The sequence below is a fragment of the Melitaea cinxia genome, chromosome 5, assembly GCF_905220565.1.
Source record: "Melitaea cinxia chromosome 5, ilMelCinx1.1, whole genome shotgun sequence".
Taxonomy (NCBI): domain Eukaryota; kingdom Metazoa; phylum Arthropoda; class Insecta; order Lepidoptera; family Nymphalidae; genus Melitaea; species Melitaea cinxia.
In genome coordinates this window covers 18,808-90,896 of record NC_059398.1, presented here as the reverse complement: position 1 = coordinate 90,896, position 72,089 = coordinate 18,808, and the positions used below count along the sequence as shown (strand labels likewise).

Genomic DNA, 72,089 nt, shown 5'->3' with positions numbered 1-72,089 from the left:
AATACGATCGTGAAGAATTGTTTCATACACAAACACAGGGTTTTTTTAGTACATACAGTAGTTCATGGGGATTATTATTATTATTATTACGTTAGTAAGAGATCAGCTTGCATTTGTTAGTTTTAAGACGTAAATGTTTTCGAAAAATCATTGTAACGAGATATTTAAAATAAACAATAAGTATACAATTTTCTTGATAATGGCTTCCGATAACATTGAGACCTATAGCTTAAACCTAATATTCTATTATGGTTCGGACGCAATAAAAAGCTAGTTTATCGCGGAACTAACGATACAACGAAACTAATTATAAGTTAATGGAGAACCGCTTTGGAGTGGTTTTTATCAATGTACGTAGTTGGAGTAATAAAAATTGAACGTAAGAATAAATTTAATATTTGGTATAAAATACGAGAGAGTGTAAACAGCCGAATCAGAGCGATAGCCCCTGCTCCGCCGATAACGCGCCGAGAGCGGCGGCGCTGCACCAGTGGCCCCGATGGCTGTGCTTGTGAACTTATTGATTTTAATGACATTCCATTGTTAATCTATTGTATTAATAAAATGGAATGGTAGAGGAAAAATTTCTTTGTTGCCCGACTTCAAGTAAGGAGGAGGTTCTTAATTCGACTTTACTGTAACACCGTAGCGTAACACCAAGGCTTCGCTTACCAAATAGAATTTAAAAATACTCCAAGAATGAACGAGAAATAAGATTCAAACAGTAGGTACAACATAAATTTTACGCTTTACTTCGATAAGAAATCGGATAAAAGAATATTATCACGGTTTTGCATTAATATTTGCATTAATATTTAAATGGCTCTCCACGCTCTCACACACGGCGAGTGGCCCAAATATCTGACAACATTAGTTTTTTTTTACGTAATAAAAATAGATACGTATTTTATATTGTTAGACTTTATAGTATCGAATTATTGCAATCGATTGGGCAGAAACGTATAGCACAGCATTGAGCTTCTCTTTTGAGACATTGTGTTTGTTAGCATGGGCTATAATCATAATCTGTTTATAATTGAGCTTTTTTTACGTACTGATAAGGATCGTCGTTACTTAAAACTCTACTAATTTCATATAGCAATATCTTTTATCAGCCAAGGACCAAGATTAAAAAGAAAACTCAGAACTGAGAACTATTTAAATTAATCCATTTTCCGCGACGGAAGCACACCGCCAAAAGTTTCTTTTTTTATTTCATAAAGATTTTTTCCTTGTAGCTATAAGAGTGACTAATAAGATACATATTCACGTCAAAGTCCACAATATACACAAAACAGAGATAAACAGCCAGCAGTCACCTTATCTCCTAACGCCAACAGAGCGCCGACTACAGTTGACGGAGCTCTGCCATCGATTACAGATAAAACTTTATGTACGGACGTAACATCTCTATGAACCCAACCACTACTATCAAATATCTTACTTTTTTTAACCGACTTCCAAAAAAGGAGGAGGTTCTCAATTCGACTGTATTTTTTTTTTTTTTTTTTTTTTTTTTTGGGACCGATTTCGACAAATTTTGTTTTAATCGAAAGGTTTTGTGTGCCAATTGGTCCCATTTAAATTTATTTGAGATCTAACAACTCGAGTTATATCTAATAATGCGTTTTTACTTGACGCTTTTTTCGTCGACCTACGTTGTATTATACCGCATAACTTTCTACTGGATGTACCAATTTTGATAATTCTTTTTTTGTTGGAAAGAGGATATCCCTAGTTCGGTAACGAAACTAGGATCTGATGATGGGATCCCAGAGAAATCGTGGGAAACTCTCGAAAATCCGCAATAACTTTCTACTGGATGTACCGATTTTGATAATTCTTTTTTTGTTGGAAAGGGGATATCTGTAGTTTGATACCATGATAAGGAAACCAGGATCTGATGATGGGATCCCAGAGAAATCGAGGGAAACTCTTGAAAATCCGCTATAACTTTTTACTGGGTGTACCGATTTTAATAATTTTTAATTTAATCGAAAGCTGATGTTGTCATGTGGTCACATATAAATTTTATTGAGATCTGATAACTACTTTTTGAGTAATCTTTGATAACGCGTAGTTACTTGACTATTTTGTCGTCGATCTACGTTGTATTACTCGTCGATGTAATTGAAGTCGGTTTTTTTTTCGTTTGCGAGCAAACACAATTATGTGTAATAAATATGCAGAAGAACTATTTTTTGTTGACTTAAAATAATCTCTTCATAAAGGATCGCTTCTTTTGAGGGTTCGTTTACATCTGGAGAGTCGCGTATGGTGTTTTAAAAAAAGTATTTTATTGGTAACAAAATAAAGGTACAATTCGTACTTTTACAATTAAGGTGATATAAAGCAATGTATTCACAAATTAAAGTGCACCTGTTATCTGAACCAGTAAGAGAACTGTATCTCAGAATAACAGGGTTCCCCCCTCTAGGAATCTATACTTAATCACAAGTTAGAGAGTGACGCAAAAACTTTGTACCACTATTTACGAAAATTGCGCGGACGGAGGAGTATGAAGTTTCGTACACTTATAGTTTACCTATATAGAGGAGTGCAGAATGCTAATTTTTTTTAATTGTGGATAAAAAAATGTTAAATCAATAAAAAAAAAACATTAAACACACTACCATGTATTTGACACACACGCGTATATTATATTCTTTTGTTGATTGTCGAAGTCTGTAGTCAAATTGAAAATTTAAAAAAAATGTTCTTTATTTTCATTATTTTTTTTATTTATTTAAATTTTTAAAGAACAATGGCGAAAAATTTGTTGATAGAATTCCCAAGCGTCTATAAATGTCTTAATGACAAATGTAAATAAAATAATTTCTTACGTTTTTTCAATATATTTTTAAGATCTGTGTAAGTCTAGCAAAAATATAATTTTTAATGAAAAAAAATTTGATTATTGTAAAAATGATTTGACATGTCATTGGAATATGAGATACCTAGCGATAGTTCCGTTGAATGTTTCCACATGGTAATAAATCTTCTCTCAGTAATATACGTGAACTTTTTATCTTTAAATAAATAATACACTTTACACGTATTATATTGCATCACGTTACACGATTTATATTGTATAAATCCGAAACCTTGTTTTATTACAGAGAATAACGCGTTATTTATTTATTTACTAAGCCCAATTATTTCATGAAAACAATAATAATTCGAGTATGGCAATGGTAAAATAATATGACAGCCATAAAAAAAAAAACACTTGAAAATCATAACTGTCATAATTGAGCGAAGGACTAGAATCCAGCTCTTAATAAAATATATGTCAAAATAATGTACCCGGTCAAGCAGGAATAGTAGAGTACTGTTGTAGTTGTTTAGTTGGACGAAGGACTGTTGGATGTTGCGCGCATACAATGACTTTGGTATGGTACCTTGGTTGGGCGAGACATCAACAAAATATCACAGCACCGGTAGGGTTTCTGATATACGTAATAAGAAAATAATGTTGTTTTATTTTATAAACATACCTTTCTTCTATTAGAAAAAATGAGCAGATACTCTGACTGTAGAGGACCACTGTCTTTATCCCACGTATCTGTAGTTAAGTGGTTTCTAGTCTGCTTTTTAGCCTAGAGGCCGCACCTTCTATTTTTGCAAGGAACAACTATTTTGTGTGCCATTGTAAACTGTTTCTTATTTGGTTAAGACCTTGCAGGCTGTTCATCTGATTATCTGATAAAAAGATGATCCCATGCTTCAAAGGGCACGATAAGTGGATGGTCCTAGTAACTATCTATGGATGGTGATTATCATTAAAGAAAAAACTAATCAGGAGCTTAAAGGTGGTCTAGAAATTCTAAGAGCAGGGTTTATTAGATCTGTTAACATACAGCGCGAAGTTGAACGTCTTTGTCGATATTCGATTCTATATCACCTACAGCTAATGCTGATTTACCTACGTAGGAAATACCTAAGGACAGGTAACAAAGAAAATCTCCAAATATGAAATATTATAGGCCTCAGGTTTAAAACAAGCGTCTAAGAAAAATAATTTTCTTTATTTTTCTGTGAGTGCGTCAAGTCTAGATATACCGACTACAAGGTTTTGTAATCAATCTATCTAGTTATTTAAAATGTAGTTTCGGACTATATTTAACATGTATTGGACTTAGTTATTGATAAGGTACCTACAAGTTGTCGAAACATAACCTCTAAATGTTCAGCCTGGAATATCTTCAATTCATTACTTCTTTCGATGGTGCTTCTTTAGGCAAAATTGGTCAGGAATTTAAGTACTATATTATTACATATTTTTCATTAGTGACGCTAGAAATTTATGCCAACAAAAAATTGTTAGGGGATCTGCCATTGTCCTTTGGTCAAATTTCGTCCACTAGGCGACCACTATGTAATGTACTTATATAGCAATTGATATTTTTTAATAAATAAATCGATATCTTCAACTCCGAACAATCGAATAAAAAGCACACGTAAACTGTAACTTTGGAACCTTTTTAATATCTACAATAATGGTAACATATGCGTATATCTAGGTATACTAATACATACATCTATATTTATTTTTATTTTATTTTTTATTTTTATTTATTAGGAAAACAAACAGTGTTTTATTACAAAACAAAACATATACAAATTAAAACTATACACCAACTACATGTTTTCAACTTTTCACAATTAAATTACAAAAGAATAGCTTGTTCACTTACTACTCACTATTCAAATGATAAATGCCACCTACGGATCAGTTCGAGAGCCGTCAAACCAAGTGTTCGTCAAAGTAGTTTTGAAACGAAGTGTTGAAGAAGTAAAGAGATCAAGCTGAGTGGATGCCATCACACTGTTTAGACTTTTAGCGGCACGAATAAAGAAAGAGTTTTGTATTATATTGATATAGATATTTGTAGTATATAGAAAGAGATGTTTTTTTTTTTTTTTTTTTTTATAGAAGAGGGGGCAAACGGACAGTTGTCTCACCTGATGGTAAGTGAAAAACAACATCCACAGACACCCGCTACATAAAATATTAGCAGGCGCGTTGCCGGCCTTTCAAAAAGGAATATGCTCTTCTTTTGAAGGTCCCTAGGTCGTATTGTTTCGGAAATACCGTAGGTGGCAGCTGGTTCCACAGAGGGGTCGTGCGTGGCAGAAAATGGCGCAAGAATCGAGCTGTCGTAGACTTCCAGACATCGAGGTGATGTGGGTGAAATTTTGAATTTCGACGCGATGTCCGGTGGTGGAATTCTGCTGCAGGCATAAGTCCGAACAATTCCTCAGAACACTCCCCGTGGTAAATACGGTAGAAGATGCAGAGTGACCCGACATCTCTACGCAGTGCCAAAGAATCGAGCCGATCAGAGAGAATCTTGTCGCCAACGATTCGAGCCGCTCGGCGTTGAACACGGTCAAATGGAAGGAGCTGGTACTGGGGCGCTCCAGCCCATAGGTGAGAGCAGTATTCCAAGTGGGGCCGGATCTGTGCCTTATATAATTGTAGGCGGTGGCAAGGCATGAAATACTGCTTCGCCCTACTGAGCACACTAAGTTTCTTCGAGGCTAGTTTAGCCTTTCCTTCCAGATGACCACGAAATTGCACATTGCTCGATATGTCGACGCCAAGTATCCCAATACTGGCCGAGGCTGTTAAGGGAGTGCCTTCAAACTTAAGAGGAACGACGAAGGGTGATTTTTTTGCGGTAAACGCGCAAACTTGTGTCTTATTAGGGTTAAACTGGACTAGATTATGTCGTCCCCATTGCGAGACTTTGGCTAAAAGAGACTCGATTTCAGACACAAGTTTGTTCCGACACTCATCGACTCGTTCCCGAGAAATATTAGGACGGCCTGTGTATAAGGCGTCCCCGGTGCTGTCGTCCGCATAACAATGAATGCCACTTGTTTGTAACAGGTCATTGATGTGCAGAAGGAACAAGGTAGGTGATAGTACACAGCCTTGGGGAACGCCAGCATTGACAGACTTGAGGTCCGAGCATGCACCATCAACAACGACCTTGATGTTCCTGTCTGCCAAAAAACTGGTGATCCATTTACATAATTTCTCGGGAAGCCCATAGGATGGTAGCTTTGTTAGAAGTGCCCTATGCCACACCCGATCAAAGGCCTTCGCTATGTCCAAACTGACCGCCAGCGCTTCTCCCTTGCTCTCGACTGCCTCCGCCCATCGCTGAGTTAAGAATATTAGAAGATCACCAGCCGAGCGACTCCGTTGAAAGCCATATTGGCGATCGCTAATCAGCTGGTGATCCTCCAAATACCGCCGGAGCTGGCAGTTGATTATGGATTCCATAATCTTTGAAAACAAGGAAGTTATAGCAATTGGTCTATAATTGGACGGATCTGAGCGGTCCCCTTTCTTAGGGATCGGGTGCACCAAGGCCATCTTCCACGAACGTGGGACAACGCCTAACGAATAAGAGTGCCGGAAAAGACGCGTAAAGACGGGTGCCAACTCAGGAGCACAAGTTCGTAGCACTAACGGAGGGATGCCATCGGCCCCACTCGACTTATTGACGTCCAACGAAAAAAGGGCTTTGCGTACGGAGCTCTGTTGGAAAACTATTTCCGGCATTATAGTATCACACCGAGGGATCGTCGGTGGTATTTTTCCCCTATCATCCAAAGTCGAGTTGGAAGCAAAAAGAGAGCCTAAAAGATCGGCTTTTTCCTTCGCGGTGTGGGCCAACGAGCCGTCCCTCATGTGCAATGATGGTAGGGATGGCTTACAAAAATTCCCTTGGACAGCTTTGGCGAGTGACCAGAATGCACGAGTTCCCGAAGGAAGTCGAACCAATCTCTCCCCAATTCTGCCCACGTACTCCGCTTTTGCCTCAGCGATGACTCTTTTGAAGGACCTGGAGGCAAAGTTATACTCCTTTTTTAATGCGCTGGTCTTTACATCCTGGGACATCGACGCATTAGCCCAAGCTCGGTAGCTTTCCCGCTTATGGCGTGCAGCTATTTTGCATGGTCGACCAAACCAGGGCTTGGATTTGCCGCCTATAGGCACCGCAGAGCACGGAATAAAAAGTTCCATGGCTTGCAGAACCACTTCGGCGACAGAATCAGCAACGATGTCTGGATCATCCAGCGAGAAGCAGATTCGCCCCCATGGGTAGGATGCGAAGAAGGACCGCATTCCATCCCAATCAGCTGACTTATAGTGCCAAACGCGTCGGCTGCCCGCAAAGCGGGGCCATCGTGGGCGTGTAACTGGCACAGAACTCCGGACCAGACAGTGGTCCGACGAGCCAAGTGGAGAGTCCACGGAAACTACATACTTTTCTGGGTGAGACGTCAGCAAAAGGTCCAACAGGGAAGGCGTATGATCTTCCACATCAGGGATACGCGTTGGTGATGCTACTAATTGTGTCAGATCATACGCTGAGGCAAAGTCGTAAACAGATCTTCCCGCATGATCGGTTGTACGCGAGCCGAGCCACTCGGTGTGATGGGCGTTGAAATCACCAAGTATCACGATCTCTGCAGATGGGATCTGTTGTAGCACGGTGTCTGTAGCCATTTGAATGTGTTCCATGAGTCGATCAGTTTCGTCGTTACCGCTGTGGGACCTATATAGGCAGGCATAGACGCGGGGATGGTCGTCGCTGTCTACGCGCAACCAAAGGATGGAGAGGTCCCTACCTTCAAGACTGCCGAGGCGACGAGAGCACACATCCTCTCTGACGTACGCGCAAACTCCAGCCCGCGGTACAAAAAAGTGTTCTAATTTGTACCCCGGACAGGAGAGATAAGAGGTATCAGCTGGAGAGGATATCTGCGTCTCTGTCAAAAAGAGCAAGGCCGGCTTCGCCGTCTGGAGGTGGTAGTGGACGGCGTTAAGATTAGTATGAAGCCCTCTGATGTTACAGAAATCCACAGTCATAGTGGTAGGGGACTTCTGCCGACTGCTCCGTTTACCCCAGGCAGTTAATGTGTTGAGCACAGATTTGCCCCCCCCAGAATTCGCGGGGCTGCCTAGGCTTCTGGAATCAGGTGCAGGTCCTGAGCCCAGAAGTCCAGAGAGGGATTCTCCGGTGCTATTGCTACCGGTACCCTCCTGAGGTAATCTTTGCGTAGTCTGTGCTGCCATCATGTTTGGGGGGGGGGGAGGGAGGAGCTCTGGTCACCTTACTCACCAACAGGAACACAACACCGCTTGAAGACAGTGTTATTTAGCTGTGATTTTCTGTAAGGTCGAGGTACCACCCCAGTCGGGCTGCTCCATATTTTGAGCAGGAAATTCCTGCTGTGCCCTACCTCAGTACCTCAGTATATTAAAAGTAATAAGAAATGATTTTATCCAAATTAGTTTATGAAATATTGTTTTACCATTACTTTCACCAATTAAACGTTTCCTCATATAAAACAAAAATGTAAAAATCAAAACACAACACTTTTTCTTTGACTACTAGACAGTCGATGTTGTATGAGCCGTGACACTCGCAGCTCCAATATCTTATAAATATTTACAGAGTGCGTATGTTTAGTTCAATGCTAACGCCTAATCACATACAAAATACATTACAATTATGTGATAATCATTTACTAGTATCGAAGCAATCGCGAACTGTCTGACGTAACGATACGCTCGTTCGACAAATAACATGTATATTCATATTTCACAATATTAATTCTTCACTTATTGTGTCGGAAACTTATCTGCTAAATATTGAGCTAAAATAATAAAAATTAGCTAAAATAACAATGACATAATACTGTGACACGCTACGTGTAAGTAAATTACGAGAAGCAATCGTTCGTGATATCAGATCGCAGTAACATCGATTAGTTGTTAGTTGATAATAAAAATGTTATGTTTGTCATTGAACTTCGGTCCGTTTACGACACCTCTATTAAACTAATCACTACAATCTACTTATCCTACCTCACGGTAAGGATTAGAGCTGCAATAAACATCGCGATACGAGCGAATCCTCAATACCTATTTATTGAGGTGTTAACTTCGAAAAAGTCTATTTTTCGTGTATTTAAGTGCGATCAACAGACTTTATTCTACACGTGTCCGGTTAGTTGCTTCGTGTTAGTGGCTTTTGGTCTTTATACTTAGTGATATTTTACCAACAAGTACAAAGTTAATTTACTACAGTGGTAATGACGACTATAGATAAATTTTCTTACGTCTTGTTGACACGAGCGTTGTCCCTGAAACCGACGACTCTAAAATTAAGGAATTTATAACAAAATTTTTAAATAAGAACAATTGGATAACTAAATCGGCGATGATAAGAAGAAATACGTTTAAATAAATTCATCACTTCACTTCAGCCTATCGCACTCCACTGCTGGACATAGGCCTCCACAAGTTCGCGCCAAAAATGGCGTCAACTCATGTGTGTTGCCCATAGCCACCACGCTGGGCAGGCGGGTTTGTGACCGCAGGGCTGGCTTTGTCGCACCAACGATGCGATGCTGCTTCCCGTCTTCGACCTGTGTATTTCAAAGCCAGCACTTGGATGGTTATCCCCCATCGGTTGGCTTTTTAAGTTCCAAGGTGGTAGTGGAACTGTGTTATCCCTTAGTCGCCTCTACGACACCCACTGTAAGAGAGGGGTGGCTATATTCTTTACTGCATAAATAAATTCAAGCCCTACATATTTAATTAATTTCGTCAATATTTTAGTATTCATCTATTTACCGAGATTTATACAATTTTATTAACCTTTGGATTTACGATTTAAGTACATAAATATTTTGAGTCCGCGATGACATTCGCGACGACGAAAACTATTTAAAGTTGTACGTCAGTCGTAGAGGTGAAGCGCTGTTTGAACCGAAGACCTCTGTGATACCTACTGACACAGTCGATAAAATTGTGTATGTAGACGTGACATAGTTTATTATTATTATTATTATATATCATATTGCCAATCTATTCAGCCTGTAACAGCCCACTGCTGGGCTTAGGCTTCTTTCTCCATATAGGAGATGGATTGAAGCTTAATCCAACACGCTGCTCCACTGCGGGTTGGCGGATGGTCGGATGTTCCCCACTATGAGTGACGATCGCTATCAGGTATTTTTGATAACAACCGGGATCGATGGCATAACGTGCTCTCCGAGGCACGCTGGGGAGACCCACAAGGACAGAGCTCCAAACTGGAAAGAAATATTTGTACAAATACAAAGATCCATCCCGAGTGGGAATCGAACTCGCAAACCGTCGGTATTTTAGGCGACTACACGCACCAATACACCAGAGCGATAGCTATTATGGCCAATCGAATATTCAGAATTGTCCGATGTATAATTTTACGCCCTTAAACCACCTAAAGAGGTCATTTTTACAAGTTTAAAAGTTTATTAAGTATTTCGATTTTAGCACGTGTCCTGAGATCGCGAACGGTTCTAAGGAAAATTCCACAAAAAGCCTTTTCTCCAACATCTTTTCTTAATAAAGATGGATATAATAATTGTTTGCAGGCAAACGAAGAAAACCCGACTTCAATTATATCGACAAGTAATACAACGTAGGTAGACGCTATTTTATCGTCATAAAATAGTCAACTAAATACGCATTATCAAAGATTACTCCAAAAGTTGTGAGCAGAAAAATCATTAAAATCAGTACACCCAGTAAAAAGGTATGCCGATTTTCGAGGGTTTCTCTCGATTTCTCTAAGATCCCATCATCAGATCCTGGTTTCCTTATCATGGTACCAAACTAGGGATAACTCCTTTCCAACAAAAAAAGAATTATCAAAATCGGTTCATAAACGACGGAGTTATCCCCGAAAATACATTAAAAAATATATATGTATATATACGATCGAATTGGCTAACCTCCTACTTTTTTGAAATCGGTTAAAAATAGAAAAACCCTTCAAACATCAACTTCTTACTACATTTGCTTTGTGGTTATTATGTTTATGTTTATGTGTCGCTATGACGGTAAAAACAAAAAGTTAATGGATTGTTTTGTCCGCCTTCCTAGGTCTGCGCCAGTCGATACGCAGCCACGCTGCACCTTCAACATTGTAGTAAATCAGCAGGTACGTCCGTTATCATAACCCTTACTCTGTTGGTGCACTAATGGAAAGCTCTTTGAATGTATCAAATAGTTTAATATTAACACTACCACACGTACACGTTACGCCACCTAGCACATTGTTCTATTGTCACCTACCCTCGCTCATTCTATTACTCGAGTCATTTTGACGTGTATGAAACGATCGGTGCAACCGCGGCTAAGGCAGTCTTGGCTCTGGCTTGGCACGGTGCACTTGTTGTATCCTGCTAGTAGCTTAACCTAGACTCTTTCAATAATTATTTGTGCAAAGAATTATTTGTTACATATATATTAAGATCTATAATTTGGGTAGGCGGTGCTGGTAACTTGAATAGTGAAGTTGAGCGTTGATGTGCATCTCAAAGGGGGCCTCCTTAAATCTACACCTAGGTCACAGTCCTAGGAACTGCTCTGAGTCTCTCCCTCTGCCATACGATTGACCCGGCACCCACACTGGTTAACCATCGAATGCTAAGAAGTTCGTCCCCCTCTCCGTTAACTGATAACTATCTTGTGTTACCTCACATTGTAATTAACCAGTCTGACCCTCCTACTTCCTACATATACTACAAACGCGTTTTTTCATATAGAAACCGTGTTCAATAATTAAAGTGTTAAAATAGTTATTAAATAAAACAGCATCTAGTGTCATAATGACATAGACTGGCAGCTTTGGACGAACTCTAACCCGCTGTGTAGGAGGGCGGGCGATGGAGCTTTGCTTAAGTTCTCGTGTAATGTGCGTGATTGACACCCGCATTACTCTACCTACTACACCAACTTGCCAAGCATATAGGCTGTCGGAGTCCCAATCAAACATAATATTGTTTAGTGAATAAGTATTTACGATTTGCAATTAACTACTTACTAAATAATTAAAATTTCTACATTCGTCAAATAGTCACTACTTTTCTAATTTCTAAGAATAGTCTAGAATTATCATATTATTATTAATAATTGTTTAAACTTAAAATATATTCTCTTGTTTTTTTATAAACCTTGAAACAATAACCAGAAATGAAGTTTTACGGTGTCATGAAAGTTGAAACTAATATTAATTATTATTATTATAAACGACTTTCAATGAAAACGACTAAAACGGGGTGGTTGTGTGCAGTGTTGTACTGATAGCACTTAATACTGGGAATGGCTCACTAGTTTCCTCAAACAAGTACATTCGTAGGAGCCGTGGACGCACAGTTAGGGTTGCCAACTTTTATTAGAAGAAATAGAGTATATCTGATTTCAAAGGAGGTAAATAAAGAGTGCGGTCTTCCAAAAAAAGAGTATCATTTATTTTATATTTTTAAAAAAGGTATTTTTTCGTACTTTTTGCAGCACATAACAATTTTTCATGGTTTTTTAAAAGAATTGTATGACTCCAAACTAAATTTATATAGATCAAGAGCTGATTTTTAATCAATTTCAATGAAGCAAAAAAGAGTATTTCATTTCAGTATACTCTATTAGCGATATATTATAGAGTACGCCAACATGATAAAGAGTACAATACTCTATTTAACCGACTTCCAAAAAAGGAGGAGGTTCTCAATTCGACTGTATTTTTTTTTATGTATGTTACATCAGAACTTTTGACCGGGTAGACCGATTTCGACAAATTTTGTTTTAATCGAAAGGTGGTGTGTGACAATTGGTCCCATTTAAATTTATTTGAGATCTAACAACTACTTTTCGAGTTATATCTAATAATGCGTTTTTACTTTTACGCTTTTTTCGTCGACCTACGTTGTATTATACCGTATAACTTTCTACTGGATGTACCGATTTTAATAATTCTTTTTTTGTTGGAACGGGGATATCCCTAGTTTGGTATCATGATAAGGAAACCAGGATCTGATGATGGGATCTCAGAGAAATCAAGGGAAACTCTCGAAAATCCACAATAACTTTTTACTAGAAGTACCGATTTTGATAATTTTTAATTTAATCGAAAGCTGATGTTTATCATGTGGTCACATATAAATTTAATTGAGATCTGATAACTACTTTTTGAGTAATCTTTAATGACGCGTAGTTACTTGACTATTTTTTCGTCGATCTACGTTGTATTACTTGTCGATGTAATTGAAGTCGGTTTTTTTTTCGTTTGCGAGCAAACACAATTATTTAGAGTACGGTTGGCAACCCTATGCACAGTCCGATGTGGCGGATATTTGTTTAAGTATATCGATACTTATACTTCTACAAACATTTGTTCCTCGTCTCGATGTGTGTCGTCGCGACTCTTAGAAAGTATGAAATCTTTGGACTAAGCTAAAAAAATTGAGAGGAGGCTTTTTTCAGTAGTATTTACAGGCTTTTTTTAGTGTAACGAAAAAGCAGCTCTCCATAACCTTTTGCATAGCCTTGTAAATAGCAAAATTGACTGTCCGTCCGTATCAATATCAATCTCAATATCAATATGTAGTTAACAAAATGTTTGTAATTAAATAAATCAATATTTGTCAAATTATTCTCTTCCTGTAGTTAGTATATAAAAAAAATTCTGGTATTGATTAATATCTTGTTATTTTGTAAATTAAGTTTATATATTTGCTTAATGTTGTGCATACCTATAATATAAATGATATTATCAATATTTTTAAAGTGTGCAAATAATCGAGTGTGTATTTAATTGGTAAGCCATTTATATAATTGGCTTACCAATTAAATACACAGTATAAGTAAATAAGTAATAATAGGAAGGCGTCTCGATAAAACGTACACCACGAACAAGACTCTTACAGGTGTATTACTTTGATTTATATTATATTTGTAACGATGGTTTTGTAATCAAAAGCAAATTAAAATGTTATCACGCAGACACTACTTTGTATTAATCAGGAAGTTAATTATAATATTCGAGGACATGTCGAGCTAAACTTTGTTGCGAGCGACACCGACAGAGAACCGAGAGATTTATCGTTCGTAGCCGGTTCACCGGGTCACTATTCGACTGATTATTAATTAACAATCAAACGACTACGTAATTATGTAGATATACGAGTATATAGCGCGATAGGCGAATGTTTTCTAGAGACACTCGCGTAGGCACTGTTGTAGTTCATAAGTTTTATTAGAATTTTCTTGAAATGTTTTTTCCTGTAGACCTCTGTTTGAACCAGTTCAAAAGTCTGTTAAATTCAACAAAAATATACTATTATCAAAATAGATATTGATTCAGGTTATCATTCGCAAACACTCTGAACGGCAGACAGAGCAACGACTTCCTCGAATAGTTAAATATCAATTCTAATTTAAGATATCCTCCACTGACATGACCTAGTTTTATATCCGAACAATCTAGGTGAAAAGTTTGTAGGGTTGGACTGATGAGGTTGAAGCTTGTTACTCTTTCGTAGATTCGTAGAATCGAAGACCCGTAATAACCAACCCATACGCAATTTCTGCCATTCGTTTGAAATTTCCCGTCGCACAATGCGGACACAAACGCGACACGCAATCGTTTTTGTATCGGTGATGACATTTTTTTTTTTCATGCGCGAGGATAACAAAAGGAGGAGATATACATCTCAAAATAAATAAACAAATATTTGTCATTAAATTTGAAAATGAAAAATAACCTTCGTGAAGATCTTGCCAGAGTTCGTTCGCTCATTACAATGAAAAGACGCATTTAGGTGTGTACATTGGACTCGTATATCAATAATAGTCTAAACAAGTTGCATTCTTAAGGCCTGTTCCACCGGTTGTGAATAACGTTTATCCTGCAAATAAGTTACGGTTAGACTTTAACAGCAGGAGATACAATAGGCCGTTAAGTAGGATCTGTTTCACATCGATTAATAAACTGCTACTTTTACATTCATTTTTGCGAATAGAAAATATCTCATAAATACGGTGGAATTCGTTGGTAAAAAGAATAATTCATCAACACTTTTATCTGTAGGATATCATCATACTTCGAATAGCATTATCCACAACTGGTGATACAGGCCCTTATAGTAATAACCTATGTAATGTGACGCAATGGTTATGAGCTTTAGAGTTGCCACGTATAAATACATAATAGTTATTCTTTCTATCTGTTACTATTCATCGAAGGGAAAACCGATCAAATTCATCATCATCATTACAGCCTATACAGTCCACTACTGGACATAGGCCTCCAAAAGTTTACGCCAAAAATAACGTGAACTCATGTGTTTTGCCCATAGTCACCACGCTGGGCAGGCGGGTTGGTGACCGCAGTACTGGCTTTGTCGCACCGAAGACGCTGCTGCCCGTCTTCGGCCTGTGTATTTCAAAGCCAGTACTTGGATGGTTATCCCGCCACCGGTCGGCTTTTTAAGTTCCAAGGTGGTAGCGGAACTGTGTTATCCCTTAGTCGCCTCTTACGACACCCACGGGAAGAGAGGGGGTGGCTATATTCTTTAGTACCGTAGCCACACAGTACACACCAAATTACAGTACAGATCAAATTAATATGTCAAAATTATTGTAGAGCTTCTAAGGTCAATACAGATTTCTTTATCATGACGATTGCCTCTTCTCTATTCATTTAAAACTGTAAGATTGACCGAGTAAGGGATAATGATAGCTTTACAAGGTGGAGAATATGCAAGGGTGAAAATTAATACATAAAAGGAGTGTGTTATTAGTCGTGTTAATTGTTGTATATTTAATAAAGCCGATTAAAATAACAACACTAGAGATTAGAGCAAAATAGTGAATATAATTATAATAAATAACAATTATTGCATAACACCGGGTACGTTACCTAAGATTGTAATGTACTTAATATAACAATTTTGAAATTGTTAGTTGAGACCTTTAATTTTTTTTAATGTAAGAAAAAAATTTGACCTTCGTGAAGTGTGTATGACCTTATGGCGGAGTAAATATTTTCATTTGTGGACATGTAGAGCGCCGGCGCGGCGTACGGCCGCCGGGCGAGTCCACTCGCCACTCGCCAGTCCGCCTGCGGCGCGCGCGCTCGTTGTATCGCTCGCTACTGCTTGCTCCCGCGCCATGCCCAACGACGACGGTCAGTATCGGCGGCCGCGCCTCCGCTGTCGTCACGTTCGATCTTAATGTTTTATATGCGTCCTCAATGATGGTCTGGAGAACTAGATAAATTCGGTTTCTTTTTCAAGACTCGGTTTATTTACGTGAAAAAGCTCGTAAAAGCGCAAAGTTTGAATTACCACGTGCGCAAGCACGTGGTAATTCAAATTGTTCGCCGCCCGTGTCGAACCCGCGCGACGCGGATTATGCGCGCAATTATGTTCGCGACACCTATTTTAAATGTAGTTTCAAATGTAGTGAATATATTATAACTTAGTGACGTTTTGATTTTTAATCTGGTTTTATATACCTACAGTGTATGTTGTTTTGCCTGATTTATCGACATGTGTTCTTTTCTATGTAAACATTATCGCTGTTACGGTAGCTATGTAAACAGTGTTTATACGAAGCTAGCCGTTACAGTAACTTTGTAAACAAAAGATCATCAAGTTGTGATGATCATCTGTAGATTATAACGCTTGATAATACAAAATTAATTATTATTATTATTATTATATTTTTTAAAAAAAGAACTGTGCTGTCTTGTCTCTATGGAAGACGTTTTCCACGACCGTGATTAGATTCTATAAAAGCAATCTCATTATGCTAACGGCCACTCGACTCCCACGAGTGGCCGCTGCTATTACAATTAATTATATTTACATCGACTAACGGAAACGACGTCGCTTAGTTCACTCAAACATTAATTACATATTCTAATAGCGGCTGTGAGCCACGAGCCCACGTCACCGCAGTCGCCCTCGGGGCAGACATAATAAGTTTCTTAGGGCCGGTTTCACCACTTGTGGATAAAATTTATACTGGGCTTAAGTTACGAATAGGCTTTAACAGCAGTAGGTATAAACTACACGTTTAGATTCCCATTTTCTAAAACAAATATAACATAAATATATCGAAAACAAATATATCAAATCGATGGTAAAAAAGAATATCATAAACTTTTATCTGTAGGATATCCGTCAAATAGCGTGACCCAACGAGTGAAACATAGACTACAATCGCTTATCATCTTCGACTGCAACAGATATGTTTGATTGAAAGATAACAGACATCAAATAGCATGTCTGTGGAGGTAAATTTTAATATTGATTACAACAAATAACTTGTTTATTTTTTATTAAAATTTTAATAATAAAGAGTCAATTACACCAGCGAATATTCTCGAAATAAAAAACAAATAAGAAAACCTCTGTAGTTTTTGTCTAAAATGTAAACTAACGCCAACGCAAAGTTGATATATTCAAAATTTTCATTCCCATACGTAATGTATGAACATACGTACGTAATATATTCATAATATTAATATCTAAAACGTACGCTTATACCAAGTAAAAAATAGATACCTAACCACCGACTAATTAACTTGTAAAAGACTCAAGAGATTGCTGATTTGTATGCATATAAGCAGAAAAACTCGTACCAGAAAATAAAGTTTCTGTTAAAAAAAATTAATATCTAAAGCATATTATTCGGTTCAAGACGATATTAACAATGAAGGTGTCTGCTCTTAGTGGCGTTGTATTTCAACGTTCAAACTAGATTATACTAATTTGATAATAAAACACTGTTTATATTCTTTTTTTTATTTATTCTTGTTTAATTCTTGTTTTAATCGAAAGCTGGTGCATTTGTTGTATCCTAGTTTAAATTTTATTGACATCTGACGACTACTTTGAGTAAGGTAAATCTTTCATAATGAGTATTTGCTTTACTATATTTCGCCTACCTACGTTAAATTACTTGTCGATGTAATTGAAGTCGATATTTTTTCGTTAGCGAGCAAAAAAAATTACTAGAATTTACGATGCAACGAAAATTGTTCGACAATATATCAGATTAATGTTGTTGTCTTAAAGAAGTGGTGAGACGTGTGGACACGTCACACGTGACGTCGTACTAGAACGTCTTCTTATTGTTTAGTTAAGTAACGAACTAATTATAATTTATTCACACACATTATAAATATTAATATATTCACAAATTTAGCGTAATTAAAAATTTATAATTTTATGTTATTAAAATGTTACGAAAATCATTTTCGGTACAAAATAAACAAATTGACATGATGGTTTTAGAAATATTTTTCACATGAAATCTTTGCGTACACTTGTTTTTAAGAAAAGTGTATGTGTACATATGTACGCACGTGAGAAGTTACACTTCATTGGCTAGTAAACTTCACGTTGCTAACTTCTTCTTCGTGGACTAAACTAACTTCAGGGTGTTGGTTTTTCGTGACAGTGTGCGCGCGCATCGTAAAAATTTACTCTCATCTCATCATTTTTCCCTATCGCGCCAAAAGAAGTATAACTTGAAAAAAAGCAAACAATAAATAATAGCAACTAACAAATAAAAGCATACGTTGGTTGATTGTGATACGTTCATTGAATTGGTTAAATTAGCATTAAGTGAGTCACAGAGAAACAGTCCTTTTCTCTGTCATCATCGTTTTACATTAATTTGCTGAAAAAAGGACATACCTAATATGTTTCATTTCATTTTTACGGCCTAGCTCCACGGGCGCGATGAAACCGGCTGAAAGAGATTTCCAAAAACATTTGTTTGCAGTCTAGTACTAATCGACTCTTAAATGATTGTAATATTTATAATGAAATACGATTATATCCATCAGGCTCCGAGCGCGGCCTGGCCGCGTGGATACGCCGTTGGTGGCGGCCGCTCATCGCGGAGACGGTGGCGACGGCGCTGCTCGTGTCGCTGGGCGTGGCCTCGCTGCTGCCCGTCGGCGGCAAGGAGCCCCCGCTCACGCACGCGGCCTTCGCTTTCGGCATCGTCGTGCTCGCCAACGTCGAAGCCTTCGGACCCACCTCCGGAGCCCACATGAACCCGTCCGTGACGTTGGCGGCGCTGCTGGACGGGCGGATAGGGCCGGTCGCGGCCGCCGCGTACGTGGTCGCCCAGAGCTTCGGCGCCACGATCGGGTTCGGCCTGCTGATGGCGCTGTGCCCGGACGCCTTCGCCGCGGGCGGGCACGTGGGCGGCAACGCGCCGGGCTCGGTGGGCGCGGCGGCGGCGGCGGGCGTGGAGGCGCTGCTGACGGCCGTGCTGGCGCTGCTGTGCTGCGCCGCCTGGGCCGCGGCCGAGCGCGGCGCGCGCGACCCCGCCCTCTCCATCAAGCTCGGCCTCACCGTCGCGGGGCTCGTCTATGCGGGGGTCAGCTCCTTTGTATTAAACTAGCTGGAACTGTAAAGTTATTCATCATCATCATTACAGCCTATACAGTCCACTGCTGGACATAGACCTCCACAAGTTTACGCCAAAAATAACGTGAACTCATGTGTTTTGCCCATAGTCACCACGCTGAGCAGGTAGGTTGAGGGCTTTTTTTTTATTCCTCAGTTGCCTCTTACGACACCCACGGGAAGAGAGGGGGTGGCTATATTCTTTACCACCGTAGCCACACAGTACGTTAAGTTATTGGTACCTATTAATATCGACGGGTAAGGGGTTATAATGTTTGTAATTTCTGAAGTAACAAACCAAAAACCTTGTAATATTTACCCGACTTTTCTGTCTTACAAAAATAAAATGCTCGCAGATATTTTATGTATCTGAAGCAAAAAAGTATGACAAAAACATCACACAACAAAATACTTTAACGAGCCCTCTCGTTGATTGGTCTGTTTGCTCTCCCATGCCTAAACAATTAATTATGGAAAAAAAAAATCAGATATTTTGTGAGACGAAAAACATTATTTAGAACCTTTTGTTATTTCCTAACCTAATCCTGAACACAGTATAAAGTGAAATGTGTTTATTATTATTCTATAGCTAGTGTTTCATTATAGAAAGTAGAAACTAACACCTGACGTTCCCCACAGGGAGTTATGTCGAGCGCAAGTCTGAACCCCGCGCGCAGTCTGGGACCGGCGCTCCTGGTGGGCTTCCGGTCGGACCACTGGGTGAGTTTCATTGCACTCTACGATCGTACTTACTGAGCACGATCATCGGCTACCGATAAAGCTAACATACATATTACATTTTTTGTTTCACGATTAAAGTGCAAGATGTCATACATAAATCAACATGTCCCTATGAACCTGTTTTACCTCCTAACTATACATATAGCTATATAGTGACTTATGTGCGTCTATGTATATCAGTGACTTATATGCGAGATGAACTAGGAGGAACTACTATATGCGAGATGAAATAAAATAGGTCTTAAGCATTTTTATGTCACAGATATTTGAGCACCAGCTTGCCATAGGAGTGGTATTTTGAAATGCTTCACACGGTTTTTTATTATTATGTATTAGAAAAATTTATAGCAGTTATGTCCAATTAAATTAGCTGTGTTTCATTATTAATAAGTACAGTGTACTCTACAAACTATAAATTATATTTCGTTACAGTTAAGAGTCGATTTTTTAAATAAACTTTGTTGTTTCTAAACATAGAAGTATGAAAATTGGTCTGGAGTTGTCGAGAAAAATTAAAAAAATCCATCCTATTATATTGTTTATACTCGTATGTATCTCACATTATTAAATATACAATTATATTTTTGGAATTACATGAGATTTGGTCACCACGTTTGTCTTTAAGAGTAGCCATTATAATGTGTTTTTAGATCATTACAGAATTTTGACTGCAATTTATTTTTGCCAAGCTACTATCCTGTTACACCATGTTGCCATCATCTTCAAGCATGTTTTAAATCCATGCGTATGTTTCGCGGATTACATCCTAATTAAAAATCACTTGGAATTTATGTACCACAGTAAAAAGTCTAATTGTAGTATATCTATAATTGTGGGTCAGCAGTGATGTGAATGATGTGCAGGGATATTACGGACTCCGATAAGTCGGGTTTTCCGATTATTATTGCACCTTCGATTTAATACGTATTCCTCGGAGGTTTAGATCGGAAATTAAAAAAGCTCTCAAACTATGCAAGAACAAATTAATTTTCTGGAAACAGATTTACACGCATTAAAATCTAGCAAAAACCGACAAACCAGCTGAAAAATCGCTACTCTCATGTAATGAAGACACTGTGTTAGAAATACAACAACGAATTGAGCGACAAAAAAATATTATAATTGCGGGTATACATGAATTACAAAATAGCAACTTAGAACAAAGACAAAGTTACGACCGTGATGAAGTAGTAAAATTGACTAAATCCATTTTTAGCGAATGCCCAGATCCAATTAAAGTCTTTAGATTAGGCAAAAATAAGCCTGGAAAAAGCCGCTTACTTAGAGTATGCTTCACAACATCGGAAACTGCTAAATGCCTACTGCAAAATCAACCGAAAAATTCGCGTAACATACGTTTATACTCTGATCAGACACCCGCTCAAAGAAATTATATGAACCATCTTAAAGAGGAATTAGATCGCCGTGAAAAAAACGGAGATTTAGATTTAACCATAAAATATATTAAAAATGTCCCTAAAATTGTGAAAAAGCAGTCAAAAAACGGAGCTCAATTGTAGATATTCAACCAATAAAATCTCAAGAAAAAACACACTTTCTATGTAATGATTATAAAGACCTACCCACACAGAAGTCAAGTTTAACTTTTTATTATACGAACTAGCTGACCCGGCGAACTTCGTATCGCCTAACACAAACTTTATCGTATGGTATTAAAGTTCAAATTGTCTTTTAAGTATTACCACAAATCTTTTGTATGGGAGTATAGAAAAGTGTTGTTTTTAGACTTAATCAGGAAATTTAAATTTTTTTTTTTTTAGAATTTTTCTCTCCGTAAGAACCATCCTCGTACTTCAAGGAATATTTTAAAAAAAGAATTAACGAAATCGGTCCCACCGTTCTCGAGTTTTGCGCTTAGCAACACATTCAGCGACTCATTTTTATATTATAGATATACGCAGTTTGTGCAAATCTGGAAAGTTTGATGAATTGAAATGTATTTTGAGTGGTTTATCAAATAGTTACAAATAGCAGTTATTTTGCATGTTGATATATTTATTTAAATTTTAGTTAAGCTAAGTTTGATTATTAATATTATCTCAACTTTACACTTTATATAAATTTGATTGATGACCTTTTTAAATGAATTTTATTATTAACATGTAGCATCTTTACTGTTAATTTTTTATGCGAAGTAATTTTAATTATACTTGCTACACGGCATTAATATAATGTGGAATGTTGTGTACCCCGTGATGGGATACATATTAGATAATAATGTAATAGTGAATTATATATAATGTTCCATATGTATTTTGTGGATGTACCTATAAAATAAAATAAAAAAATAGATAAATAAATAGTTATGTAGTGAAATTTAAGTAAATAACAGAAATAGATAACTTATACATAGATAAACAAATAATAACTATATAAAAAATAATATATATATAAGAAAAAAAAAAAAAAAAAAAAAATCCTTACTAACAGTAACATAGGTTAAGTGTACATTGTAAGTAGAACATAAGTGTACATATATGGTAACTAGGAAATAAGTGTACATATATGATAACTAGGCAAATAAGTGTAAATATAGACATAGATAAGAAAAATAATAATGTTAGAAATTAGAAAGCAATTATGTGTATACTTCTGCATAAACAGTATTTAGTAAGGAACAAAAAAAAAAAAAAAAAAAAAAAAAAAAATGTATTTTGAGTGCTGTACAGAATGTCGTTCATTTAATAATATTAACAGAAACATGGATAAGAAACGAATCTGATGCCAAATCTTTTAGCTTACCTAATTATAAACATATTTACAATTATCGCTTAGACAAAAGAGGTGGGGGTGTTTCTATTTTTATCCATGACATCCTGGAGGATATTTGCGACGACGACGTACATTATCTATGGATTTACCTGAGAAAATATTCTATTAATATTGGTGCTATTTACAATCCAGGAAGAAAACATTTGTATACTTTCCTTGATAAATATACCATGCAATTGGATAATAAGAAACGAAGTATCGTCTATGGAGATTTTAATATTGATATATTAAGCGAAACCAGCGAAACTTTATACTGCAAAGGGATGTTACAAACAACTGGCTATGACATACTGAATAAAATAGACATCAAATATTGTACTCGAGAGACAACAACAACCAAAACTATATTAGATCATATTTGCTCAAATATCCATAATGAGAAATTTCATCTATCAATTATTGACTCGCCGCTATCTGATCACAAACAAATATATGTGGAACTACTTAAGCATGGAAACAATCCCTTACAACGGAAATCATATGAAGCGATGAACTACATATTATTATATGAAAGTATGAAGAACAATATACTAAATAATGAAGAGCACAACTACACCACTTTAGAATCTTATATATTGGAAAAAATAAAAACAAATAAAATAAAAAAAGTAAAAATATTAAATTTACCCCAGAAGGATTGGATTAACAGAAATGTTACTAACGGAATATACAGAAGAAATCATCTATCGAAGAAACTTAAAGGCAATCCTACAAATGAAACATTAAAACGTCAATTTTTAACCGAAAGAAATAACTTACACAAATTAATTAGAAACACAAAGCAAGAATTTTATTATAATTCCTTTAAAAATTGTAATAATGACTCAAAAAAGCTTTGGAGTTTAATTAATACGTTAGCTAACAACAAAATTAAAAATTACTCACATCTTCCTACCTTAATTGTATCAGGTAAAACAATTAACAATGGCAATGATATATGCGAAAAAAATTTTTTTTTTCATCAATCGGCTCTGAACTGGCTCAAAAAATACCAAAATATCATCCAAATGAATTTATTAACACTATGACTTATCTTAATGAAGAACCCGAACATATAATAACACATTTTGAACCTTGCGCCATGAAAGAAGTCACATCACTTCAGCCTATCGCAGTCCACTGCTGGACATAGGCCTCCCCAAGTTCGCGCCACACATCCCGGTCCTCCGCAATCCCCATCCAGCCCACACCGGCAATCTTACGTAGATCGTCGGTCCAACGGGCCGGAGGACGTCCCACACTGCGTTTGCCAAGACGCGGTCTCCACTCTAGGACCCGTCTACGCCAACGGCCATCGGTCCTGCGACACAGATGACCAGCCCACTGCCACTTCAACTTGCTAATTCTGTGGGCTATGTCGGTTACCTTCGTTCTCTCGCGGATAGTCTCATTTCTAATCCTGTCTTTGAGAGAGACCCCAAGCATAGCCCGTTCCATTGCACGTTGAGCGACTTTAAACTTGTGGACCAGTCCCTTGGTCAGTGTCCACGTCTCGGCTCCGTATGTTAACACAGGCAGGACGCATTGCTCGAAAACTTTTGTCTTCAAGCATTGCGGAATCTTCGAAGTGAAGACTCGACGGAGTCTGCCAAACGCCGCCCAGCCCAACCGAATCCTCCTATCGGCTTTCTTCTCGAAGTTGTTGCGGCCTAGTTGGATAGTATGGCCTAGGTAAATATAATCCTGAACAACTTCGAGAAGGGTACCATCGACCGATACCGGTATCGGTATGACTTGGTTGTTAAACATAACTTTCGTCTTATCCAAGTTCATACAGAGACCGACACGTCGGGAGGACTCGTTTAGGCCGGCCAGCATTTGGCCTAACTCATCCAGCGTCTCCGCAAAGATGACAATATCGTCGGCGAAACGAAGGTGAGAGATGAATTCACCGTTGACGTTGATGCCCCGTTCCCCCCAATCCAAGGTCTTAAAAACATCCTCTAGCGCAGTGGTAAACAGTTTCGGTGATATTACATCCCCCTGTCTTACCCCGCGCCGGAGGGAAATAGGTCTTGTTCTTTGGTCATTGACATGAACGGTCATCGTCGCCGCGTCGTACATAGATTTTAGTACCTCGATATATCGCCAGTCGATATGACATCTCTGCAGAGAGTCCAGGACAGCCCAGGTCTCGACGGAGTCGAAGGCTTTCTCGTAGTCCACAAATGCCATACACAGCGGTTGATTATATTCTTCCGTCTTTTGGATAATCTGCCGAACAGTATGGATGTGGTCCACGGTGCTGTAGCCATTTCGAAACCCAGCCTGCTCTGGTGGTTGGAATTCGTCGAGTCTTCTGGCGAGACGATTCGTAACAACCCTCGAAAACAGCTTATAGACGTGGCTCAGAAGTGAGATCGGTCTGTAATTCTTTAACAGAGACTTATCGCCTCTCTTAAAGAACAGCACCACCACACTCCTGGACCACGCCTCCGGCGTGGTACCTCGGTGGATGACGGCGTTAAATAGTCTTGCCAAGGCTTTCAGGACAGGTCGCCCTGCGGCTTTAAGGAGTTCAGTGGTAACTCCGTCATCCCCTGGGGCCCTCCCGTTTTTAAGCTGCCCGAGCGCTGCACCAATCTCATCCTCTTCGAAGTTTAGAAGTCATTAAAGAAGTAAAAAATATCATTAAAAGTTTAGACAAATCGTGTAGTACAGATATCGACGGCAACAGCACAAAGTCACTTATCTGCATATGTGACCTTATAGTAAAAAATTTAACAGATTGTATAAATAAATGTTTGGCTACAGGAACTTTTCCTAATAGTTTGAAAATAGCAAAAATAACTCCGATATACAAATCCGGACCAAAAACTGATCCGGGTAACTATCGTCCGATTTCTGTGTTGCCTGTGATTTCAAAAGTTTTTGAAAATTTCATATATAGGTACCTGATGGCACCACCTGGAGAGTTTAAGTTTCCTTTCTGCGCAACAATACGGTTTCCGTCAAAAATCCGGAACGGTATCAGCAGTAATTGATTTAATAACTAAAATAAATACAGAGATTGATAAAAAAAACTTTTGTCTGGGTATCTTCATCGACCTTCAGAAAGCTTTCGATACCGTTAGTCATTCCTTACTGTTAGCTAAGTTAAAAAAAATTGGGTTATCCGGACCTGCTTACGACATATTTCAATCGTACTTAGAAACTCGAACACAAGTTGTTAAAATCGGTACACCAGGCTACACAAGCAATCCCCAACGTTTAACCTGCAAATGGTTTTCGTGAGGGCGTTAAGATAAGCCGATTAACGGTAGACGAAGCCCTTATGAACCATTTCGGAGCCATAGTCATGGCTGCCCGGCTATCGGTAGCAGAAGAGGTGGTCCTCGTCGGAGACGTAAACCAGCTGCCATACATCCACAGGGAAAACCTGTTCGAGATGCGGTACAGCAGACTTTACCTGACAGTAGGTATCTCATGCGAGCTGTCCTGCACGCATCGAAACCCAAAAGACGTTGCTTTCGCCATCAGTGAGGTGTACGACGGGATCTACAGCTCGAGCCCGATCATCCACTCGTTGCGCATGGAAGGATTCACCGACTCACGAATACCAGCAGAACAGGACCGGACCCTGTACCTGACTTTCACGCAAGAGGAGAAGAAGGCGTTGATAGGTCGGGGATACGGAGCTGGGGAGGGGTCGAGAATCCTGACCATTCATGAGGCGCAGGGACAGACGAGTGAAAACGTCATTGTTATCCAGACGAGGGCGGAGAGGCTTCGAATCCATGATAGTGTCTCGCACGCGGTGGTCGCGGTGACTAGACACACTAACACCTGTGTCTATTACACCGACGACAAGGACGACGCAATTGGCTACTTCGTCAGAAGGGCGGTGGAGGCTAACCGTAGGCAGATTCTCGAGCACAGCCTCAAAATGGCGATCCATAATAGGGATGCGAATGTTATTGAGGATGTGCTCGTGAATCTGGCGGCGGGCGCTGGTTTAGAAAAATGAGAGTGGCCGTCGACAATGAGGTAAATTAACAAAGTAAGTCACACAATGTAAATTATAAGGCATGTAGTGCATTATAAAATTAATGGAGCATGCAGAAAACGAAAAAAAAAAAAAAAAAAAAAAAAAAACCCATAGTCGTAAGTGATTATTCTAGTTATTGTTATTTAATTTAATTCTAATAATTATACTAATTATTATTATTATATAATTATATATATCTCTCACGGTCAGTTTTGGACTCACTACGAACACTGCAATGTTGAAAATAATACGCCTCAATACTTGAAAATTAAAATTTAAATAAAAAAAGGCATGGGCACTCAAGAGCCTACGGATGTTAAAATTTAAATAAAAAAAAAAAAAAAAAAAAAAACGTTTAACCTGCGGTATTCCCCAGGGATCCGTAATAGGACCATTATTATTTCTAATTTACGTCAATAATGTAACTAATATCAATCTAACTGGACATATTACACTATATGCTGACGATACATGTCTTTTTTACTTCGGAAAGGACCTAACAGAATTGGTCAAACAAGCACAGCAAGATCTACGCCAATACAGCATTTGGTGTCAATGTAATCTACTAACAGTTAATGCAAAGAAAAGTTCTTACATGATTTTCAGTGCAAAAAATAAAAAAATACCGGACGATATATCACTACGTATTAACGACGAAATTCTTCGTAGATCACACCAAGAAAAGTACCTTGGCTTAATTTTGGACGATAAATTGACATGGCGACCCCACATAGAACACCTGAAAAATAATTTTACACAATTTATTGGCGCGCTACGGAGGATGTCTTCTTGTATACCACCTAAAATACGATATATGCTGTACAATGCGCTTATAAAATCTAAACTTAAATATTTAATAGAGGTCTGGGGCAGCGCCGCTAAAACGAATATCATTACAACGTGCACAAAATAAAGCTATTAAAGTGTTATTCCAATATCCCAAGCTAACACCTACTTCTATACTATACAAAACCACTAAAATACTTAACCTTGAGCAAATTTACACTGTAAACATGTGCATGTTAATAAAAAAAAATTTATCTGGACACATCCGCATGCAGACACCTTTTATCAAACGCGAGTATACACAACTTAAGAAATACACACAAACTGAAACTCATTACACCAAGAACAGGGTACGGTAAAAGAAACATTTTATATGATGGTGTCATGAGGTACAATAAACTACCAAATGAAATAAAAATATCTGAAAACCTTTCTATATACAAAAGTAAATTAAAAATATATATACTTGAAACATAATGTGTATAAATAAACATAAAACATAAATGAATAAACATAAAAAATAAAATAAAATAAAAAAATTAATAAATAAAATTTAAAAAAATTTATACTTGAAATATAATGGATAAATAAACATAAAACATAAATGAATAAATATAACAAATAAACAAAATATATATATACAATCACAACAAAAAAATTACTCATAAACTTTCACATTAATTTATCAACTACCTTCAATCAAACGAAAACACAAACTAAACCATGTTCGCACTAAGATTCATAATACTCGTAGTAAACAAATAAATAAACATGATTCTTTATTGCTACCTTTCCCTTTTTTGAGTCATTACCTATTTAAACAAATACGGTCGAACTGTTTGTTACATATTTAATAAAGTATCTATATGTACAATACTCATAAGTGAACTGTAATGTTCTTGAGAAATAAAGTTATTTAAACCTAATCGAAGCATAAGAATCAAAAAATATGTAAAATATACAAAATAATTATAAAATATACAAAATAATTATTATAGCAGATAGATGTACTACAAACTCTTGAATAGATTACCTGAGTTCTATTAATGTGTTTATTAAATCAGACATTACAAATATAAGAGAGTAAACCGGACAAATGAAACATGAAAACATGTAATGAACAATCGGCCAATTTAATTCAAGATTTGGAGGCCTTTATTTAGTAAAACATATTATAACATCAATGAATAGCCTCATGATGATAAGGCGAAATTAATTAATTTATTGTGTTTGATAGACCCTAGAATATAATAGGAAGGTAATGTCTACAGTGAAATTAGGTTTTAATGTTAATAAAATATTGTAACTATAAGTTAAGGTAATAATGTTGCTGGATAGCACTACGCTCATTTCTACAAATACAAATAGTCTTTATTATAAACTATCAGAGAAAAAAAATATACCGAAAGAAACAAAATATAGACATGTTCAAAAGGCGGTCTAATCGCGAAAAGAGCGATCTCTTTCAGACAACCTATAGCACGAAAAGGAAATGACAAAAGAATTAGACGGCATGGAGGATTTCTAATGTTAAGAGCCATTTCACAAAAATCGGTAACAATCCGCGAAATTGTAATATTAAGACGTCGTTAATCTCAGTGTTGGATGCAATAATGTAATTTATATTCTTGAAATATAATAAAGCAACCTTTGTTTTAGTCCATAGTCGGATCAGAATTTTGATTTATATTATGTGTATAAAATTATTAACCTTTTCATCAGCCTCCTCCCTAGGTAAACGGTCGCAATGTATACTTTGAAGTCCTACTTTTCAATAACCTCTACGTTGAAACCATTTTAAAAAAATATCATAATATGTGGAATATAATTTTGTTGCTCACTATCATAGATTTTTATTCCATTTGTATCTCTATTAAACGATAAAATAAATTTAAAGTTACGAATATTTTCCAAATAAGTACAATTTTAAAAGCGATATTTCTCTTAGAAAACTAAGAAATTTTAACGAACTATCTTCATCAAAGTAAACTTACATCATTAAGGAATACAAAAAAAATAATTAAAAGATGTAATTATTTTTAATACATTTTATATTAAATAATAAAAAGATAGTATATATTGCCACGCATCAAGCCCGGTAAATCAGTCGAGCGCTAGCGCTCTTAGAGGTAAGGTCCACGCCAAATTCTGCGCAGCCGTCTCTTTCGCTTACACGCGCCAAGCGCCTGTTGTTATAGCGGATAAAACGCATTTGATACTTTCATAATAAAATAAACATATTACGAAAATGACTGTAAATTAATATAATGATAATTTCTGTAAACAAATGTATAATTTAATTTTCTTTTCTCACACTATCAATACAAATAGGCATTTCAATCTGTTTGTCTTGTTATTTGTTAATTAATATGTTTGTCGGTGTCGATGTCATAAAATGCTTTTTTATTCACATCGTAAATATTAGATTCATTCGTAAACTGAAAAAACTAAATTAATTAAAAAAAAATTGTTTCATAAAATTGATTTTTTATTTTTATTTTAAATTTATTAACTGTTGTTATATAACATACTTGAAATTTTTAACAAATTAATTATATAAAAAACATTTTATACCATAGTTATTAATTTTTATTATACATTAGAAAATGATCATGATGGTCTTTTGGTTGTCACACTATATTTACTAGCACAAAGATCGCGCGGCTCGTACGACTCGCGCGATGCGACCAAATTTACCTAAACTTGCAAAGCGTAAAATTGTGGAATGGCTCTTAAGATGAAAAATTTTGATTTATTGATTGGCATTTTTGTTACCTTTTTTATTATTGTTTTTGGTACCTAATAATATTTTATTTTTTGTGATCGTCGTTAAGTGTGTGTAGTTACCTTATAGCGATTTTTTTTATTTCATTTCAATTAAACCGTTTTTTTTACAGGAAACCGAATTATGGTCGAAACCGATTTGATGATAATTTATTCAGCGATCTGCATGTTATTTTTTATTATTGCCTGAAAGATGGTTTGACTTTTTATGCTATGTGGGTTTACATTACAATACCCTTTGCTTAGGATAATTAGCCTATGCCTGACTTAAAAATTAAAATTATGACCAAATAATGTTGTTTAGGCTGTGACTAATATCTTCGATATTTATTATTAGCATTTTAAGTTAAAAGTTTGATTGTACAAACTTGCAATACAGGAAATTAGTTTTTTCCGCTGGTAACACTGTTAATGCCCAGGCGTCACTTATTTGCAAGAGAAAATCAAATCAAAAAATGGAGGTCGAAATAGTTTAATCAAATATATTATAATTATTCATGTAAGTGTAAACAAATGTTTCTATTTGTCCTCAAATAAAACATTTTTCTCGTGCAACTAATTCTGACACGGCCTTCGACTCCGACTTTAACTCTGATAAATCAAATTGAAAATCTCCGACTCCGACTTCGGGTCCGATGAAACACCGTCCGTGGCACCCTCAGCCCGCAGCGACTCACGCGCCGTGTCCGCAGGTGTACTGGGCGGGCCCGCTGGGCGGCGCGGCGCTGGGCGCGCTGCTGCACCGCTACGTGCTGCGGCCGCCGCGCGCCGCTGCGTCGCGCTCCGAGGAACTGCCGCTGAACGACAAGGGCGACCGCTAGCGACCTCTAGCGACCGCTGGTGACCTCTAGCGACCACTAGCGAAAGCTACTGACCGGTAGCGACCACTAGTGACCTCTAGCGACGCACTCCACAGCTCCGAATCTCGAAAAACGCCTACACCCTCTCTAATGTACAGGAAATTGTAATACTCTTTATTTAAGCACGAGTAAATGAGGTCATCGATCGTTAGCGACGAGTACGTTCTTGGCCATTATCGTTTACAATGGACCATAAATATATTAATTACTTTAGTCGTTTTGTTTTTATTTTTTTATATAAATAAAAAAATATATTTATACAGTTACAAAAATATTTCTTGTTTTATTTTACATGAATCATAGATGCACTTCATTTTATTTTTACAAATATTATTTAAGTATTTACCTAACTTTTAACTGCCTAAGATTCTTATGTATGGATTTTTTTAGAAAAAAAAAAAGATTTTGTACAATCTCCTAAACAAGCGTAAGCCCACCTAACCAATACGTATCCTACAATCTCGAGTTCGAACTTTTATCGCTAGAGGTGTATTTAAATCCCCAGTTTTCAAATTTCAAAAACTAGAGTTACCTGGGTGACCGAGCTTAGCTCGGTATTTTTAGTAAATCGTGTTTTTTGGAAATCATATTTAAATACGAATTAAGTACATATTTATAAAATATTAATAATATTTTTTTACTACCAATAATAAAAAATATAATATAAAAAATATATAAAATAAGATAATAATCATTACAGCCTATACAGTCCACTGCTGGACATAGGCCTCCACAAGTTTACGCCAAAAACAACGTGAACTCATGTGTTTTGCCCATAGTCACCACGCTGGGCAGGCGGGTTGGTGACCGCAGTACTGGCTTTGTCCCCTAGTCGCCTCTTACGACACCCACGGGAAGAGAGGGAGTGGCCATATTTTTTTTTAGTGATGTAGCCACACAGCTAAACAACTAAGCGTGGTGACTATGTGCAACACACATGAGTTCACGCCATTTTTGGCGCGAACTTGTCGAGGCCTATGTCCAGCAGTGGACTGCAATAGGCTGAAATGATGATGATGATGATATGTATACAAGAATTGCTCGTTTAATAGTATTAGATAGATAAGCGAACGACGCTTTGTTTAGTGTTGTGCGTGCCGCGTTAACACCTAGATACAAACCGGCGATACAGGGGCTCAGTTTCCGCTCGGAGTGAATAGTTTGTATTTCTACAAATATTTATGGGAACGAAGTTCCTTACGGCAGGCTTGACATTTGGATTGGCGACCGAACTGAAAAAAATGTGATACTAAAACCGTAAGAGAAACATATAACGGAAGTGACGTAATATCAGTCACACGACTGCATAATAATTATGACGTTTGTAAAACTAAAATATTAAGTACTAATAAACTTTTTTTTTAAATTATTTATGTAATTTTGACTGTCGACAAAAATAAATAAAGATACATTTTTTTTATTTCACTTAATAGTTTGAATTATTATTATTATTTTGTTTGATTTATTTTATTTCACGGTATTTGTTATTTTCTAAAATACTAAATTTCCTAAATAATTTTATGTAAGTTCTTAATTAAAAACCAATCAACAAAATTTTAAAAAAAAATCAAGAATTAGAAAATATATATAAAATTCAACATTTTTTTTCAAATTGTGTTGCTTCTATACTATCCGTAGGAACTTCGTTCCTACCTGATGTCCCATGACACCACATAATTTTTTCGTTCTGTGTATCTGTTCTTATAAGTCTCCCCGACGTACCTACGACAGCACGTTAAGCTATCGGTCACAGCACTGGTTTGTGGCTGTATCGCTGGCTATTACAATAATACAGCGTAATGTTAAACTTAAAAATAAGAAATAAATTAAATATTAAAAAAAAATTAAGCTCCGATATCTTGAACAAGTAATAAGTAGGAAATATAGATGTCTAAAAAACGTGACGTAAATTTAAAAAATTCGTTCTCTTAACAGACTTAAGAGCTTTACCCAGCAGATGAACATTTACTGGCTGTGACGTTAGGGTACAGATATTTTTAACTACTTGGACACGGCAATAATGAACTAGTTATCGGGTCTTGGAATATTTAATTTACTATTTGCTTTCATATAGGACACGGCCTAAGAATAATTATTACTTGGTTACGGTTTCATAATTACAATTTTCAAATATATTATTTAACAACATTTGTTATATTATATATAATTATTCAGATAGAACACATCAGGAAATATTCTGCTCAAAATCATAATATTATGCACACTGCTTAATTTTAATAATACTGCTCTCAATTCTCAAGTAGTGCTGTTCCTGCGGTAAGTTGGCCACAGCTTCTGGGTAGGGCCGGGGGAGATTTGGCAATACACTTGCTGCTTCTGTGTTGCAGGCGTCAATAGGCGTCTACAACCTAACCGTTTACCATATTATGGGGCCGTACGCTTTTTAACCGACGAAAAAAAGGAGATTTTCAATTCGATTGTTTTTTTTTTATGTAGGTATGTTACCTCAGAACTTTTGACTGGGTGACCGATTTCAATTATTTTTTATTTTAATCGAAAGATGGTGCGTGTCATGTGGTTTCATTTAAATTTAATTGAGATCTAACAATTACTTTTCTTATTTACATGTAATAATGCGTATTTGCTTGACTATTTGTTCGTCGACCTACGTTGTACTATATCGCATAACTTTTTACTGTGTAGGTATTCCGATTTTGATAATTCTTGTTTTTATCAATAGCTGATGCTTGTTTTGAAGTCCCATTTAAATTTGATCGAGATATAATGAACTTTTTTTCTAATCTTAGATGACGCGTATTTGTGAATGTGCGACTGTGCGTACTCGCAACGCCATCTATCGGCATTTGGTAAAACTACTTCGGTTCGAACTATCAAAAAAAGTGTTACTGACAACGCGCGCAGGGTACAGCTAGTTTTTTATAAATAATTTTAATAGTTCTAGTCATAGATTATACACATATATACTGGTAGTTCTAGTTTTAATTATGTATGGAATGGAATTTTAAATATGAAACTTTGAATAGTTATAGTTCGCGTCATGTAACGCTGGCCTTGAAGCTGCGCAGAAGAAATTTATTGGTCTATTTGGTGGTATGGGGTAGGGAGCGTGAGTGTTTATCACGTGTGGCATGCTTGCCAGTGTGCTATTGGTTGACAGTTCGACGTCGACTCAAAATATTATCGCGCACAAAAGTTTTAAATTACGAAATAGTTTTACATAGAGAAGTGAGAAAAATTATTTATAATATTTAATTCGCGTCTTATAAAAAGAACGCTGGTCGTCAAAATGCGCAAAAGGCGATTTACAGTGTTGCCAACTCTTGAAAAAAGTTTTTCGTACTGTTCATTTTTTGGAACAGTCTTATTTGGTAAACAAACCACTGTAAATCGTAATTCACGTTTTTTCCGCATTTATCACTCACTTTCACAACACATTAGCATACTTGTAAAACTACATTTACTATTTATTTAACTAAAAAAATATCAATTTATCATTTTAAATACATAAAAACTATTAAGATACGAATATCGAGAGTACAGATAATTAATATTTTTGAATACGACATTTCAATAACTAAAAATTTGTTATTGCTTTTGTTTGAAAAAAAAAATGTAATTTTGTAAAGTGATAATTATTATACTTATTTAGTCCGAATTATTCGCACTGGTATTTCTAGTATTTTTTAATGTACCTACCAATAACCATTATACGAAGCCGCGAGTGAAAGCCTAATAAAAAAATAAAATAGTACTTTTGTGCGCGAGTATACCCATGCGCAAACGCACCTCCTCCAGTTTCTTTCAGCGTTCTTTTTACATGACGCGAACTATACGGGTTTCTGTAAAGAGCTCACTATAGACGACGCCACGGTTCGCTTAAACCGATTATAAAAATCATCATAATTATCAAAAAAAAAATTCGATCTAACGGGTACATCGTTCCATAGCTTAATTGGCTAGAGCGCCGACACGGTCAGTCGGACGCGGGAGACGAGGGTTCGAATCCCGCTGGAGCGGTCAATTTTTGATATGATATTCAAAATTGTTTAGAATTCCTAATGTGTGGGTAACACAAAAATAAAATCGTAGATATTAAAGAAAATGTAACCTTATTATTTAATTAACGAATTTCATGATTTTTAACCGACTTCCAAAAAAGGAGGAGGTTCTCAATTCGACCGTATTTTTTTTTTTTTTTTTTTATGTATGTTACATTAGAACTTTTCACCGGGTGGACCGATTTCGACAATTTTTTTTTATCGAAAGGTGGTGTGTGTCAATTGGTCCCATTTAAATTTATTTGAGATCTAACAACTACTTTTCGAGTTATATCTAATAATGCGTTTTTACTTGACGCTTTTTTCGTCGACCTACGTTGTATTATACCGCAAACTTTCTACTGGATGTACCGATTTTGATAATTCTTTTTTTTGGAAAGGGGCTATCCCTAGTTTAGTACCTTAGTAGTAGTTTAGTACATTTCTTAAAGATTCCGTATCTGTCTAGAAGACCCGACGTAAATTAAAAAAATTTACATCATTCTATTATGCAACTTAAAGGGTAATAATCGAACGAAACTTCAAGTTTAGTCAATGTCGAAGGTAAAAATAAATATAAAGGCGTCAGCTCAATTTTACATTACAATTATTTATTAGAAAATAAATACAACTAAAGGTCACATTTTTACACTCCTATACTGAACGGCCCGCGGCAACACTCGCGGCCGCTCATAAGCGCTTCAGGATGCGGCGCTTGTCGCGCGCGGGCGGCGCGGCGGGCCGGCGCTCGCGCTTGGCGCGCGGCCCGCCCTCGCCCTCCGCCTCGCCGCCCGCCGCCCGCCCCGCGCCCGCGCCCGCGCGCGCGTGGATGTCGGTGTAGAGCTTGGCGCGCGCGAAGTAGTCGTCGTAGCGGTCGCGCAGCAGCGCCGCCGCCTCCGCGTTGAGCGCCGAGTCCGCGTTGGGCGCGATGAGCAGGCACTTGACGGCGAGCAGCGCGTGCTCGAGCCCGAGCTCCGGCCGCCAGTCGCGCTTCAGCGTGTTGACGCACACCTCGCCCGCCGCCGACACGTTGGGGTGGAAGATCTTCGTGAGGAAGTAGGCACGCGGCGGCGCCGCCGGGAACTCGCGGCCCAGCGCCAGCCGCACGCGGAACACGCCGCCGGCGTACGGCGTGTCCGCTGGAATCACATACGTCTGACTTATTGCATCATTTGTGGCCAGTTATGTAACATCAGGTGGGGTACGGCAAGAAATATCCTGCTCAAATCTGGAGCGGTCCGATAGGGGAAGTACCTCGACCTTACAGAAGATCACAGCTAAATAACACTGCTTTCAAACAGTCTTGTGTTTCTGTGGTGAGTAAAGTGACTAGAGCTGATTGGGGGTAGAAAAAAGAAAAGGCCGCCGAAACACTACCTTGCCCATGTTTGCCAGCTGGATGAGTCACTGGAGCAGGCTAAACATGTCCGATAAGAGAGAAGGCTGGCCAATCCAATTGACCATGTGCAGTACCTGATTACTCAATTACTATCCGGAATCTGGCCGATTGTTGAAAACAAAGCCCAATAGGCCGAATACTGCATAGTTACTGGATAATTGTTTAATTTCTAGTATTTAGCACTTAATTTAGTTTGTTAGAATTTTGTTGTTATATTTACATAATGTGATTGATTGTACAGTTAGCGCAAATAACTTAAGTTTTATGCAGTACTTAGATGTAAGTAACACTGTAACAATTGTTGGTATACTAAATAAATAAATAAAGCTATTTCGATTTTGAGACAGACTTGACCTAGTTTTTGCACTGTCCTGTATTCTTTCCTTACTTTTAAAATAAAAATAAAAAAATATAATTCTTATCTTTTATTTCTTGTATTATTTACCTACATCATCAAACTTCTGGTCTTCGGTCCATATTAGCATACTCATAAACTTGATAATTTTGGTCTGGTTTCGAGTGATGTTTTTTTTTTATAATGCTTTTACATTGACTTGTTTTTATACAAAACAGGTAGGATAACTTCTACCTAATTACTAGAAAAATGATTTTTGTCCCAATATTTGAATAAAATCTGATAGAATCTTAGTTTTTCTGAAGTACAGTTTGAAACATCATTATTATGACACCAAAGTGTCATATTTGTCTCATTATTTGGAAAAAACAAGAATGTAAAAACCTCTCACCCTAATCATAATTTGCAGTAGGTATATTCTACTAACTGTAAACAAGAATTCATTGTCACGACTAGGAGATATACATATACCAGTTTCAAAGCCACTTGACCTTGTAGTCAAGTGGTCCCCAATGAAGTTGGTCTTGTATAAACATTGTTTACAAAATAAATTTGTATTAGATCACATGTTTTGGTGGTTTTGGAATTGCTTTAGGAACAGGTGTCTTATAAAATATATATGTACAGATCTCTTTTAAAATAAATACAATTTTTCATTATAGAAAAATTTCCGAAGCATGCGAGCTTTGACAGCAGTGTCAGTTAGAGAAATATATGTTAAAATATGTTTGTATGGAACAGTCTATGGTTGAGTGAGAGATGACATGTGAGGGAAGGTTATGAGGGAAACCAAACCCAATGAAAGTCGATCAAACACTAAATTTATTAAGATTATTTTGAGTATATATAGGCAGAAGTACAGACGTCATTTGACGTCATTCGTAGCAAACAAATATCAATTTCATTAGAAATCAGCATAAGAAAAATAACAATTTCGTAATAAATCAGCTAAATTAAAGAGGTTACTAATTAGCAAAACAATCATATTGCTCAATGTGCGTTGACCCGTACATCCTGCCGACTCAAAGAAGAAAGATAATTTTGATATTAAAATCTACAATAACAATACAATTAAAATTTAAGTACATAGATTTAAATAACTTATATAATAATCATCACTGCACTACACTTTAATTGGTATGTCCAGTCGAACGAATCGCGGTCGCGCGCTCGGGGGAGCAGGGGCCTCCTGGTCTTCGTTCGTATCTGCTGCAACTGGAACTGCGGTCGTGGAGACGTCTGTCACAGCACTGCTCTGTATAATTTTGTTTCTGCGATATCGCATGGTCCCGTACAGACATCCCGCAACAATGATAGACCCTAAGATTATATACAAGACAGAGTACTGATGTATATCGTGTATACTGAGTGATGCGTTTTCCTGCTCCTTGAGGTTAATGATCTGAGACTTCATCCCGCGCCACAAGTCTTCATGATCCTCGGGTGTAAACAGTTGGAAATCCGAAGTATTTATTATGGAATTTAATATTGAATAATCGGCTGGGATCGGTATGTTTTCTTGGACCTTAACTTGGCTCATGTAACTATTTTGAGTGAATATAGAGAAGGTGTCACCTTTTATTGTACAACCTTGACCGATTTGTAAAAGGCCATTCCCGGTCAGTGTTGTCAATACAACTCCAGTGTCAATGCAAAATATGCGCACTGTGCATTTCCCACAGCAGGAATAAAGCCACATGTTATTGTTATGTAACTTGACCCAGCGCACGCGACATGGTGCCTCCTTTGTTTTACATATTGTTGTATTGTGTATACTCAAGTTACACATTCCGCTGGTTATTTGTAATTCGTATATCGGCTTATCGAGAGCGCATAATAATTTGTTTGTCTGTATGTGGACACAATTTTCTACATCTGATTCTGTCAAGATGAGTAGTAAGTCCTTTTGTAGATTGAATGCAATGTATGGTGCGATAAATTCTACGTTATAATGCTGCTGAGGAAGGGTTATTACTCTATCCAGTTCAAAATTTTCCTTAATTACCAAAAGAATCTTGATTTCGATTATCAAATAAGAAGAACCAATGTCGCCGTTGACCTTCATTAGCTTATAAAGTTCTTTAAAATCGTTTTTATCGGCAGGCAAAGTCAGGTCATTCGGTATATGTCGGTATATGATATTTAATTGTTCTTCCAATTGTTCAGGCGGCAACAAATGTGCATCTAAATGACCGTTTGCGAGGCTTGTTAAAGTGTTTATAACGCTTTCTTGCAAGCGTCGTAGGTTTGATAAAATAATCATAGCTGAGACTGAAGATGACAAAATTTGTAATTCATTGTTAGTCACCTTCTCAGTTCGATTAGTAATAAAGGTAATAAAGTATATATTAAACAATTTCGTAATAAATCAGCTAAATTAAAGAGGTTACTAATTAGCAAAACAATCATATTGCTCAATGTGCGTTGACCCGTACAATGTTTGTTGCCTTTTAGTGCAAAGAAACTTATATTAATAATATAATAATAATTCATTAATACTCCTTCATCATTATTTACTCTTATATTTAGTGCGGCATCAGTACTTTATAATGAAACAAAATTGATAATTTTGTTTCAATTATTTTTATATTTGTTTATTAAATGAAATTAACACTTTTTAAGTAAAGTATAATAATCTAAAAACATTTTTATTTGAACATTTTTTAATATCATATCAAAAATTGACCGCTCCAGCGGGGTTCGAACCCACGCACCACCACGGTTCGCTTAAACTGAATATAAAAATCATCATATCAAAAATTTCGATCTAACGAGTACATCGTTCCATAGCTTAATTGGCTAGAGCGCCAACACAGTCAGTCGGAGACGCGGGTTCGAACCCCACTGGAGCGGTCAATTTTTGATATGATATTCAAAAATGTTTAGAATTTCTAATGTGTGGGTAACACAAAAATAAAATTGTAGATTTTTATTTAAATTATATTGTGTAAAGGGCTGTTTCACCAGTTGCGGATGAATGCTATTTGACAGATAACGATACAAATAGACTGACAGCAGGAGGTGGAATAGGCCAGGAGCTGTTTCTCCACAATTAATAAACTATAACTGTAAGAATAATCATGCAAATGATTAATAAATATGCAAATAAAAATATCTCATAAAAAGTAATAAAAGTAAAAGTAGAATTCAATGGTAAACAACAAGAATAATGAATCAAAAACTTTTTATTGTCAGATACAGTCATCGGTCAAATAGCATTATCCACAGCTGGTGAAACAGGCCCTTAGAGAGAGTCGATATATGTTCAATTTAATACATAAAATAAACCAAATATCAGTGAATTACTATGAGTTACTTTTGAAAAAGTATCTTCTGTGTAGGCCAGTCACGTTATCTTATTATGTCTCTATTAACTTTGTAAGTAATATAAGGAATATAGTTTTAAATACATAATAAACAAGTCTATTCTTAAACTAACACAAAACGAAAAATATGTCACATGCTTTTAAAAATATGTTACCTATAAATACAACAAACCCAGTGTATTATAGTACTAACGAACATGTTACACATTAATATGAGTAAATTAAGTTGATGGTAAATTAGAAGCAATAAATCCATTTATAGTTCTAATAATGAAATTAAAAATAGTTAGTACCTTTATTAACCTTGGAAAGATATATATTTAATAAAATGCCAACCTCACGTGTTTTTTTTTTTTTTTGTAAAAAAAATTGTATTTGTAACAATGTTTTGAGGAGTGGTCAAAATAAGCAACAAAGAAAATCCAAGATCAAGGTTTGAATTAATGAGCATTACGACAAATGAAAAATAAATGAGTTGATCACCAGGTCCATCGATTAGAGCTACGACGTCGGTGAGATCGTCATCTCGGAGTACGAGTTTGATGCCTGAAGGCGGGTTGGCCGCCAGCCGTCGTAGCTCTCGCGTCACACCCCGGAGAACTTGCGGACACACGTTTTCTACGTTAGACATCCTCCCTTTAGAGCTTCTATTAAGTCTCCCCGGTGAGCGATGCCCACTGTTGCTGCTTTACACCATTACAGTTCGAAAAACAACAACTTGAAAATATCACTCAGATTACTTGTAATATAGTCCGATGCGCTCGAACGAAAGGCTTTTCGATTTATAAGACCTCGCCAATTATAATATTATAGCTTTATAATAAACAACTGAAACTGTTGAGCCACTTAAAATAATATAATATTTATTTTCCTGAGATACAAGGTAAGCATTTGGTCGTTAAAAAAATAATTATTTGATATCTGTGAGCTTGGCAGTTGTCAACAGAATAAAAATTATAAAAAGTATGGTATAGAACAGATAAATAATGTCGAAAATAAAATTTTTGATAAGGTAAAAAAACAAAAGAACTTTTGCTCCATCTAACTTATATCACCCTCTCAGTCTCAAATTTCATTCGCTTCACCCGATCACACTTTTCGTAACACTCTCGTCATGCATTCACCAGCTTACTCCCACTTAAGTCAAGCGTGCGTAAAAAAGGTTTACTTCAAAATTGCGCAAAAATACGTTTATTAAATTAATCGAAGTAATTTATGATGGAAATAATTTTTTTACTGTCGGCAAACGCGCAAACTCACCTTTCCTTGAAGTTATCGCTCACAGCTGTCCACTCTGTACTATGGTCGCTTCTGTATTATACACTCGCGTGCAACTGAATCGACTCAAGCCGTATATTGGTAATAATATTGATTTAATATGATAAGTTTAATATGTTGTAATAAGTTTGATTTTTCGAAAATGGCTTATCCGATTTTTGTATAAAGATTTTTTATTTGAAAGATATATTTTTTTTTCATATAGCAATTTTCAAATATACAATGACAAAACTTTTTAAATAAATACGGTCAAACATGAGCGTTACAGAAATTACTCGTTGCGGTTCCCACGAGTTGCGAGACTAAATCATGTATAAAAGCTCACGTGACCCATATTTCTTATCGTTATCAGTCACGCGTCAGACGTTGACAGGTACACATCTCCTTATGCACCCAGTATTTTAATCGCGATCCAATGGACACTACCTCAGAAGCAGCGGCCCAAGTTGTAGCTTTGTTGTAAGCGGGCCATAATCAACGGCAAGTCGCTCGTGAACCTAACATGAGCCAATCAGCTGTTTCACGAAAATACAGAAGGTTTCAAGAGACTGGTGGCTTCATTCGGAGACCATGTAACTTATATTTTTATTCCTTGTTCATTCTCGTAAAATTATTTCGTTCGTCGAGTCGCTATTCTCGTGTAACAATTATTTCGTTCGTCGAGTTGCTCTTCGTGTGAAGTAGGGCTGCGAAAGCCATTGGTGGGGTTCGCGGTGTAGATTAGGCTCAGCTATATAAACGCTGGTGCTGTGCGATTCCTTCCTTTTCCTTGGTCTTCAGCCTCGGTCAGGTTCAGGGTGTGATTTTGTTGGGTGAGTTGTTGTAATTTATTTATTTAATTATTTATTCAGAAAAAAAGTAATATTAAACACTTTTATTTAATTTTAATTACTAACTTACTTTTGTTTTAATTGCGAATATGTGTGTAGATTGTGTGTGATAGATTAATTTTATTTGCTCTAAAGTTTATTGTTTTATTAAATTAAATTATTGTAAAATGTTATGATGTGCTTGTCTTTGTGGGCCATTTCCGTGTCAACCCAGAGACGTTGGGGGTTGACTATGGAAGGGCTCACTTTCTGTTGTGACCTTCCAGGGTTTTTGGCGTGGCGAACACGTGCTGTGCCGTTGTTGCCGTGGTTGGCTGCTAGGACCCCTAGCCGAGCAAAATTTCTCATCCCCGTCTGACATCGTGATAGAGATGGTGTCGTGGACCTTGGACATCTGAACTCAAGAGACTGGCGGTTGATCGTCCAGGGAGTTTCTGCGGAGCCACGTGTCACGGAGACCCGCTATGATAAGTGACCACAGTTAACCTCCACCCACGTGTCAGAAATAATTCGAACCCGCAGTGTAGTTTAAATTAATATTAGATTAATCAAAAATGTATTTCGGTCCATAGTGTAGATTTAAAATAATTTCGGGTTGTGTTAAACTCGTTCGTTTAGTCCATAAAAGGAATATAAGGTTGTTTGTTCATTCAAATTTGTATTAAGCTTAAAATTGTGTTTCTTTGTATTAAATTACTTTCTACACTAGTCTAATTTAATTTTGTTCTCCAATCCAATCTGATCGCTAACTTTTTTTAAATATATATTTACCTCTCTTTGATTTAGTTCGTCGCGTTAAAAAAATGAATTAATATTCTCTTATTCTATGCTCTTTAATTTAATTACATTTACATTTATTTATTACATTTTGTTTTAACGCGCGACAACCACAAACCAATAGACACCGGAGCACATCTGAGACGGACGACCGCTTCATTGTCTCAACTTCGTTGAGGAATCGTCATCTCACGGGCGTTAATGTGCAACAGGAGCTCAGAAGGGTTCGAGGAGTGGCTGTCAGTCAGTGGACAATGAGAAGACGCCTGAAGAAAGCCAATTTAACTTTACTTTTATCCAATGCTCGCCAAGCACTGAGCCGGTCGATCAAAGTCACCTCTTAAAGGTTGACTTTGAACGCAAGGCGGCTTCACTGCCTACGGCCGAAACACTCCCTCCGACGACTGTTGTAGAGGTTGAATTTATCCTCAAACGTCTCCACGCTAAGAAGTCTCCGGGACTGGATACAATATCTAATAAGACCATTAAGCGTCTTCCAAGGCGACTACTCGCACTATTAGTCATAATTTATAACTCCCTCCTGGCTGGCTACTCTTTTCCGATCAGTGGAAAGAAGCAATCGTAGTAGGAATCCACAAACCTGGAAAACCTAGGCACCTCCCTACAAGCTACCGCTTACCTACCTATAAGTCTTCCCAATACACTTGGCAAAATGTATGAGAAAAATATCCTAATTAGACTAAAGAAACCCATGGAAACCATGTAATCTCCGCTCATTGACGAGCATTTTGGATTCCGAGCCGGACACTCATCCGTCTACCAAGTGCACCGCATCACCGAACATATCTTATCCGGTTTCGCTAAAACAAAAGCCCACTCAACGGGCGCTCTCTTCTTCGACATAGCGAAAGCATTCGACAAAGTCTAGCATAACAGCTTAATTTACAAGCTTTAGAAACTTAAAATATCAGACAGACTCGTGCTCATCATACGAGACTACTTGTCGAATCGCACATTTCAATATCGAGTCGAAGGCACGTTATCCTCGCCTCGGCCGATACGCGCCGGTTTCCCACAGGGATCCTTTCTCCGTTCCTGCCCAACCCTCCTGTAGCAGAGGCCTGCAACTACGTAGGTAGAGGAACTAGAGGAAATATACAGACGAGACTTAGATGTCCTAAACACTTCTTGACAGATCCCGACGATAGGTTAACCATAGCCAACGCCCCTTTCTCAGGGAACACACCTAGATATAGAACACACGCACCGCTTTCGCCGGCAAAGACGAGGTCCCCCGCGTTAGGACGGTTCGGATATGCCTAGGCGCTTCGACCGTCCACAACTCGCCACAGCGCTCCGCACAGCGCCCCCTCAACTCCGACGACGTTCTAAGCCGAGGTGCGATCTCGCTAGAAGACGAATTTAAGACGAACGTCACCCCCGTGCCCTCCAAAAGGGCCCACATCTTCATTCACGGCCGGTGTCTATAGTATCCGGCCCCTCTCACCGGTGATGCTGTAAAGGCCAGTAACAATCATTTCGAAAAAAAAAAAACTCAATAAATCATTCGATCGACACCTTCTGATCAAGACTTTTATTACGATACATCAATAGTTCCTAAAATAGTTTTAGAGGCAAATGTATTATTATTATCCAATGAATTCCAATGTGTTATTCAAATTACATATAACTGAAAATGAGATGGAAACATTGACTATTTCGTAAAGAAAGAGTTTGAAAGAGCCAATGAGCTAAGTAGCTAACCCAGGAGCTAACTCTAAGCTAACTCTAACCATAGACCAATCTGCCGACACTGACAGCCGTCATGCCCTGAAAGATGTCAATTGTCAAAAGTCAATAAAATGTCAAACAAAAAAATACAACCTACCTACTTTTGCGATGTTTTAGGTTAACAAAGAAATTTGAATAACTGAATTTTATAGTTTGTAAATTAATCATAACTGAACTGCACGTCGCACGTCGAATCGCTTTAGTCTTTTGTGTCTTCTCTGTACTACGTGTCTTTGCCGAAATAACATTTTGCAACGACAGTATTAAAACCATTGAAGTGAGAAATATATATCATTAATTAAAACCAAAAACTAAATTGAATTGAATCAGAGTAGAAATTTGTTTTGTTAAATTGACTGTTATAAAGTTTTTAATTTTCTATTTAGCTATGTTTGAAAATGATCTCAGTTACGAAAAGCCCGAACTATCGGAATCCCCCACTAACGATAATTGCGCATTTCGGATAAGCGTACATCTGCAGCGATATTTTGAAGATGTTCGCGCCCTTTCATACATCATGGTCACAAGAAAAGGTCAAGTGCGCTGCCTAGAGAAGCGGATACAAAAGATCTTTGGTTTGCCTGCAGGTTTTTGTCTGTGCACTAATAGACACTGGTTGCCATCATCCGAACCACTTGCCCTGCTCTCTCCTGGAGATGTTATAGAGTAAGAATATTTCAAAATTATTTAGAGAAGCAAAAACTACATTACTAAATAACTGCAAAGACTGAGCCAAGCTCCTCAATGATTAGTTTAGGGATAGAAGAGAGACATGGGTGGTGGATCCGTAGAAGTGATGAAAATTCAAAAACTAGAGCATAGACGCGTGAAAACATGTTTACACTTTTTTCCACACCAACACAAAAAGTAACAAAAATTTAATGAAGTAAACAAAAATAATAAAGTTGCATTAGTGACAACAGGCGGTTATTCTTACCCCTGCTTCAGCCTGTAATATCCTCCTACTGGGCATAGGCCTCTTTTCCCATGTAGGCGAAAGATCAGAGCTTTATTTGCCACAATGCTCCATTATGTAAGATATATTCCCTAGTATGAGTAACAATCGTCATCAGGTGTACATGATAACAACCGGGACTGACGGTTTAATGTGCTTTCCGAGGCACGGTGGGGAGACCCACAAGGACTGCACAAACACCCTGCAAAACCCCCATATAAATGTTATAAAGTTGACGATTTATTTAAGTAAATATTATCACAAACCATTTATAAGATAGTCCATCCATAGATAATCCAATTTTGTAGGTAATGAAACATTACTTGTAGCACTCGGTGTGGTGATTGGTTATGTCTGTGTTGTAAATAAAAAAAATTCAGTTCATAGTTGAATATATTATCCTGAATTATTTAATTTGTTTTTAATTGAAATCATGAAAAATTGTTTGTTATTAGTACAACAACCTTATGTTGTTAATGATTATGCTTAGGAGCTTGTAATATTGCTTGTGAACAATCTTTTTTATTGAACTCAATCATTTTATTTTAGTACATATATTAAAGGGTATTTTTAAATTATGTTATATTAAATGGACTATGGAGGTAGCTTAAGTTTATAAAAACAAAAATATAGTATATTGATATTATTTGAGAAAAATAATTGTATTTATGTATACCTATGCTAATGCTTAATTTTTAGGTAATGTAAAAATTCGATGAAATTTTTTGGTTACCAGGGTTAATACTTTCGGTTTTTAAAATACATACTTATCTACTACTCCTATTACTTTCAGAGTTCTACCCTTTCATGAAACATGTGCGAGATCTCCTTCAACTGTAAGCGTACACATCAGACAAGAATATAGTCAGAGTTATGATAGTGGAAGAGATTCTCAAATACAGAATATCAATAAATGTTCTCCTACTGCGACTAACTATCATGAGGCTAAATCAAACGAGGCAAATAAGAACATGGTATCATTAAACTCCGAGAAAGGAAGTATTTCCTCTGAGATTGAGGTCATAATCGGTGATGTAAACGGTGCTAGACTGTCAGACACAGCGCCACACGAGAAAAATTCACGTACGAAAGTGGATAACGAGAATTTCACTTCTAGTGATAAGAATTATTGTTACAATGTGAAAGATGCGTATTCCCTTCGTCAACTCAAACGCCGAGCTCTTGCTTTGTTGGACGCACATCACAGCGCCGTCGAAGCGAGGAATAATGATGGATACGTTCGCGAGGCGAGTGCCGGGCGGGACGCGGTGGACGCGGCCGCATACGAGCCGCCTCCGCGCCGGGCGCGCCGACGCGTGCGGCGACGAGCGCGTCGGCGAACGTCTGGCCCGGAGGCGACAGCAGAGTCGGAAAAGGAAAAGTTTCAGGAGTCCGAAAAATGTCCGGATCCGGAAAAGAATGTGAATCCGGAAAAGTATCAGGAGTTGGACAATTGTCCGGATCCGGAAAAGGATTTGGATCCGGAAAAGGATTTGGATCCGGAAAAATATCAGGAGTCGGAAAAATGTCCGGATCCGGAAAAGTATCAGGAATTTGAAAAGTATTCGGAATCAGAAAAAGATTTGGAGTCAGAAAAGGATATGGATCTAGGACTGGAGCCGAGATCGGAAGTGCTTCCGGAGTCCGAGCCGTATTCGTCGCTGAATGCCGGCTCTCAGTGTGAGTCGCACAGCACGGGCGCGCCGTCCCCGCCGCGCGCGCGCCTCGCTGACGTCACGCGCAACGACGCGGCGCGCGCCCGCCCGCCGCGCCTCGTGCGCGCGCTGCCCGACTAGTGCCCGCGCTGCTCGACTAGTGCCAGCGCTACCCGACTAGTGCCCGCGCTGCTCGACTAGTGCCAGCGCTACCCGACTAGTGCCCGCGCTGCTCGACTAGTGCCAGCGCTACCCGACTAGTGCCCGCGGCTGCGTCGCTGCGGCTCCGGCTGCCAGGCGTCCGGACAAATTCGAACACAGTTAGGATTGATTTTTCAATTTGTGTGCGGCCAAATTATAAACAGTCTCAGTAGTAGTAGTAGTATAGTCAGTCTCCGGCTTGTCCAGCTTTTATTAGATTTTAATTTTAAACAGTCACCTCGCACTGCCGAAGTGCAATTAGCGGACGAACGAAGTTTTTGTCGTATAAGAGATACTGAGACACAATATCTTTATAGTTAAGGCTATCCGGCCTTTTTAAACAAATGTCCGGTCCGTGTCAAACTGGCTAGTCTGTCCGGCTGCTAGGTTTGACGACCTGGCAAACGTAGCTGCGGCCCGTTCGCCCGTGACCGTCGAGCGCTGAATATTCATTTAGTTCTCAGAATATATTGTAATTATTGATAACCTGCAAGTGTCTGTTCCTTTAGGTGTAGTATTGAAATTTGTAATTTTGGTAAAAAAAATAATTAATTAAAATATATAATTACCAAAAATGCACCTATGTTCCCTTTATTTTATTAATTTTATATTTAGTTTAGTATAGAAAAATAGTAAAAAGAGTTATAATTGTGTACTTATAATAAATCGTTACCTATGAAGTATTATAGTTTTATTCTGTTTCTTCAAAATAATGTTAAATGTCGGATTGAGGTAGATCTCTCTCGCTCATCGTCTCTGAGTACTTGGTCTACTGTGGGCTTCAGTGGTCAATGTTGACACTATCTATGATATCACCAATATCTCATAACACAGGAATCACTTAACAGAAAGTTATGTCATTTATGTTCAGTCATTTTAGCATTTAGATTAATGTCTATTTTTTTTTTACTTAAATTGTTTAATGGCCAGTTTCAATACTCTATCTATCTCTAAATTTGCTTACTAGCGATAGATTTTTGACACAATTTATATGGAGTTAACGTCAAAATTCTATCTCTAGTAAGCAAATTTAGAGATAGATAGAGTATTGAAACTGGCCATAAAACAGCTAAATTATAGTTTATTATAATTACAGTATATGTGCGTCAACCCATTTCCAAAAAAGGAGGAAGTTCTCATTTAGACTACATTTAATCAAACTGTATCAAAAATATTGTAAACTATGCTAAATTCTTATTGGAACGAAGTTCCTTACGATAGGCTTGACATTTGGCTGGGCGAGCGAACTGAAAAAAATGTGACACTAAAACCGTATGAAAAATATATAACGGAAGTGACGTAATATCAGTCACACGACTGTATAATATGACGTCTGTAAAACTAAAATATTACTAGCAAACTTTTTTTAAAATTATTTATGTAATTTTATACTGTCGACAAAAATAAATAAAGCCATGTTTTTAACCGACTTCAAAAAAAGGAGGAGGTTACTTAATTCGACCGTATATATAGGTATATCTATAATCTATAATAATAATATATATAAAAGCGAAAGGTCACTCACTCATCACGAAATCTCCGAAACTATAACACCTACAAACTTGAAATTTGGCAGGTAGACTCCTTATAGGACGTAGACATCCGCTAAGAACGGATTTTACGAAACTCGACCCCTAAGGGGGTAAAACGGGGGTTGGAAGTTTGTATGAAAGTCTTATGTTTTTGAAGTAAGAGACTTGAAATTTAAAATGTATGCTCTATAGATGATAAGAAGGTGTCCCAATAATGTATCTTTAAAAATCAACTCCCTTTCGGGGTTAAAACGGGGGATGATAGGTTGACTCACTCATCACAAAATATCCGAAACTATAATACCCACAAACTTGAAATTTATGGATATGGGATAAAACGGGGGTTGGAAGTTTAAATGAAAGTCCTATGTTTTTTAAGTAAGAGGCTTAAAATTTAAAATGTATGCTCTATAGATGGTGAGGAGGTGTCCAAATAATGCACGTAATCTATATATGTATATAAAAGAGAAAGGTTACTGACTCACTCAACACGAGAACCAAAAAACTGCTGGAGGGTCCATCCATCCAGGATGGATAAAGATGAAATTTGGCAGAGAGGTAGATTATAGTTAGTAGACGTCCGCTAAGAATGGATTTTGCGATATTCCACCGCTAAGGGGGTTTAATTGGGGTTGATAGTTTGTATGAAACATATACAGCAGCTATAAGTTCGTCGATAGCTTATTTATACTGCAGCCTGAAAATAAAACTAAGAATATGGTGTATAGAGAGGTTTTATAAAAACAACTATTAAATTATACTAAATTGTGCCTGTTAAAAAGTTACTCAGTGTAATAAGCATTTCAAGTGACTGAAATAAAAAAAAATGCGTTAAACATCTTTATAGTAACGCATATCTTCATAACTACGCGGATGTAGTCACGGGCAACAGTTAGTGTATTATAAAACAATGCCCCCAAGTGTATGTGATCGATTTCCTCAAAATCTACCGAACGGATTTTCATGCGGTTCAAAAGGAAGGTTTACGGAACGGCTAAGACGATTTTGATGAGAGTTTCACTGGAAGTCTGCCGGGAAAACTTTGTGACACTGATTTCAACGCGGGCGAAGCCGCGGGCACAGCTAGTATATATATATTTTTATGTATGCTCGGAGATAACTTCTTCGTTTATGAACCGATTTGGATAATTCTTTTTTTGTTGGAAAGGAGATATTCATAGTTTGGTACCATGATAAGGAAACCAGGATCTGATGATGGGATCCCAGAGAAATCGAGGGAAACTTTCAAAAATCGTAAGGGTGACTAGTAAATTTAATCATGTTTTCATTAAGTACTATAAAGCACTACTATTTAATAAAGGTCTGGAGTCGATCTGATGATGGAGAAGAAAGATAGTCGAGGGAACTCTTCAACAATTTATAGCAATTAGGGTAAACCAGAGAGTGATTGCCCACTGACAGTGATCGCCCACTTTAAGAAAAATATTCTCATGTGCTATCTTTGAATCATTCTAGTTCGATTAGAATTTACTAGGTGGCTCTGTGATTAGTGTATAGTATTTTCAAAATAGACTGCTGGCAACACTGAAGGAAAAAAAAACAGTAATGACGGATTTTATCGAGACGGGTGAACGTGTTATTTAAAAAGGTTAGTAGTTTAACAGTTTTCATAAGGAATAACTTGCTTAAAGGCTCATTTTTTTGCATTTTATTTGATATTAAACTATTGGCGTATAGTTATCATGAACTTATATGTATTTTCTCAGTTTTAAATTAGTTATACCTGGTAATATTTAATTCTTAACGGTTATTATAACGGTGGACAATCACTGCATGTAAATCTGCATATTTTTAGTGATTGCCCACCATGATTTTAGTTATTGCCATATGATAATGTCTATAGTTATTGCCCAGGGCAATTATTGTTATGGGCATTTCTTTTACCAAAGTGTCTTGTACATGAAGTAATAATAATAATAATAATAATAATAAATACTCTTTATTGTACACCACAAAGAAACATTATAAAAAAAGTGATACATGAAAAGAAAGATGTACAAAGGCGGTCTTATCGCTAAGAGCGATTTCTTCCAGACAACCTTTGGGCATAGGACATAGCGAAGAAAAAGAGAAGCGGTAGGGAAGTGTACAAACAGTTGATAAAGAATTGGCATATAGTTAACAAGTAGTATGATATTAACAGAAGTAAATATACATATACACATACATATACACATTATACATACACATACATATATACAAATAAATATATACATATATACGACATAAACAAATACTACATAATATATATATTTATGGAGCTGCTAATGATAATTATGAAGTATTTAGTGACAAAAAATGCGCCTTTAGATATTTTTTAAAACAAGCAAGAGATTGAGCTTTTCTTATAGAGAGAGGAAGAGAGTTCCAAAGTTGTACAGCTTTAACAGAAAAGGAGTTTGAATAAAAGGAAGTAGTATGAGAAGGAGTTTTGAGTGTTAAGGTTGAAGATGACCTGAGGGAACGTTCATGAGTGTCACAGAGAAACTCAAAGCGATTTTTTAGATAAAGCGGTGTATCTGGATGGAAAAGTACACAATATAGTAAAGAAAGGATGTGAGTATTCCTGCGAAAGCGGATAGGGAGCCACTTGAGTTGATTACGAAAATCGGAGACATGGTCATATTTACGAAGACCAAATATGAACCGTATGCAGAGATTCTGGAGGCGCTCAAGCTTATTTAACTGCTCCTCTTTAAGATCTAGGTAACAAATATCAGCATAGTCAAGAATTGGTAGTAGGACTGCCTGTGCTAACGCAATTTTGGTAGGGATAGGAAGAAAATATTGAAGCCGGCGGAGGGATCCGATAGCTGCGAATAATTTGCGACTTAACTCACTCAGTTGATGTGTCCACGATAGGTGACTGTCAAAAATTATTCCGAGGTTTTTTACTTTATCGCTGTAATTAATAACGGTGTTATTAAAAATGACGGGTGGTATAAGTGACCAGTCAATTCGAGACACTAGTTTTGAACTACCGATGATAATGACTTGACACTTAGAAGGATTGACGTTTAAACCGTATGATTTACTCCAACTATGAATGTTGTCCAAGTCATTATTCAACTCAATTATAGAGGTCGGTAAGTCTACTAGTTTTGCATGAGAGTAGTGTCTAACTTGGTCATTGCTTAAACTTGTTTCACAATTGCTATGCATGATTATCTAAATGATTATTATTATTACATTTACAGTATGCCAAAGCGACCAAAAGTTAAATATAGCAAATAGAATTTTCAGAAAGCCATCGAAGCTGTACAAGATATTTCTAACAATTTATCTACAAGACAAACTGCTGAAAAGTACGGTGTTCCTAGGTTTAGTCTCCGATACCACATTAAAAATCATACATACGTAAAACTAGCTTAGGGCCATCACCTATATTAACTATAACTGAAGCAAGTCGTTTAGACGATTGGATAATACTTTCGGCAAGAAAAGGATTTCCCGAAATAAAGAAGACATTTTAGATACCGTGCAAAAGTTACTGGTGGAAATCTTGCGCCGTAATTCATTTTTAAATAATAGGCCAGGTGGTGGTTGGAGGAAGGCATTTTTAAAAAGACATCCGAAGCTGACAGTCAGAACATCAGAAGGAGTGACAAAAGCAAGTTTAGCTTAGCCAGAAACGCCAATAAAGAAAGGAAGGGCAAACTGAACGACAGCCTTATGCCATTAGATCCCAAAATTTTAGAACAGCATTACATAGAAAACAAAAAGAAAAAGAAAATCTGTTAAAATTAAAAGAAGAGAAGAAGTTGATCAAAGAAAATAAAAAGACTGAAAATGAAAATAAATATACTAAGAATATTGATAAAAAAATCAGAGGAATATATAAAAAGTAAAAAATTTTAGTCTGAATTCTAATATTGAGACTATTAGTTCTAAGGAAATAGATACAACTTTAGGGAATAATAGCCAACAACTGATTGATCATTCTGAGCCACAATTTGAACGGATACCAAAAAGTTAAAAAAAGAAATAGACATAGTAAATAAGGAACAGCGAGGAATCTCAACATCAAAAAAGATCACTGTTTTAAATAATATTGTAATAAAACCTAGTAACATTGTACCAAAGCCTACTTGTGGAGTTTGTCATTTTAATGTGATAAAAAATGAATTGACTTGCAGTTCTTGTTCAAAGATTTTTCATGTGCGTTGCATTCCACCAAAACATAAAGAAAATATACCCGACAGCTCCGATTCACATTTATTTTTATGCCATCTTTGTTTTAAAGTAGATTACTCCGTCTCTGGCGATTCTGATTCATAAACATCAGCTAAAGAATTATTTGATAGAGTTATTAGAGCCAAACACAATTTATTTTGAAAGATTGAAGATTGTCCTATTAGATGTATAAGTTTAATATTTTATTTTGATTATTTATTTACGTTTAAAGTTTATTTTATCATTTTGAGTTTCTGGGCAATTGCTATGCTGTGATGTGGGCAATTAGTATAGGAAAGGGGCAATTACTGTATATTTTAGAAGATTTTAAGTTTATTTCATTATTTTCTATGTTATGTAAGTTTTAACTAAAAACTGTTAATATTCTGTTGGAGAATTTATCAGGTAACAAGAAAAAAGTAATAAATGGTTGATTGTTATAATACTTTTTTATTTTTTTGATGTCAATGCGTTAGAAGTCCTTAAGTGGGCAATAGCTATACGGTTTACCCTACCTGTTTTTTGAACTTAATTCGTTTTTATTGATGAGAACTTTGCATATATATGAGTTATAAGTGCCATTTCAGTCTGATGATGGAGACGAAAGATAGTCGAGGGTACTCTTCAACGACTTATAGCAATTACCTGCTGTGTGATCATCTGTGTCGCAGGACCAGGTTTGATGATGAATCCCATAAACACTCGAGGGAATTTCTCAACAATTTACAGCAGTTACCTTTTGCTGTTTGACGACCGCTTTGATATAATGGTGCATGTGCCGTGTCGGCGGCGCCTAAACACCGACGGTCGCGGGTTCTATTCCCGCTTGGAGTGGATATTTATGTTTATACAAATATTTATTTTCGGTCTAGTTGTTAATCCTTGTGGTTCTCCCAACCTAGCCTCGGAGAACACGCTAGGCTGTCAGTCCCGGTTGTTATTACGTACATCTGATAGCGAACTTTACTCATAGTATGTCGACGCATTAGCGCAGCGGTCACAACATCACGGTTAGTGGGTTCAATCCCCGCGCACGACAGACATTTGTATTGGCCATATAGATGTTTGTCATGAACTGGGTGTTTGTGCTTGTGTATTGTGTATGTTTCCGAACCCCCGACATAAGACAAAAAGCATCCTTGTTAGGTCTACCCATCACTAAAAATTGTAAAATAAAATAAATTTTAACAAAAAAAAAAACCGACTTCAAAAAGGAAACTAAAAAGTGAAAAATAAATTTACTTAGTACAAAGTAATTCGTATTTTGATTTAGTTAATCAGAAATGATTAAATAAATCTATAATATATATAAAAGCGAAAGGTTACTTGACTATTTTTTCGTCGATCTACGTTGTATTACTCGTCGATATAATTGAAGTCGGTTTTTTTTCGTTTGCGAGCAAACACAATTATCTTCAAATTGTGCTGCTACTATACTATCTGAAGGAACTTCGTTCCTACCTGGTGTCCCATGACACCACATAATATTTTACTTTTTCTGGACTTATGAACTTTTTATAAAACTTCAAAATTATGTCTAATAATCAATTTGGGCATACAAATAATAAGTGTGTTTGCAGACAAACGAAGAAAAACCGACTTCAATTACATCGACAACAAATACAACGTAGGTAGACGAAAAAATAGTCAAGTAAATACGCGTTATCAAAGATTACTCAAAAAGTACATATCAAAGTACAAATATTGAAACCAGGTTAGCGATTTCCGTAGATTATAGCCCTGCAACACCAGCAGCATCACAAGCGTTTTGTCTACCATATGTCTATTGCTTAATTTATGCATTGAAAAGTTCGCAAAACAGAACAAATCCAGTCAAGGTCAGATAGTATAAAACTCGCGTAAACATTGGAAATTAATATGTGAATTAGATAGTAAGTATAATTAAAAATTGTTATGCAGAAACTAGACGTTATAAATTTTTTCTTAAATAATAGATCTAATAATTCCAATGATTGCTTTTGAAAGTTCAATGATTATTTTTTAACCAACTTCCAAAAAAGGAGGAGGTTCTCAATTCGACTGTATTTTTTTTTTTTAATGTATGTTACATCAGAACTTTTGACTGGGTGGAGCGATTTCGACAAATTTTCTTTTAATCGAAAGGTGGTGTGTGCCAATTGGTCCATGCCATTTAAATTTATGTGAGATCTAACAACTACTTTTCGAGCTATATCTAATAATGCGTTTTTACTTGACGCTCTTTTCGTCGACCTACGTTGTATTATACCGCATAACTTTCTACTGGATGTTCCGATGTTGATAATTCTTTTTTTGTTGGAAAGGAGATATCCCAAGTTTAGTACCATGATAAGGAAACCAGGATCTGATGATGGGATCCTAGAGAAATTGATGGAAATTCTTGAAAATCCGCAATAACTTTTTACTGGGTGTACCGATTTTGATATTCTTTTTTTGTTAAAAAGGAGATATCCCTAGTTTAGTACCATGATAAGGAAACCAGGATCTGATGATAGGATCCCAGAGAAATCGAAGGAAACTCTCGAAAATCCGCAATAACTTTTTACAAGGTGTACTGATTTTGATAATTTTTAATTTAATCGAAAGCTGATGTTTATCATGTGGTCACATATAAATTTTATCGAAACCTGATAACTACTTTTTGAGTAATCTTTGATAATGCGTAGTTACTTGACTATTTTTTCGTCGATCTACGTTGTATTACTCTTCGATGTAATTGAAGTCGGTTTTTTTTCGTTTGCGAGCAAACACAATTATTAAAAATATGTAATGTTCATGTTTTATATATCATTTTTAGTAACATGACAAGATAGGCAGTGCCTTTCTGCCTATATGGAATGCACGCTACGGATGGTAAGCAACTTAATGCCTGTGTTATAAGTAACAGCCGACTGTTATAATAATTATTTTTTGGATAAATATACATAGAAATAATACAAATATAAATATATAGATACAAATATTACACCCAGACTTAGACGGGAATTGAACCCGCAACCCAAGGAACACAGAAACTCACTACAAACTGTGCCAACGAGCTAGTGTTTATCTCTAACGTGTCGACGTGGGCGCTAGATATCGCCAGCAGCACCTGCGCAATATACATATCTACCAAATCAGTCCAGCCGAAGGAAATGTTGGGTAACAAACACGCGCTGAACAATTGATACACATACAGATTATTGTAGATAAAGATTTGAGTAGCGCAACAGAACGTTAGTGTGACATTAAAATATTAAATTTATCTTTTCTACTAATCTAATTCTGCTAATCCATGTCCGCCTCCTAATTAAAATTCAAATTCTTAATCAATTATTCGATACATTTGTATGATAAAAACGTAAAAGCCTACGGCAATTTCTTTATCACATAAATTAAAATAAATAATATACTATTGTATTTGGGTTCAATCGTTTAAAATATATTAAATTAACTAAAATAAGCGAATCGTGTGGTAATTGTACAATGGGTCGTATGTCAATTGCTAGTTAGGATCGCTCGCTCTCAAAAGTATTTTTAACCAACTTCCAAAAAAGGAGGAGGTTCTGTATTTTTTGTATGTATGTTTCGGTGACTGGGTAGACCGATTTCGATGAATTTTACTTTAATAGAAAGGTGTTGCGTGTCATGTAGTTCTCTTTAAATTTAATTGAGATCTGACAAGTACTTTTAGAGTTATATCTAATAATGCGTATTATTACTTGATTGCTTTTTCGTCACCCGACGTTGTATTAAACCGCATAACTTTTCTCTGGGTGTACCGATTTTAATGATTCTTACTTTAATCAAAAGCTATACTTGTCTTGTAGTTTTATTTAAAATTGATCGAGATCTAATTGCAACTTTTTTAGTAATCTTCGAAAGCGCGTATTTACTTGACAATTTTTTCGTTTGCTACCGTTGTATTACTTATCGATGTTTGAAGTCGATTTTTTTCTGTTTGCATTTTGGTCTGTTGCAACACAATTATTGATATTTGGTACGTGGCCCATGGTGTGAAAAAACATGAAGGGTGAAGTCATGTGAAACAACTAACCGTGACAACTTAGTCACGCCATGAGTGACGATTTACAGAGTTTTTAGCTGTTTATGTGTGACACAGGCAACACATAACACCCAGGGGAAGTTACCGGATTTCCTACTGGACGTGTCCCCTAGGTGACGGATGGGAAAAGCCACTCGCCTGGTTCCAGCGAGTGGTAGGGGTATTAGGTCCTGGACCCCCGTGGATCAAAAACCGGCGGACGGACGAAAGCGTGGTATGCCGGCCGGGTTGCGCTGGCTCCCTGGAGCTTTGCTCGGTTGCTGGTGCAATTCGGCACATGTGATGTGTGAGGGCCGGGCTGTGCTGGCTCCCTGAAGCTTTTAGCTCGGTTGTCAGTGCAGTCCGGTGGAACCGTGGGGTAGTAGCCGGGTCGCGCTGGTCTCCCTGGAGCTTGATCGGTTGCTCGGTGCGATCTGGCGTTGGAGATGGGGCATTTGCCTAGCCGGGAGGGACAGGGCGGGTGGGTCCGGGGAGTTTGGCTCGCCCACCCCGTAGCGCTAAGGCACTGTATGCTGGCCGGGTTGTACTGGCTTCCTGGAGCTTGCTCGGTTACTGGTGCCATCTGGCGGACCAGTTGCGCGAGGGCTAGGCTGTGCCAGCTCCCTGGAGCTTTTAGCTCGGTAGTCGGGCAGTTTGGGGGACCGTGGGGTAGTTGCCGAGTCGCGCTGGGCTCCCTGGAGCTTTGCTCGGTTGTTCGGTGCGATCCGGCGTTGAAGGTCTCTGGGAGCCGAAGCCCGGATGTTTTCCACCGCCGGGGCGAGGTGGTGCATGCTCCCATCTCGCCCCACTTAGGCGGAAGTCTGCTGGATGGTTTTTATTCAGTAAGCGTCTGACTCCCCTCCGGTGCCTCCTCGCCGGAGGGTGTCCATGAGGATTATCCCCACGTTAAAAAAAGAAAACAAAAAGGTAACACATATTAGCATTTACTGTACCGATAAGTATAGCAAGCGTTACTTATGTTTATTTATACGTTACGGTAGTCGAAATTATTTAGAAGCAACTATACACTAATCTTTTAGTTAGCTGATCGCCCACTAGAGACACAATTGCTGCTGCTTAGATACTGCTTTTGAACTGCTAATCAATAATGGAACAAGTTCGGCTATTTTTCCATGCGATTTCCGTAAATGTTTTTTAAATTTTTGTGGCGAAGAGGTACTTCAATGTTCAGGGCCGGATTTAGAGGTCTGGAGGCCTCGGGGCAACAAAACAGTGGTGGCCCCAAATTATTTTCCAAATAAAATGAACAATTTTTTTAAAAGGTAAAGCGCAAAAAAATATGCAAAAAAACTGTTTACTAGTGTTTACTAGTCTGAATTTAAAATATTTTTCCGAAGTCTCTATTGTGGACCCCGCCGGGCTGTAGCCCCGGTCCCCTAAGTCTGGTTTTGTCAACGTTTCCTTAGTTTTTACTGATGCTTATGTTGTTACATAGAATCCTTTAAGACGACGTAGAAATTATTTCAATTGATTCAGATTGAGTCAGTCTATAACATCCCACTGCTGGGCCTCTTTTTTCTCCATTTAAAGCATTGGGGCTTAATCGATTTGATAAATAACATATTCATAAATAACTCTCAGAAGTAATTAAAAGAAAAGAATGAGGAAAGCAAAGAATAGGGGAATATGGAGTAAGCTGGAGGTGACCTATACCAGTGTGGGGTTCCAATAACAGAATAAAAGTATATTTATTTGAATACAAAATATATTTTGTAAAGTAGTTGGAAATAAAAGACATTTCTTTTATTCAATATATTTCCTTATAATTACATTTTTAAATATAAAAAAGACAAAAATATTTAAAAATATTAAAATAGTCCTCCGTTGGCAGGTTCAGGCCCAGGCCACCAGTAGTTAAGGTTCCACGCTGAGGACCCTCCTCACAATGCGGGCCGTTTCAAGCTACACTGCCTTTTGAATCCGATCCTTGATCCAACAGTCAAGCGAGAGCTTCCTAAGGTATTGGTCGAAACTCTTCGCTAATAGACCATTGACCGATACAACAATAGGAACATAGGTATTCACTTCATTTTTCTTTTTCAGCCGTTATGAGATTATCGTCATGTGGAACTGTAATGTCAACAATAATTGCTCGGCGCACTGATCGGTCTACTAGCAGGTTTATTTTCTGCAATAAACCTGTCAGTGACAATGGACCGATCCCAGTAGAGCAATGCACGACCACTTTAAAAGACATTATTATTATTAGAATAAATTTATCTACGTTTGGTAGCCTTATAATAACTAAAATAAAATAAACCGTTTTCGCATTGTCACACGGAACGCTAAACTGGTAATTCCAAAAAGATTATGTTTAACATATATAAAGTCAATCATTAAACGCCAGTCACCACACTCTCGCAATGAAGCTGTTCCTGTTCCTCGCCGGGCTCGCCCTCGTCAGCGCCAGAGCACCCTACGTGCCCATCCTCACGGACTATCACGAGCAGATCGGTATCCCGGAGGCGGCCAGGATCCTGAAGGCTGAAGGAGCAGTGGACTTCGATGGCAACAGGATCGTAGGAGGATCGCCAGCTGACCTGGGTGCTCACCCTTATGCCGTGAGTAATTTAAATAATTATAATATAACTGTTAAAACGTTACTATAGACTTACAAAGCACATAATTGAAAAAAAAAATCAAACAACTCACTCATAGTCTTACTTTCAGCCGAGTTTAGTTTTTCACATATAGATCTGTATATATCTGTTAAAATTATTGCACAGAACGCGTGTAAAGTTAGCGTAATTCTGAAAATCTTACTAAACATGCCGCAATTTAGGGATTACAATCAAAATCAAAAATAACTTTATTCGTATAGGCTTCAAAAGGTCTTTCAAACCAACATTTTACAAATTAAAATTTTAAAGTAATTATTAATTAATGTAGATTCTGCAGAGAAGAATCGGCAAGAAACTCCGCAGTTAATCATGTCAAAAAACTTTGTTTTGTTATTTAAAAATTTATACATCTTGCGTGAGTTCTTATATCGTCTCTTAATGGGTAAACTTCAATAAATTAGCAACTTCGCTCTTCCGTAACTCAATACTAAAGCTATATTTAATATACTTCTCGCTTCGTAGGCCGGGTTACTCATATCTGGTAATCTGGGCACGTCGATGTGCGGTGCCTCTCTTGTCACGAACACTCGCCTAGTCACCGCTGCCCACTGCTGGCGTACGGGCAGTTTCCAGGGTAACTCCTTGGTTGTCGTGCTCGGCTCCACTCGACTCTTCTCCGGTGGTACCAGGATCACCACCAACGACGTTCAAATTCACGCCAGCTATAACCAGAGCCTCTTAAACAATGACATCGGCGTCATTTCTATCAGCCATGTCAATTATAATGGTAAGTACATCTACTCATATACACTCTATTTTGTTTCTAACGAAGAAATAAGCCAGTGTTATTTGTTTCTTAGACTCCTATTAGCATAGAGGTATTTACCCTAAGGCCAAATAGGACATAGCCCGAGTTGGCGTTCTGCGACGGGAGTCGCAAGCCGAGCATACGTACCTACTAGATATGTAAAAAATAAAAAATAAATTAAGAATTTGTGGAATGGGTGACTTAAAAAACAAGGTCAGCCGAAATATAAGCCGTTTCGGAGGAATTTAACTACAAACACCGCGACACGAGAATTTCATATATTAGAACACATATACACTTATTTTATTTTTATTTTTTATTTTATTTATTTTCAGTGGAAACAAACAGTATACAATAATTTTTACAAATTAGCACATATTTTCAAAATCATCACCAGAACAGTTTCCAACAACTTATTAACACATAACAAGTACGTTGCGTAGATGCGCCACAAAACAAAGCAAACTTACATGAGTCAATGAGATTAAAGAGAGTGTGGAACTATCCAATTTACAGATTACATCAAAAATACCATAAATAAAACAATTGTGTCGATCAATAAGAATGTCAACTAAAATTTAAAATCTAAATTAAAAATGTTAAAAAGTGATAGTTATACTTACTATTTGAGTAAAAAAAACGAAATTTTTCTTATTTGTGTAGAATATATCTTGATGGTAGATAAACAAATAAATACTGGATTCAAGTGTTGTGTGTGGTCAGGGTTAGGGTTGGCAAACACGTTTTTGGTGTTTAATATGACAGGCCTCTATAAGCTGTAGTAATCACTTGTCATCAGACGGACCTTATCTTGGATTGCCATCATCTTATATAAAAAATTCTCGTGTCACAATGTTAGTTATCATACTTGTCGGCTTGACCGAATCTCATGAAATTTTGTGTACATATCGGATAGGTCTGAGAATCGAACAACTCTATTTTTCATACCCATAAGTTATGGGGGGGGGAGGGTTAATAAAATATTATGAAAATCGGGAAGGTCTGAGAATCGGCCGACATCAATTTTTCGTGCCCCTAAGTTATAAGGGGGGGGGGGGATTGAGAAGGTTAATAATATATATGGCAAAACAACGTTTGCGGGGTCAGCTTAGTAATGATTTAAAAAAAAACTCTCACTGGACATCCCTAATTATGAGAAGAGATAGCTCAGTGGTGATAGCTACTGACTGTAGTATGTAACTGTGGGTTTGATCCCCATTGATGACAAATGTACATATCACACAAGTTTGTCGTGGTCAAATCCTCCACCCTACTTGAAGCCAAGCAGTATAACACCGCTATTTGTTTATTTTCAGATAACATTCGTAACATCGAGCTACCATCCGGTCTCTTTCTCAGCATGACGTACGCTGGACAAAATGCGGTTGTCGTGGGCTACGGCAGAACCTCCGACTGTGAGTGATGAGTCATTTGTAAAACGACCTCTCTGTCTTTTGTAGTAACTGAAATGGACTGGATGGAATGGAATGGATGTTTTTTTCAGATGATGATTCATCACCTTAGCCTACCAAAGTCCACTGCTGGACATAGGCCTCCACAAGTGCACGCCAAAAATGGCGTAAACTCATGTGTTTTGCCCATAGTCACCTCGCTGGGCAGGCGGGTTGGTGACCACAGGGCTGGCTTTGTCGCACCAAAGACGCTGCTGCCCGTCTTTGGGGCATTTCATTGTATTTCAAAGCCAGCAGTTGGATGGTTATCCCGCCATCGGTCGGCTTTTTTAAATCCCAAGGTGATAGTGGAACTATGCTATCCCTTAGTCGCCTCTTACGACACCCACGGGAAGAGAGGTGGTGGCTATATTCTTTAATGCCGTAACCAAACAGCATAAAAGCATAGACGCAAGAATATTTATGATTCGAAACATAAAGCACATCTTTCGCTATTCGATGCAGGCTGTATTGCTGGATATCATGTTCAAAATCTGGAGCGACCCAACGGGGGAAGCACCTCGACCTTACAGATGAACAGCTAAACGATACTGCTCTCAACTAGTGCTGAGTCCCTGTGGTGAGTAAGGGAGCCAGTACTCCTGGAGAGGATCAGGGGAGATTCCGAAACACGCTTGCAATGCTCCTGGCATCCACCTCCTGCAGGTTTCCACAGGCAACTATCCGTTTGCCATCCGGCGGACCTTAGATCACCCTAGTACAACACGAGTAAAGTAAACAGGATAGTAGGCAGTGGGATTGACTTGCGTTCCTCAAGCTCGAGCTCGTGATGCTGATTGGCGAGCGTGAAGATGCACAGAACGCAGCACGTCGACGCCGAGCGCTGCGATGAGTCTGTGGTGTTGTAGGCGTCCATTGGTTATGGTAACCGCTTACCATCATGTGCGCCGTACGCTTTTTGCCGAATCAGCTGCAAAAATATGTATTTTACAGCTGGCCCCGTAAGCAGCGATCCAGATCTTCGTCAAACGACCATCACGGTGATCGAAAACTGGGAGTGTATTAACATCTATGGACCATTTACTGTCATCTCGTCCACAATCTGCACGAACAGTTTATTCAGGACTGGTCCATGCTCCGGAGACTCCGGTGGTCCACTGATCTTCACCTTCCAGAGGACCAGATATTTGGTGAGTTGATGACGTTATAATTCCTAAATTGTTTTCTAATGTTTACGCGAATTTTACTCATTTAATGAAACAACTTTTTTCGGATTTTATCGCGGTTTATTATTATCTTTTGATTCCCGACGTTTCGGATACTTTACAGCAACCATGGTCACGGGAGGACTCTCGTGACATGGTTGACCATGGACGAAAAAAGTTGTTTCATTAAATAATTCCTAAATTGTTAAATTCTTAATTTGTTAAAATTTGTGCCTGAAACTTCAAGACTGCCATTCTGATCCAAAACAACATTTTATCTAATTTGACTCGCCTGATGGCGCAGATTGCAGCGTCCCTGTTTTCGACTTCGGGGTTTATATGTGAAATATTTATAAAAAAAAGACTTCATCAGTCGGCTTTTACCTAAATCACAAGTTTCAATTGCTAAAATAACAACAAAGTTTTGCGCTAATTTTTATGTTCATTATAAAATAATGTGGTCGACTGAGTTACTCACTACGGCTTCGAACTGCGTGCTTCGGAGAGCGTGTTGAGCTGTCGCTCCGGTTGTTGTCAAAGACACCTGATAGCGATCGTTACTCATAGTAGGGAATATATCCGCCAACCCGCAGAAAAACAGCGTGGCTAATTCAGCTCAGATGCTTCTCCTACACGGAAGGTTTCTATTTTATATTGTCAGGAGCTGTAGTATCATACGAGTGTAAAAAACAACAAACAGTAGCATTGTCAAGCACAGAAAGTGAATACATGGCAATATCGGAGGCCTGTAAGGAAGCTAATTACTTAAAGAACTTGTTGTCAGAAATTATTGGCTGTAATTATACTATAACTCTGTACAATCTGAAATGCCAGCTGATCTTTTAACAGGTTTAACTAGTTTTAAGCACAATAATTTTGTTAAAAAACTAGGTCTTAAAGGCATTGTTTAATGATGTTAATTTTGTTAAGAGTCAATAGGTGTTAATGTTAGAGAAGTTTTATTTAGTTTGTTTATATTGTTTACATTGTTTTAATAAGTGGAGGTGTTAGAATATTATCAAAATGTAATAATATCTTGTGTTAAAGAGAATATATATAAGATTGATTATCTATGGACTTGTTTATGGTTTATAAAAAGGAGACTAAAAATTAACGGTCAGTCTTGTCGCTACAGCTATTGTGTTTTATTAAAAGAGTCCTATAGTAGTGGGATGCTATATGTTATGGTCGAAGTCACGTATTTGCTGAAGTACAATTGATTTCAGATCGGAGTGACATCATTCGTCGCGGCCGCTGGTTGCCAGTCTGGTTTCCCCGCTGGTTACGCGAGAGTCACCTCCTTCGCCAGCTGGATTAGAGCAAGAATCTAAGACTAATTATCGCATACCGGAAAAGTAATCCATTCCATAAAATGTATATCCTTGTGTCGCGCATGTTAGAAGCTTTCTTTTCTCAGTATATGTATATGAAATTTCTTTTCTTTTTCTAATATTAACTTAAAGAAGTATAATGGCTTTCAATTATTTTTTTTCCTTACTTATTACTAGCATGCAAAATTCCAATTTTTTGATTTTTTTTCATACGATCAGTAAACGGCAACGGATGGTTTGGAGTGTGGATTTATTTGTTTTTATGAAACGATATTAGATTATTTAACCGACTTCAAAAAAAGGAGGAGGTTACTCAATTCGACCGTATATACAATTAAATATATATATATATATATTTATATATTTTTTTTTTTTTAATGTATGTTCGGGGATAACTCCGTCGCTTATGAACCGATTTTGATAATTCTTGTTTCGTTGGAAAGGGGATATCCCTAGTTTGGTACCATGATAAGGAAACTAGAATCTGATGATGGGATCTCAGAGAAATCGAAGAAAACTCTCGAAAAGCCGCATAACTTTCTACTGGGTGTACCGATTTTGATGATTTTTAATTTAATCGAAAGCTGATGTTTATCATGTGGTTACATTTAAATTTCATCGAGATCTGATTACAACTTTTGAAATAATCTTTGATAATGCGTATTTACTCGACATTTTTTTGTCTACCTACGTTGTATTACTTGTCGATATAATTAACTACGTTGTATTACTTGTCGATATTTTTTACCCTATTTTCGTTAAGTGTATTTCCGGAGCTTTTTCTCGTCATTCCTTGATAAAAAATAACGGATTAATATTCAATATTGGCAAATAAATTATTACCATACATGTAACGTTATGTTAATTTCATTTACGTGTACATTTTATTTTACAATATTTTGTTTTACTATTTATGTGTACATCGCCATCTGTTCCCTCTTATAATTACTAATTCTGTGGTGTTAAGGAAAAAGGAGATAACTAAATAGGCTAAGACAAAGAAAATAGGTATATTTGAACTTTTCACAATGGGGTATTAATAAGAAATCAACTCGTGTGATTTGTTATAAAATTCTAATTTATTTGATGTTACTTTACTTATTATACTTTTAGTTTTCATTTGAACAATCACACATAATAATTTATTTTTTTATTTGAGTTAACGTTTATTGCACTGAGAGTATAAGACCAAGGCGTAGAACAAACATAAACAATATTACAACAAATACACAGCAAACAAGCAAACATTCAATCACATTACGAGAATACACCAAACAATTAACGTTCTAAAAATTTTTTTTTCTTAATTAAAAATTTTCATGTTGTTGTTTTGTATTTACGTATTTAGCTTTGATACTGTGTTGTACTTGAGACTTGCAAAAATAGTGTAGATACATATTACACTACCGACTCGCCCCGGCTTCGCACGGGTGCAATGCTGATACTAAATATACTACAGAATGTCTTTATTTACAGTGTGAAGCTAGCTTATAGCATGGTTATTAATATAACAACAACATTCAAATATGCCTCGTTAGATTACACGTTGTTACAGAATGCGTTGATGAAATAAAGGTTCACTGCTCATTACTACCACTAATTAACTACTTCCTACTACTTACGACTGCTTCACTGTGTAGTAAAAATAATGAACTCCCTGCTAGACTATCCTGATAAAGTGCGCTTAAAAACATTGATAGCGCGATTCAGGCGCAGTTTGCGTAACTTCTTTCAGGCTATCCTGATCTGAACCGGACCGGGTTCTCATCCAGTATGCCTTATCATATATGGTGAGGCCTCGCTCTGGGGGAACCGCTTTCATGATCACAGTGTCCCTTACGCCAGGTAAGTATCCCTGTTTTTTAGAAAAAACGCTTACAATATCGTTAGAATACGAAGGTAAATTTTGCAATTGTCAAAAAATTTATAAAAGATCAGGTTTATAATCGCCGGTAGGGATCGATCGACAAGACGGGTCAAATCCACAGTCATGTCTCCAGACTGATAATAGGTTCCCTTTATTGTAATAGCTCTCATGAATTTTTATTTAAATTTCAAATTCATATTAGGACTGTTATTAGGTTGTAAAATATATTTTTTTAAAATAAAAGTATCCTATATACCTCCAAGAATATATGTACAAAGTTTCATGATGATAAATTATGTAGATTTCGGGTGAAAGCGTAACAAACAAACAAACACATTCACATTTATATTATTAGTAGTAATTTCCTAAAACGAAATGTAATTTTCGTAGGCACTTCGCCACGCAGAAAAAAGGAAACAACTTCATCTTTATGGTGCCAATTTATTGAAATATCGTTATTTTATTTCGATATATCTAACCCCGAATGGATATATACCAAATATCGATATAACGAGAAAACGATATTCTTTTAAACAACATCAAACCCAGAACCCATATTGTGTTTATTATATCGGTAAAACTGAAAAATATAATTCATATTTGAACGAAACGCTAGCGCGATTTAAACGACACTTCATGCCATCTGTTGGTATATATCAATAACTATGTAGTTCTAATGTGCTTTCTTTTACACATAAAGATGAATTGCTGCTGTTTTATGATGAAGACGATAATATAAATAATGTTTAAGGTCTTTTGCTACTATCGTTGAAGGGAAATCTCAATCATGTCATAGTGCGACCAGAATATTACATGTTTGCTAAACGCAAGACATGCTAGGTATATTCAAATTACTGGCGGCCGCATACGAATACATTTTTATTTAAAATGTATGATATATTTCTAATTGAAATGTAATAAATTTAATAATACATAACTATTCCACATATTATCAAGTCATTTAAAGAAAAGAATTGATTTTCAAAGTGATCGTGTGGCGCTATCACCAGCAATAGTACGAGCGGAGGCTGTAGATGGCGTGCACGACGTATTAACAACCGGTCTAAGTAAATTATCTGAAGTTAAACTCGGTTATCTACGAGAGTTTTATGTGACAATCAATCTGTCTTCTATTTACCGGTAAAACTTAGCGTTATAAAGCGTTTCCGTCTCATAATTACTGTTAAAGAAATTTAAATTTAATGTAAGGTGTCAATAAATATTAACTTATTTTGTAACGGTAATTAGTAACGTTACCAAACCTTGGTTCATATTAATTTCTTGTACCTAACATTTGATTGGCTTAAGAATAAAAAAAAAAAAAAAATTAAATATAAAGTTAAGTTTGAAATTAAATGTTTAATTTAAGTTACATTCAAATACGCGTAACTTGTCCAGTCATTTACATTTTCGGTATGTACGCGCTAATACACTGCTCTTATTCGATCAGTGCCCCCAACTCTTAGTGCTCCCGCACACATACAATTGTAAGTTGGCCGACTAAATCGCAGAGTATACTAATAGGTATAGTGACATATGCTAGCCCGCACATCTTCTCCAACTAAATTGTCCAACTAATTAATTGGATACCGATCGCATCAGAATCGAAATTCACTTCCGATCGACGTACAATTAAAAAGTTGTCTAACTGTTCGTTACGGTTAGCACGTTACCTTATACAAGCTCGCTGACTATCCAACTTAGTTGGTCAGTCGCACGGCAAGATGGAAGACGACTACACGTGCGCGTGATTTCCCTACGCCCGGATCTTCGTCGACGGGTACGACGTCTGCGTCCCGATCAGTTGTTGCAAACGAAAAAGTAGAAGAACTTATAGATGAACGTTAATTTAAAAAAATATAGCATGTTTTAGACATAAAAAAGGACATGGGTTTCAAAAGCCCGTGGATATATATTAATTATATTTTAAAAAAATCCTTGCTTCAAAGGAGTGTCCTATTTGATTATTGCTGGCCCGATTAGATATACGAGCTCATCAAAAGACGAAATACTCATTCTGTAGTATAAAAAAAATTATCTGGATAACATCTAAGTTTAGAATGCAATTTATGATGCTTCCCATATTCTCACATATTACTTAATATAGGTTGCACCCAAAATTTTCTCTTTTGTTTTCGTCTTCTTTTTATTATTAGAGCAATTAGAGCGTTTTTTTCCGCATTTTCACGCACACACACCGCGCTAGCAACACTGTCACTGATTAAATCGAATAGTCTGCGGCTAACAAAATAAAGTAGATCAACTAAATTGTAAAAGTACGCAATTTAGTTGTTCGGTAGTCGGCCAACTTACAATTGTATGTGTGCGAGCACTTAAAAAACTTTTCCCTAAAGCTTTTAACACAAGTCCCTAAATTGAAAACAAAACCCCGTAAACCAAAAATTTAAATTATTTTAAAATTAGTCAGATTAATGTTTTTCTTATTAGATTTCATTTTTCAAAGAATTTTAAAATAGAAAAAATATATATTTTTTATAACTACTTTCCCTTTTCTTCCTGTACCTTGCTTTAGTAAAGAATTATATATATTATAAATTGCTAAAATATTTTCGTAAATTGATAATTGAGGAATTTTTTTATATATATTAAAAATATATTATGTTCTGACGAATTAAAAGTTCCCAAGAAAATACCCTAAAAAAATGTATCCCCAAAAACATTCCTGCTATTTGCAAAATATCCCTATATTTAGGGGAAAATCCCCCAAGTTGGCATCACTGCATTCGATATTTCATCCGCATTGTTATGCTCGTGTGACGAGGGAAAGAACCGATTTGAAAGAGGTGTACGAGTAACGGTTTCAGTTTCAGCGCGTTGTGCAATTGGCTAATAATAATTTGAACAACTTTAATATGACTTAATGACAGTCTTGCTCCTGTGCCTCATCCCTCATAATGACCGTTAGTTATTAGACGTTATTCTTCCAGTCGCCTTTTGTTTATGTATTCGCTAGTAAATATCGTAAAAATAATCGTAGTTATTAACGATGTGTGATTTCGTAGAATATTATTTAGACAATTTTTTTTTACTTTTCAATAATTTGTATGTAAAGTGTAGTGAAATGTTTCGTGAAAATGACTGTATGTTAGTCGAATTGTTTGAACTTTGGTTGAAACTACGTGATTGAGATTAAACACGCCTGCTGCTTGCAGCGTTGGTCTCAACGACGCAGCAAAATAATGCGATGCTATCAGGTCAGAGGTAGTTATACACTAATACTTTGACTATTCTATACACAATCGGAATCTAATTTATGGGGTTTAGGGGGGGGGGGGGGCGGGGGTTGTGTGCTAGAATATAGGTAAAGAAATTCGCGAAATACCCAAAACCGAATCGGAGCACCCCCTTGTCCAGGTGGTCTTGGTCTGCCCTACCCCTAGAGTGTTTTTTTGAAGCCGGAGGCGCGGAGGCAGGGCAGCCCTCGCCCGCCGTGCGAAAGCGCGCGAACGAATGCGTAGAGGAGCAACTGAGGCAGCCTCCGCTGCGGAACGGAGCACGAGTGAGCGCGCTTTCGCACTGTTAGTTAATTGCTGAGTGATGATAAAACTAAAGGAAAAATACTGTGTATATTATAAATGCTTATGAAGCTTTTAGTACGTTATAAAATGGGATATAACAGCACGCAAGGGTGGAAGGGCTGCACTTCCCGCAGCGCCGGAGCCAAGCGTTATTCTATCCTCAAGATGGTAGGTTATTTTTTGTTTTTGTAAAGGACATATGATTAGATCCCGATTTTCTATAGAATTAACAATGCTTTTATAATCATTAATTTAATAATCCTGTCTGATTGTTAAAACTGCTTGAAAATCCATTCCATAGTAATTTAGTTTATTTAGAATATTAATAATAAATTTCAAAGCAAATCTTGGAAGTAATCGCCGAGTATAATGTATCCCGCAATAATAAATTGAAGCGCAGACCTTACATTCCCGCAACGTGTTCCTTGTTGTCGTTGTACTCGTCTATTGGAGCGTCATAAGATGAATCAATAATATAAAGCGTGTTAATAATAAGCTAATATAAAACGTGTAAAGACTATTATGTACAACCCTGGAAACTAATTTATGGGGTTGGGGGGAAAGAGGGGGGTTGGGTGGGGGGGAGGAGGGTGGGTTTTCACCCCTCCGGCAGCCTATTTTCGTGTAAACCCCGTTGTTACAGAGATAAGGTTAAGGTTAAATTTTTGTTATTTTTGACTCCACCTTAATTCTGGTGCTGCGGTAAGTTTACTCATGCTCCGTTCTGCGACTATCACGCGTTATTTTCCAAGAAATTTACGTAAAAACGATTTTTACTGTAAGATGAAAATACGATACGAACTGACCTTTAACGACTGACGAATAGACACTTTTAAACAAAATAACGCCACTTTTAAACAAAATAACGCGTAGTTGTGCTGCGGGACGTCCACTCATGCTCCGTTTTGGGACTTTCACACGTTATTTTTCGAACTAATGGTGAAATAAAATGATAATTTAAAACACAATAACAATTATTAAAAATACGATACGAACTGACGTTTAACGACATAGACAACATAAACTGAGTTCTGGGACAGATTATTAAATGCATAATATAAATTATATAAAAATCATTTTTAAGATTTAATAATCTAAGCTATTTTTATTTATTATTAATATCTCAAATAATTGTAATTTTCTTTTCTTAAAGTACTTTTAAATTTGTATCCATAAATAAGTCAGAGATAGAAATAGATTAAAAATACTTTGAGATAGTTTAACATTGCGTGCTAGAATATAGGTTTAGAAATTCGAAAAATACCCAAAACCGAATCGGAGCACCCCACTGTCCACGTGGTCTTGGTCTGTCCTACCCCTAGAGTGTTTTTTTTGTGCCGCGGAGGCGCGGAGGGAGGGCAGCCCTCGCCCGCCGTGCGAAAGCGCGCGAACGAATGCGTAGAGGAGCGGCTGAGGCTGGTCGCCGCAGGCGACCAGCCTCCGCTGCGGAACGGAGCATGAGTGAGCGTGCTTTCGCACGCAAGGGCGGAAGGGCTGCACTTCCCGCAGCGCCGGAGCCAAGCGTTCCTCTAATTTTCGAAATTCTTCTTCTAGCCTGAAAACTTTAACCATGGATATCTCCATAACTATGGGGTTCTGAGGTGTGACAGTGGTACCAGGGGTAGCGTTCCCCATCCTCTCCCCCCTTCCCCCCACGTCGTTAAACGTTGTACTTCTTAAGTTAGATAGGTTAGGGTTATTTTTTTTTTTTTTTTTTGTTAAACGAAACTGTCGTTAAACGTACTTCTTAAGTTAGATAGGTTAGGGTTATTTTTTTTTTTTTTTTTGTTAAACGAAACTGTCGTTAAA

At 37.1% G+C, this 72,089-nt stretch overlaps 3 protein-coding genes and 1 long non-coding RNA gene across 4 annotated transcripts; 3 read left to right on the top strand and 1 right to left on the bottom strand.

Moving 5' to 3' along the window:
* The first annotated feature begins 15,903 nt into the window (after positions 1 to 15,903).
* LOC123653379 (aquaporin-2-like) lies at positions 15,904 to 31,452 on the top strand. The gene is made up of 4 exons (XM_045589369.1): positions 15,904 to 16,043; positions 18,717 to 19,258; positions 19,927 to 20,007; positions 31,072 to 31,452. The coding sequence occupies exons 1-4, from the start codon at positions 16,028 to 16,030 to the stop codon at positions 31,198 to 31,200; spliced, it is 768 nt and encodes a 255-aa protein (XP_045445325.1). The 5' UTR covers positions 15,904 to 16,027; the 3' UTR covers positions 31,201 to 31,452.
* A 4,496-nt stretch (positions 31,453 to 35,948) lies between these two features.
* LOC123653609 (ubiquitin-conjugating enzyme E2 S) lies at positions 35,949 to 41,071 on the bottom strand. The gene is made up of 2 exons (XM_045589604.1): positions 40,822 to 41,071; positions 35,949 to 36,397 (listed from the first exon to the last, which is right to left on the bottom strand). Exons 1-2 carry the CDS (start codon positions 40,967 to 40,969, stop codon positions 35,949 to 35,951), a joined length of 597 nt encoding a protein of 198 aa, XP_045445560.1. The 5' UTR covers positions 40,970 to 41,071.
* Positions 41,072 to 42,371: 1,300 nt separating this feature from the next.
* On the top strand, positions 42,372 to 42,993 carry LOC123653930. Its single transcript, XR_006743156.1, has 2 exons — positions 42,372 to 42,428; positions 42,713 to 42,993. It is a non-coding gene; the product is annotated as an uncharacterized LOC123653930 (long non-coding RNA).
* Positions 42,994 to 59,920: 16,927 nt separating this feature from the next.
* LOC123653929 (collagenase-like) lies at positions 59,921 to 65,008 on the top strand. Its single transcript, XM_045589906.1, has 5 exons — positions 59,921 to 60,118; positions 60,641 to 60,905; positions 62,243 to 62,341; positions 63,332 to 63,528; positions 64,770 to 65,008. Exons 1-5 carry the CDS (start codon positions 59,921 to 59,923, stop codon positions 64,872 to 64,874), a joined length of 864 nt encoding a protein of 287 aa, XP_045445862.1. The 3' UTR covers positions 64,875 to 65,008.
* Positions 65,009 to 72,089: the final 7,081 nt, after the last annotated feature.

Excerpts from the sequence above, each read along its gene's own strand:
- LOC123653379 (XM_045589369.1), top strand. Across the intron at positions 19,259-19,926 it reads CGGGGCTCGTCTATGCGGGG|GGAGTTATGTCGAGCGCAAG; the intron begins GTCAGCTCCTTT and ends CGTTCCCCACAG. Across the intron at positions 20,008-31,071 it reads GCTTCCGGTCGGACCACTGG|GTGTACTGGGCGGGCCCGCT; the intron begins GTGAGTTTCATT and ends CCGTGTCCGCAG.
- LOC123653609 (XM_045589604.1), bottom strand. The coding sequence starts at position 40,969 with ATGTCTAACGTAGAAAACGTGTGTCCGCAAGTTCTCCGGGGTGTGACG. Across the intron at positions 36,398-40,821 it reads AGCTCTAATCGATGGACCTG|CGGACACGCCGTACGCCGGC; the intron begins GTGATCAACTCA and ends ATGTGATTCCAG.
- LOC123653929 (XM_045589906.1), top strand. The coding sequence starts at position 59,921 with ATGAAGCTGTTCCTGTTCCTCGCCGGGCTCGCCCTCGTCAGCGCCAGA. Across the intron at positions 60,119-60,640 it reads TGGGTGCTCACCCTTATGCC|GCCGGGTTACTCATATCTGG; the intron begins GTGAGTAATTTA and ends CTCGCTTCGTAG. Across the intron at positions 62,342-63,331 it reads CTACGGCAGAACCTCCGACT|CTGGCCCCGTAAGCAGCGAT; the intron begins GTGAGTGATGAG and ends TGTATTTTACAG.